The sequence below is a fragment of the Aotus nancymaae genome, unplaced genomic scaffold (genome assembly GCF_030222135.1).
Source record: "Aotus nancymaae isolate 86718 unplaced genomic scaffold, 86718_ANA_hifiasm-v0.15.2.pri h1tg000038l, whole genome shotgun sequence".
Lineage (NCBI taxonomy): Eukaryota > Metazoa > Chordata > Mammalia > Primates > Aotidae > Aotus > Aotus nancymaae.
In genome coordinates, this window is record NW_026988452.1 from 6,562,667 (window position 1) to 6,634,755 (window position 72,089).

Here is a 72,089-nt window from a genome sequence, read left to right on the forward strand (position 1 = left end):
GACCTGGTTAGAAATACAGACTCCCAGGCCCCACCCAGACCAACTGAATCAGGACCTGCTCTTCAACAAGATTTACAAGTGATTTGTGTGCATATGAACATTTGAGAAGCCCTGCTCTGTAGAACATAGTAAATTGGAAATGGGAGCTTCTGGTTTAACCACTTCAGCAGGATCCTCTAAGGAGACATATCAGTGACAGCAGGGAAAATTCAGACCTTGTCTGTCAGTCATCTTTGGTGTCATGGGGTATCTGTAGGGTATAACCCAATGTCCTGGGATCTCTGGAAAGAGAGGAAAATGCTTTTTGGTTTGCATGAAGCATGAGGGTTTTTCAGACATAATAAAGTCACCAGTGGAGGAAGTGGGAACTGTGATACAATGATGAGATGGGTGGTATATACTAGACCAGTGTGAGTAGGAAAACCGAAGGATGGGGGATGAGGATTATCAAGGGGGTCAGGGATAAGCTTTAAAAGTGAGGAAAGGAATGTCCACTTAGAAATACTCTTGTAAACAACTGATGCAGTACAGAAAACTCATAACTCCAAAGTTATGAGATGGGGCAGTCAATCCCATCTTTAAAGGTGCCTGTAGCTTAGCAAAAAAGTATCAGGCATCTGTTAGGTAACTTAGAACAAGGCCTGACAAATATCTCTTAGAGACCATACAGGGTTCTATGCCAGTAACCTGGGAGGCACTTAAGGAAATTGGCATGGGTAAGTCAACAGATAAAACCAACCCTAGACAGAGGGCACTTCTGAGATAAGAGCAGGAAAAAGTCTCTTTAATTACTGTTTCTGATGTCTCCGTCAATGTCACATTGGTAATAAAGAGGATAGTTAGTGAGGATGTTAATTAGAGATTGGAGTGTCATCAGTGATGACAGCCAATAAACAGCATGGCAGTTTCATTTTGTTACCTCGCTCTTAATTTCTCCAGCTTTGATCAATATAGACATTGGCCAGGCTTCTGAGTTACAAAACAGTAGCATTTTTGAGGCTTAGTGAGAGAGGGTTCATTCCAATTTTTTATTCGTTTACAAAACCTTCCTTGGGGTGTTCGCATAATCAAAAGTAAGTTCACAAATGTTTCTCCTGCCTCATCTCTGCATATAAGCAAAATGAGTTTGTTCCCAAGCAGCCCCTGGAAAATGCCCAGGACAAATGATTACTCAGTGAAAAGTAAAATTATTTCAGCCAGTCTTTCTCTATCTTCCATGGAAGAATAGACATGAATAGTCTCTCAGCACTGCAGACTGAGGCCACAAGTGATTAATCTGGTGAAACCACAAAGAAATAAAAAGTTGATAAAAGGGAAGGTATTTTCAGGGGCACTTTCTGCTAGGAAGAGAGGGTTAATAATGTGCTGTTAGATGCATTGACCTTTCTTTTTCAGTCATTTTTTCTTGTTGTGTTGATTACTACCAGATAGTTTAAAACATCAATATTCATTTCGTTTAGTACACATAATTTGTAAATGTTTATAGAAAGAGTATGTATTACTTGGGTCCTATAGCAATTTTGATTATTCTCCCATTTCTTTTTCTTGTGTTATTATCGCTTTTTAGGAGCCAAGGTGAGAATTCTGAAGTTAATACTGACCATAGACATAGGTTTTCTTTGTGTTTTAATTAGACACATGATTTATTTTAAAATGACTTGGAAAAGGTAAAATCTCTTTAATTGTGATTTAAAAAGACAACATAAAAGAGATATCTTTTATTTTTTTCTTGATGCTAAACTTGATTAGCAGCTAATCATATAACAGAGAAAAGTTATAATAAATAATTAGACAGGAAATTGGGTTATCAGTCACTTTAGTAGCCTTTCCAGCATAATAAGGTGGAGAGCTGATCATCATGGAATCAGATTATGTTACTTTATCTGAATTTTGGCAGCAGATAAGAGACCCACTTTCTGAGCACCAAACCTATTAGAGGCAATAGCATCAGGCCATGCCGGTGCAGTTACTGAGTTTATTGGTTCACCCCAGAGTCAGAGCATCCTAGGATCGATGAGCAGAAATTCTGTTTATCTCTGCAGCAGACCCATTTGATTAGGTTTGCTGGAGTGTTTCTTTTATTATCCCGTCCCTACTGGTTTTTTAATTATTATATGAATACCAAATTCATCCTGCTGAGTCACATTTAGCATCATATTCCCTTTGGCCTTGAGATGTACATGCACTTAGAGGAGTCTCAAGGTTACACGACTTACTTTCTTTGTGAACAGGTGAAAAATAAGCACAAGTTGAGTGCCCACTCTAGGCAAAGCAATGTGCTGAACATCCTTAGCAAGGAGTAAGACATTAATGCCATTTGGCAGGTGGTGAAACGGAGGTTCATAGGGATTAATTAACGTTCCCATGGTCACACAGCTAATAACAGCTTGGCAGAGGTCCTCTGACCCATGGTCAGTGTTCTTTGCACTAAAACGAAGCTTTCTCAACCTGAAGCAATGTACTGGTGTCCCCTACCTGTATTAGTCGTTCTTCAGAAATGCTACTTTGTCACATTTCCTGTGGTAGATGGATGTTTGTGATTATATTTTCTTTTCACCTCACTTATCTAATGTATTTAGGAGCTGTTTATTGGTGCTGCAATGAGCAATTCTCAATTATTTGCAGTGAGAGCTGGAAGACTGAAGCTAGATATTTGTGTTTGATGTTAAGGTTGGGGATTTGTTCCCTTAATCTTGAGTGCTTGCTCTCTGTATTGGGGCAGAGTTGGGGGGTTTGCATACACCTTGGTGTCTACTTTTGGAGAGCTTACAATTTAGTTGAGAGGGAGAATATTTATACCCACTAAGATGAAGTAACAATTAGCTGAAATGTGGAGCAGGCAAAACCACATGTTCCAGATTCTTGTGCTAGGTGTTGGTTTCAGGCATTCATGCTAAATTTTGCTTTAATGAATGAGCAGGGCTTCAGGGGAGGGAGCCATCACTGCGAACTTGTGAGGACAGAGACAGTTTGAGAGTAGAGATCACTCTTAGGCTTTACAAGATGGCAAGGCTTGGATGGGTTGGGGAGTGGAGGTGGAGTGGGTTGGGATTGCAAAAGGCCTTATGTGTCAAGCTGAAGAATTTGGGTTCGGACCTCAAGGAGGCTAATAAGGAGCTATTGTAGGTTATTGAGCAGATGGATGGCTTATCAAAAGCAGTGTTTGCTCTGCTGTATATGTGGGGTTAGATTGGCATTGAGGAAAGACCCTATAAACATTTGTATTTTGGTGTATTGAAGTAGAAGCCACAGTTTTGCCAAGTCCAGGCCAATTTATATTGCTGCAGGAAGTTAACAGAAAAATAAGGTGTTAATAACATATTTTCCCTGTGTTACTTCCTGGAACATGGCTGGCTTGGTGGCTGAAGATAGAATTAGCATGTTTAATTTTTACTATCTATGACTTCATAAACAATTTTCTGTTGATATAGTGATAGAATATGGATTATTATCCTAGATTATTCAGGTTGAGTGAGTCTCTCTTGTCCAAAATGCTTGAAACAAAAAGTGGATTTTTTTTTTTTTAATTTCAAGGAGTTTTTTTTTGTTTGTTTTTGTTTTTTGGATTTGGGGATATTTGCATTATACTTACCAGTTGAGCATCCCAGATCTGAAAATCTGAAGTCTGCAATGCTCCAGTGATCATTTCCTTTGGTAGGTATGTAAGTGCCCAAAAAGTTTGCAGGTTTTGGAGCATTTTAGGTTTTGTATTTTTGGCTTTGGGATGCTCAACCTGTATGAGGGAGAGCCACATGAAATTTGTTTTTTATAGGTGAAAATTGGTAGAACTACCAGCAATTTCACATGGTTCCATTTTATTGATTTTGTAAGTAAAGTTGTTGCTGGAGCTGAGTAGACTCGGGCAGGCCTCTGGCTTTCTAGTTAGATTGATTGGGGTAGGTTCTGAACAGTGGTGCTTAGTGGGAGCCTGAAAGTACTCTGTGTGCAGTTGTCCTGGAGCATGAACATGTTCCTGGAGACTGAGCCCCAGGCCGAAAGAATATGCTGTGATCTCCCCAATGTTTGCTCTCCCTGCCCATGGACCAGGCATTCAGAGTCTTCTTATTTTATTCTCTTACTGTAAAGAAGAAAAATGTGCTCTAGACTATTTTAAAAGAGGAAGGAGGTCTTGTGGAAGAAAGGATAAAAATCAGTGCATCCCAAGGTTGCATTTTCCTGATGCTTCCCAGTAGCTTGAAGCAGTCATAGCTAGAAGAAGTACAATTTCAGTAGGTCCCAGTTATACTAAGGAGGTGGAGACTGAATTCTCACTTTTGCTCCAGACCAAGGAGTTTTTGAATGAGCTTGTGAATGCCTGGGCAGTGGAATGAACATGCTTGATGTTGATGTGGTGGAGGCAGAGCTATTCTGTCTTTACGTCCTTTTTGACCATGTCCTGGGATGGAGGCTGCTCTTATGGAGCCCATCCTTGGTTCAGGGATGGGATGTTCCGGGATTGTTCTCCTAACCACCAGAGATCAGGGAAAGCTTTGAGGTAGGGTCTGCTGAAACTGGATGAGCACAGACATCACAGAGAGCACATCCCCTCTTCTCCCTACCCAGCTCTGGGTACTGTTGTGCCAAGTCATCCATTATCACACTCAGACTCTACAGTTCCAATGTTTGGGACCTTGAGGCCACTGGTCCTATCGTAGTTTGGGCCTCTTTGTCACTCTATGTCACCGCTCAATGTGTAAGGCCCACTGCCGTCAGTCCTGTTCCATGCGCACCACTTGTGCCTCCCTGACATCCCATCCTGGACCTTTCAGGAGGGTTCAGGGGCTCTCCTGAACCTCCTTCTACACGAAAGGTTCAAACATCCTTAAGGTATTCACTGAATGTTCCTTTGTCCTATTGGCTCTCCCCTGAGGAGCACTCTTCTGTTTCTTCCCTGTAATGGATAATTCTTACTTTCCAGGGACTGTAGATTTTGAAGGTAGAGCTCAGAATTTGGCTCCCAGGTCTGCTTCAAAGCTATTATTTTTCTTCCCTCCTATAACACCTTTCCTTAGCTGAGGCTTTTATAATCCGGTGATACAATATACACCCTTGCTTTGCCACTGTTATATAGTGGCTGTCCATTCATTTCTCCATGTTACCAGAGTCTTTCCTTCATCTGTGCTGACCTCAGTGGCCATGTGGACCACAGGTCCTGCCCTATGTCATGGTTCCTTGGCCCCTGTACTGGGTGGCCTCTATCTCATCAGGTGTTGAAAGCCCAACTCAAATCTTGTCTTCCTAGCACTCTTGGTTGCTCATTCTCCTGGTACTTCCATTGGATTCCATTACATCCTCTTTATGCCTGTAGGTTTCCCTGGTAGGTCTGCCCTCTCGTGACCACAGCCAGCAGTTGATTCGGCGGGCCTTCCTGTCCTTTTTCCACATCTGCTTGGAAAAGTCTCAGTCCAGGATATAGGCTAAAATCACTTTCTCTGTCCCTATACTGAGTCTTCTGAGAAAATAATAAGGACTTCATTTACTTGGTCCAACAGTACATATTAAGGATCCTACTGTGTGTGAAGCACGTAAGAAAAACCAACAAGAACACCAGCCCTTTTGTGCATATGCATTTGACGGTCACCTTCCCTGACACTCTTCCTCAGTTCCCCAATGCAGGAAATACAAACTGTATTCCTTCTGTAGCTCTTTTTCTTTCTCTCAACATCAGCTATCTCAGGCAAAAATGGAGGCAGAGTAATTAAAGAGACTGTGAGAAGAAAGGGGGTAACAGATGTCCATAAATAGTTTAACTATAAATGTGATTGTTAAGCTCATAAATTTGTGGCGTGTGGGAAGATCAGTATCAGCCACTACCTTGTTGTCTCATCTGACACCTGCATCTAGATGGAAATCATCTCAGAACAGACTGTACATTATAATTAAAAAACAAAAAACATTCTGTGTAGATTTGCTGGGCCAAAATACCCATCTGGCACAACTGGAGTTTCTGCTACAGTTGATTCAAATACACTTATAAATGATTATTTTTAATTTCTTTTTAAAGGAAGCATAAACAGCAGATTCTTCCATGTAGGATATGACCTATGGGTCTTATAGGGTAACTATAATAATTGTCATCCCGTCCTTGTGGTTTAACTGAGTTACACATTCTGTTCTTTTCCAATTTCCCTTCCTGACCTGGATAGAAATTGAGGAAGTTAAACCACTCTTGCCTCAGCTGCTTTACTCTGGCTGGGTATAGTCAATCAGGAAATACAAAGTCTTGTTTTATTCATGTATATTCTCATTATTTAAGCTCTGAACCTTGATTTCTTTACATTTTTTAATAAGAAGAGGGAAAACATCTGGACAAGGAAGTGTCTACACCTAGACTGAAGCCTCCTTCAATTTTTCTATACTATAATGCGAGTGAATCTCAGTCAGAGCTTTAAGAAATACCTATCATATCAAGAACAGAAAATCAAACACTGCATATTCTCACTCATAGGCGGGTGTTGAACAGTGAGAACACATGGACACAGGGAGGGGAGCATCACACACTGGGGTCTGTGTGGGGGGAATTGGGGAGGACAGCTGGGGGTGGGGAGTTGGGGAGGGATAACATGGGGAGAAATGCCAGATATAGGTGATGGGGAGGAAGGCAGCAAACCACACTGCCACGTATGTACCTATGCAACAATCTTACATGTTCTTCACATGTACCCCAAAACCTAAAATGCAAAAAAAAAAAAATATGTATATATATATAAAGAAATACCTACCATATCATGTTGGCCCATGAGTTCTTGTGATGCCAGGTGAAGCTGTGCACAGTAGACTTCTACCTTATTGACAGATTATGTTACTAATAAAATGAAATTATAATATAAAATGGATATTAAGATCATAAGGATGGTGTTAATAACTAGCAACTATTGTGTCTTTACCATGTGTCAGGCAGTCCATTAGATGAGGTGTAATTTGATCATTTATTCTTCACAAAAACCCTGGGAGGAAGGTGTAGCATTCTTACTTTATAAATGAAAGAAAATGAAGCGCAAATAATTTGCCCAAGTTCACACAAGTAGTCCGTGGCTGTGCTAGGATTAAAATCCAGATCTGTCTCAAACCCCGTGACCATAACCTCTTCGCCTACTGCCCTACCTTGGGTGAGTTCATAGTCAAGCTGAAAAAACTGTTCTTGGCAAAGAGATGGGTAAGATTTGGGGTTTTCAAAGTTCTGGAATGTTCCTGCCTTTTGTTGGCATTTCATGGGCAGCAAACCTGGCCCTTTTTTTATCTCTGTTGTAGATCCTCGAAGGTCAGTTTACTTTGGGGTAGCGGGAGTTGTGTTTACAGAGTCAGCCGCGCCTTGAGAGGACTCCTCTATTAGTCTGTTTTCACGCTGCTGATAAAGGCATACTGGGCAATTTACAAAGAAAAGTTTACTTGGACATAGAGTTTCACATGGCTGGGGAAGCCTCACAATCATGGCTTAAGGCAGGGAAGGGCAAGTCCCATCTAACATGGATGGCAGCAGGCAAAGAGAGAATGAGGGGGACGCAAAAGCAGAAACCCCTGATATAACCATCAGATCTCGTGAGACTTATTCACTACCACGAGAACAGGATGGGGGAAACGCTCCCATGATTCAGTTGTCTCCCACTGGCTCTCTCCCACAACACGTGGGGATTATGGGAGTACAATTCAAGATGAGATTTGGGTGGGACACAGAGCCCGACTGTATCAGCTCTCAAGGTGTGGCCCATCCTGTGGCTCCCATGAGGTCTGCAGGAATGACTGCAGGCCCAGCGCTGACTCTGTTCTGCACTCCTGGTGTAGAGGAGACTAAGTATAAAGGCTCCATCATTTCTTTTCTTTCTTTTTTTTTTTTTTTTGAGACGCAGTTTCGCTCTTGTTAGCCAGGCTGGAGTGCAATGACGCGATCTCAGCTCACCGCAACCTCCGCCTCCTGGGTTCAGGCAATTCTCCTGCCTCAGCCTCCTGAGTAGCTGGGATTACAGGCATGTGCCACCATGCCCAGCTAATATTTTGTATTAGTAGAGATGGGGTTTCACCATGTTGACCAGGATGGTCTCGATCTCTTGACCTCGTGATCCACCCGCCTCGGCCTCCCAAAGTGCTGGGATTACAGGCGTGAGCCACCGTGCCCGGCCAAGGCTCCATCATTTCTAACAGCCTCTCAGAGACCACACTCATAAAGTGTAATACTAGAATCAGTCATCTTTAGTAAAGCTTTGGTGAAGGCTGAGGGCTCTCTGAACCCATCTTGACTTTTCCTTTTGTCCTTTTCCTGTTGCAGGACAGCAAGGCCTATGTGACCATTCTCTAAAATGTTTAAGCTCGAGAATCACAGAGCGGAAGCTGCAAGGCTCCTGGCTGCCTGCTGGCCGAGGGAATCTGGAGAAACCATTCCTGGGGCCGCGTGGCCCTGTCGTGCCCTTGTTCTGCCCTCGGAACAGCCTTCACTCGGCACACCCTGAGAACAGCCCGCTGAAGCCCAGGGTCGTGACCGTGGTGAAGCTGGGTGGGCAGCGCCCCCGAAAGATCACCCTGCTCCTCAACAGGCGGTCGGTGCAGACGTTCGAGCAGCTCTTAGCGGACATCTCAGAAGCCCTGGGCTCTCCCAGATGGAAGAATGACCGCGTGAGAAAACTATTTAACCTCAAGGGCAGGGAAATCAGGAGCGTCTCTGATTTCTTCAGGGAAGGGGATGCTTTCATAGCAATGGGCAAAGAACCACTGACACTGAAGAGCATTCAGGTGGCTGTAGAAGAACTGTACCCCAACAAAGCCCGGGCCCTGACACTGGCCCAGCACAGCCGCGCCCCTTCACCAAGGCTGAGGAGCAGGCTGTATAGCAAGGCTCTGAAAGGAGACCACCGCTGTGGGGAGACGGAGACCCCCAAGAGCTGCAGTGAGGTTGCAGGGTACAAGGCAGCCATGAGGCACCAGGGGAAGATTCCTGAGGAGCTCTCACTAGATGACAGAGCGAGGACCCAGAAGAAGTTGGGAAGGGGGAAATGGGAGCCGGAACCCGGTAGCAAGCTGCCCAGGGAAGCCACTCTAGAAGAGAGGCACGCAAGGGGAGAGAAGCATCTCGGGGTGGAGATTGAAAAGACCTCAGGTGAAATTATCAGATGCGAGAAGTGCAAGAGGGAGAGGGAACTCCAGCAGAGCCTGCAGAGGGAGAGGCTTTCTCTGGGGACCAGTGAGCTGGATATGGAGAAGGGCCCAGTGTATGACATGGAGAAGCTGGTGAGGACCAGAAGTTGCAGGAGGTCTCCTGAGGCAAATCCTGCAGGCGGGGAGGAAGTGTGGAAGGGTGACAGCCACAGGAGCAGCCCCAGGAATCCCACTCAGGAGCCAAGGAGACCCAGCAAGAGCATGGACAAGAAAGAGGACAGAGGCCCGGAGGATCAAGAAAGCCATGCTCAGGGAGCAGCTAAGGCCAAGAAGGACCTTGCGGAAGTTCCTCCTGTTACAGAGGAGGGGCCGAGGGAGGTGAAGAAAGACACCAGACTCATGAGCAGGAGCAAGCATGGCGGCTGGCTCCTGAGAGAGCACCAGGCTGGCTTTGAGAAGCTTCCCAGGACCCGAGGAGAAGAGAAGGAGGCAGAGAAGGAGAAAAGGCCGTGCCTGTCTGGAGGCAGAAAGACGACTCTCAGAGATGACCAACCTGCAAAGCTAGAAAAGGAGCCCAAGACGAGGCCAGAAGAGAACAAGCCAGAGCGGCCCAGCGGTCGGAAGCCGCGGCCCGTGGGCGTCATTGCCGCCAATGTGGAGAAGCACTATGAGACTGGCCGGGTCATTGGGGACGGGAACTTTGCTATCGTGAAGGAGTGCAGGCACCGCGAGACCAGGCAGGCCTATGCGATGAAGATCATTGACAAGTCCAGACTCAAGGGCAAGGAGGACATGGTGGACAGCGAGATCTTGATCATCCAGAGCCTCTCTCACCCCAACATCGTGAAACTGCATGAAGTCTACGAAACAGACACGGAAATCTACCTGATCCTGGAGTATGTGCAGGGAGGAGATCTTTTTGACGCCATCATAGAAAGTGTGAAGTTCCCAGAGCCCGACGCTGCCCTCATGATCATGGACTTATGCAAGGCCCTTGTCCACATGCACGACAAGAGCATCGTCCACCGGGACCTCAAACCAGAAAACCTTTTGGTAAGCCCCGACTTCTGATGATATGGGAGAGGGTGTTTTTAGAATATGGGATAAAATCGATATTAATTGCTTTATACTCTTGTCACCTTTACACACTGGAACTTTACTTTTATGTTATTTTAACATACTTGTTCCGGTATTAAAACCTATGTTTATAGGTCATAAGTTGCTGAGATAAATTAGTTTTGTCTAACTTACGGAAAAAGAAACCTTCCAATTTAAGTAAAATGGATAATGTATCCTCATCTCTGGGAGAAAAATACTTTTGTCTTGATGACCAGGCGGACTTAATTTCTTGGGCACATAGGTACTGGGAGTGTCTACTGGTGGCAGCTTCCTCTCGAGGCTTTGTGTGCATCATCCACCCTTAGCAAAGTAGAGATGCCACTTTGGTCTTTTTGAAGATAACACTTTGCCAAGGAGCTCAAAAGGTGCAGCGCTGCAGGGGTCTGTGTAGGAAGTGCCTGTGAGTCTGGCTCTGGAGTCAGATAACCTGGGTTTGAATCCTGGCTTTCTTAGTCGCTTGCTCTAGGAGAAGTCCTTTATCTTGCTGGACCTTAGTTTCATCATTTGTAAAAGAGAAATGGTAATAGCGACTATTTTGGAAGGTTGCCTGCAGTTTGAGCATGGGAAAAAGAAAAGCAGCCCCTGACGGCTGGGAGCTGGCCTGACACTCTTATCTCAGTTACATCATTCTCCTGTTGAGCATAAACACTTTCACAGATCACGACATCAGATAAGGCCACTCTGTGACCATAATGGATCAAGACAAAAGCAAAACACCTTTATACTGATGTCTAAATGCAGATAAAAATAAGAATATTGTCCAAACCACAAATATGGTCACATATCCCCTTTGTGGCTGCTGTGAGTGACTGTGTTGCTTCATCCTTCACGTAAGAATTATTAAGATATCCAATTATAGAATTACCCCCACGTGCTGACACTATCTAGCGCAGAGCAAAACCCTGCTTTCATGACTGAATCCTTCCCCAAATCATCTCACACAGCCCACACACGATCATGAGTCCTTTAACATGCTCTTAGAGTCTCTGATCCCAACAGTATGTGTTCTCCCTTATTGGAATGAGTCAGTAAGCTTAATATGTTTGACTACAAGTGTGTGCCAGGAGGTCTTTGTCAGGATGACACCGTCACCCTCTGCCACTTTCACCCACTTTCTTCTTTATAGCCGCAGTTACCACTTGATAGAGTCAATATTTACTTTTCTGTCTTCCTCCTCTTACTGGAAAGAAAGTTCCATGACAGCATGGACTTTGTTTTATTCAGACTGTACTCCCAAACCTAGAACAGTCTGCTACATGGTCGACATTTAATACATATTGGTTGTATGAATGCCTACAGGCCATGCCATGCTGCCTGAGAAGCGGCAAGAACTCCATTGGTGGCAGCAGCTACCTCTATTATCACATTAAAAACAACCCTGCTATCAAGGGGAGTAACATGAGTAAGCATTCAAAGTCACGTTGCTGCAGATAAAGCAGTGGTGAATGGACAGTGATTTCGATGAGCCATACTTTGCAGGGCACTGGGAGGGTGGGGGAAGGGATTTAGCCCTTTCCTTTCCTTTCCATGGCTGTAGACCCAGCCTGGAAACACCATCCCAGTGCATTCGCCTGTCTGTAAACTGCTCTTACAAGCAGGTGAAACACTGAGTGAGTCAAGCTAATTATCTGGTGAAATGAGGTCTACCTTGACCACTAAGTCGAGCAACCTTGTTTTTGTCCTATTTCATAGAATTACAGAAGCAATTTGACTGCTTGGCTAAGTGGTCTGAATTACCATCAAATAACTCTCTTTGAACAGTTTCACTTTTGCATTAGCTGGATGTCCTTGTCCTTTTCTTTACTTGCTTTTTGATCGTTCCTGCCTTTCGATTCTGAGCCCGGATGTCTTCCATGTGGAATGTACTGTACGGTCTTTATTACGGACACTTCGGAATTGCAGCAGAACAGTGTTCTTCAACAACTCTGCTTCTTTCACTGAATTGTCTAAGCGGGAGACATGCCTTTAGAGGCCTGGGGAGGTCCCATGAGCCGAACATTTCAGACATGTGCCTACTATAGCATTTTAACAGTCACACAAGTTCTCAGCTATGTGGCATCAGATCATTTTCTTTTGGAGACAGTTAGCTTAGTTTACATTTTCTAACAAGATCCTGGAACCAGTCGGTTGAGTCAGCCCATCTCTTGGGTAATAGACGCTCTCACTTGTGTGAAGGGATTTACCAGCTATTTTTGAGATGGAGAAAGTCAGCACTGTTTACGATCGCATGGAGGATGGTTTGAGGAAATAGGAAAACAGCAAGGAATGTGTTTAATATGGACAAGCTAATATGTTTAGTGCTCTGGGGCAATGGAATTGTGTGTGTGTGTGTGTGTGTGTGTGTGTGTATGTGTGTGTGAGACAGAGAGAGAAGGCAAACTATAGAGTGGCTATAATTTTTTCAGTCTAAATGCATGAGTTTTTGTTTATTGGAATTGATCCCAATTGATATGTAGACCCTTTCTTTTTTCTGATTTTGAAGAAAGATCATATATATATTTTTCAAATGAAAACTTTTTTTTTGGTGGTGGTATGGCTTCTTCAGAAACTGTAGAAGCCTATATATTTGAGCCACTTTATGTGAAATAGGTTAATATGCTTGTTCTCCTGTGGGTAATCTGTCAGCTTGCATTTATCAAAATGGACAGGCCTGTCACATTTATAAAACATGTTTATCCTTTTTCTGGGTGAGTAAAGTTCAACATATTGTTATGTCAGAAGTCTAAATGCTGTCTGATGTCAGCGCTTTCTGGTTTTTCAGACAGATAGAGATAATGTTGGTTTGACAGTTGACTCATTGTCTGGCTTTAGCAAGTTGCTGATGTAATTACATTGCAAATCTGTTTGGCCTTCTAAGATTTAAAATATTAATAAATATCACATTGGTGACAACTGTCCACAAGTTAGTGTTTTTCAGTTGCCTTTAATTTAGTGTTTTGCACTAGTGTTGAGCTTTATATTGTCAAACTAATTGTTTCTTCCTTTAATGAATGGTTGCTGAGTCTTTTAAGACCTGTTTTTGCTAAGCTTTGGGAAGTGATCATGTCAGAACTAACTTGATCACACGGCTGATTGTAAGTGTTGCTGCTTTTAGAGACTATCTGTATATGCTAAAAGCTACTAATGAATATAGATAGCAAGCTTATGTTTTAATGAACAGAAATATTTATGTCTGATAATTGGGCCCTGGAGTAAAATTTTAGGCCTATGTTACTGAGTTTATCTATTTCTATTGATCACATTTCCCGATAACATGATGGTGCTCTTCTTCCCTTAAGGCTATTTAGACTCCTGAGATCTTGCAAAAGAATTTTTAAGTATAAGAATTTCTAGCTTGCAGAAATACCAGTGTTAACTGCTTCTTCTGCCAGTGTGTACTTCTTGGAGGGGTTGGAATATGCTGGGTGGTGTTGGCTGGGCCCTGGGGAAGGAAGCGGGGAAGTAAACAGGAGCTGGAGAAGTGATGATGATGGTTAGACCAGCTCATATAGGGTGGAAGGGCACATGCCAGGTTATTTATTATAGCTGATGACTGAGAGATTATATCCATCAAAGAAAGCTGGGTGAGTGGGGTGGGGGAAGAGACTGAGGAGGTGTCAGACATGAGCATTGAGCATGGTCATTTGAGAAAATTTCTTCCAGAATATGGGAATGAGAAGGATGTGTTCTTGCACTGGAAACAGAGTGGAAAGGAATGAGCAGGGTGGGGAGGCTGCTGCACCTCCACTGGCATGTAGGGTGCTCATGTCTCCAATTCCCCTACTGCCCCCTCTGCTATGGCTCTGGAGTGTTGGGAGCAGAGAGCCCGTGAAATCCAGGAAAGATGGTGGTGGGGATGGTGGGGACAGGTCTCAGCTTGGTCAAGGACAAAGATTGTACCCTCTTTCTGGCCTCCTGCTAGTTCTAGGAAGGAACAGACTTGTCTGTATATTTACTGGCAAATATAACTAGGGCAGGGCACTGACTGGTGTCCCCAAGGGTGGCAGGGAAAGTCTAGAAGGATATAAAGTAGCCCACCACACTTCCTGCTCATTCTCTCTCTACAATAAACCTGTTCAGTCATTTTGTTGGTCTGAATTCTGTAAGTTCTTTTTCCTTTCTACTTTGATATACAAGAAGGACTCACATACCATATTGCTATGGTAGTCACTGGTTCTGCAATGCATAATTTTCCTCGATCAGCAAGATTCTATGCTACCAGCTTCAATTTCAATCTCCTTTCCCTTAGCTTCCAAGACAGAGGTATTCATATCTTCTCATTAGTAGTCCAAGTATTCATGAATGCATTTATACCCCAATCATATTAATTTAAAAAATTGGTAACAACTATGAAGTATACTTAAGCTCTACTTAATAAAATAATGTGGATTTCAGCAATAACATGAAATTACCAAAGAAAAAGTGCAGTGATACAAGCCTTTAGGTCATTGGCCAATTTTGATCAAGTCAGAGAGAATGCTGTTATATAAGAGATTGAACTCCTCTAGAGAACTGCAGGCAGGGTGTATTCTTGTCAGAAATCATTGCAGTTATGACTGTAGGTTTACATTGGTAAGAAAGGCTCTCGGTATCCATTTCAGCAATTTCCAGGACAATAATTGTATCTGTATACTCGGTGAGCTTACATATTGTCCAGGGTTTGGCCACATAGGCAAAGGTTACAGGAAGTTTCTCAGTCTTCAAAATTCTAGACACTGGGTCATCTTGAGGATCGAGGTTTTCTTTCCTCTGTAAGTTCCTTTTGAAACATCCACCTAAAAGGATACATGTCTAATAAATTACTGTTTGCAGTAAATTATCAACAACAAAGACAATTTTAAAGCATGACTCCTATTTATCAACTTGGTGGATATCTTCTAAAACTGTGACCTCATTTCATCAAGGAGGCCTGAAGGTCAGGTCATTCGGTAAAGGAATATAACAGTACCTTCCTTTCACCCTCTTACCCCTGTGTTCATGTGTGTTATCACTTCTCTAAAAGAGTATATTCTTGTGGGCCATTTGAGGATCTAAGATTAAGTTTCCTAAAACTCTTGAAGGGCATTTTGAAAATGCTCTTAAGCTGAGGAAACAGCTCAGTAAACCTCTTCAGGTTTCTGAGATCTAAGGTCTAGTTGTCTAATTGCAACAGAAACCCTCAGGTTATGGTTCATCTTCTTGTGGAAGTCCCATGGGTTAGGGGTTATGCGAGGTGGGGAGAAGAGAAGTGAGGAGTCCGCTGCCATGGTCCCAGCAAGAGATGATGGTGGCTTGGTCTTGGGGACTGCAGTAGAGATGGGGAGAAGTGGTCATCCTGAGGATAAAGACAAGACTTGTGAGTAGATTGAATGTGGTGGATGAGGAAAGAGAGGACTCAAGAGTGACATGTTTCTGACCTGGAGCTGGATGAGTTGTGGCCCCTTTTTCTAATAGAGAAGGGTAGTTTCTTTGCAGTTACGGGGCTGAGAGTCTGACTGAGTTCAGGATGGAATAGAAGGTGGAATACTGTAGACAGTGTGTATAGATATCTCTTTCAAGGGGGTGGTGTGTGTGTGTGTGTGTATGTGAAGGAGATCATAGAAATGGGACAGTAGCTGAAGAGGGATGTAGAGAAAATGCGGGTTATGTTTTCTTAAACTTGGGAGATATGACAGAATCTTTATGTGATGATGGAGCCAGTCTCTGGGTTGGGGAACTGAGAGAAGCAGGGTCGAGGTGAAATCAGTTTCCAGCATCTTGAATTTGAGATGATCATCCGATTGGATGACGTAAAGTGTGCTATGAAATATGAGGCTGTCAATTTCAGGAAACAGCTACAGTCCAAAGTCCCATTCCTTCATCAGCTGTGCTGGCCACCTCTGACCAGACACCTGGTTAAAAAGACAGTGCATCACAGTGACTTCTATGCTCAGAGCTGCCATTAGCTTCCCTGCACATTCACATGCAGAATAAAAGCCAAGGTCATTTCCGTGGCCTGGAAGGTCTTATATCATGTGGCCTCTGTCTTCCTCTCAAAGATCCTCTACAGCCACTCAGCTCCTGTCTAGCTCTGCTCCTGCCCCTGCTTGCTACATCGAGCCATGCATGCCCCTGGGCCTTTGCATTTGCTGTTTCTTTTACCTGAAAACTTGCTCCTCCCATCTTAATATGGCTCATGCCTGCCTTCTTTCAGATGTTACTTCCTCAGTGAGTCCTTCCTTAACCACCCTATTAAAAAAAACAAAAAACAAACTGTCTGTGCCAGCATTGCCCAGTAGAATTTTCTGTGATATGTATGTTCATTGCGGCACTGTTTACAATAGCAGAGACCTGGAACCAACCCGAATGCCCACCAATGATAGACTGGATAAAGAAAATGTGGCACATATACATCATGGAATACTATGCAGCCATAAAAAGGATGAATTCATGTCCTTTGCAGGGACATGGATGAATCTGGAAACCATCATTCTCAGCAAACTGACACAAGAACAGAAAAACAAACACCACATGTTCTCACTCATAGGTGGGTGTTGAACAATGAGAACACATGGACACAGGGAGGGGAACATCACACCCTGGGGCCTGTTGAGGGTTAGGGGGTTAGGGGAGGGATAGCAGGGTGGGGAGATTGGGGAGGGATAACACTGGGAGAAATACCTAATGTAGGTGACCGGGGGATGGAGGCAGCGAACCACCATGGCATGTGTATACCTATATAACAGTCTTGCAAGATCTGAACATGTACCCCAGAACTTAAAGTAAAATAATAATAATAAAGAATTTTCTGTGATGATGGAGATATCCTGTATCTGCCCAGCCCAATAGGGTAGCCACTAGCCACATGGGCAGTTCCTCCTGTCTGAGGAACTGAATTTTAAGTTTCATGTAAAAATCAATAGCCATGTGTACTTGGTGGATACTGTACTAGACAACGCAGCTTTTATCCCACTTTTATTTTTTCATAACACTTATCAGTGCCTGACATTACATATTTATTTGAATATTGTGTATTAATATAAAGGAGGCTTTGTAAGAAAAGGAACTTTATCTGTTTCATTCACTAATTCATTCCTAATATTGAGAACACTGCCTGGCAGATGGTAGGTCTGTGAATATCTGTTGAATCAATATGAGATTTTAATTAAGTAGAAATAAGTGGATGCAGTAAACAGACACCAAAAGCATATTGTGAGCATGTCATGTGACAAGTCCTAGAAAAGACTTTGTCCTCAGTGAGGATAAAGTCATACTTTTGTATTATAGTGTGTGTGTATTTATGGTATTTGTACATATATTTTGAGATGTCTCACTCTGTCGCCCAGGCTGGAGTGCAGTGGTGTTATCTCTGCTCACTGCAACCTCTGCCTTCCAGACTCCTCCCACCTTAGCCTCCCAAGTAGCTGGAACCACAGGTGTGAGCCACCACGCCTGGCTAATTTTTTGTAGAGATGAGGTTTCGCCATGTTGCCTAGGCTCTTCTCAAACTCCTGGACTCAAGCGATCCACCTGCCTTGGCCTTCCAAAGTGCTGGGATTACAGGTCTGAGCCACTGCACCCAGCCTATATTATGGTATATTTTGCTGTTGAAATATAAACAGATTTTAGATATTGGCATTTTAATGTTAATTGGTTTCCAAGATCATTTCATTCTTCACAGCCAGTTGAAAATGGACCTTGGAGGGAAAAAGTACAAGAAATTATGAAGGATCAAGTAAGAAGGTGGCAACAATAAATAAGCTTTATCTATGTCTTAATTCTCCTTAAGGGAGCCACTTGTTGTTTGGTCTGTACTCTGCTGCCATCTACTGCTCAGAGATGAAAATTGCAAGATCACCTTTAAATCGAGGTACCATTGAAGGCGAGAGAGCAGAGTTAATTGTTCAGAAAAATAAAGATTCTTCTTGAGGCTTTGAGATGACCCAGATGTTATCTAAATGCATATGTAAATAACATTTACATATTAATCATCTGGATTTCAAGCATGACACTGGTGTGGCTGGAAAAGGGGGTGATAGGTGCAGACAGATAACAGTCCTTACAGTGCCATGTAAAATAATCTCTTACACCCTTTCAGTGAGAGAACATGAGCCCCAGCAGGAAAATGGCTCAGAGCAGCGAGTTTAACTAGGCTGCAAAATAGATACAGGGAGATGTGGGGTGAGGGCAAAGTGAGATGTGTGCAAAGGGGGCTCTGCAAAAGCCCCGAAAGGTTTTCTGAGGCAGGGACATTAAAGTGGGTCATTTGATGGAGTCTTCGGCTGCCTTGATGGCCACCCATTGCGTGGTCAGCTGCAAGTCCTGAGGTCCTCTGCTCTGATCAAATCACACATGGTGTGTGGCGTTTGGTGCTGAGCATTCTTGGTCAAGAAAGGCATGGATGACATGGGGCCGTCCAGAACTTTACTGTGCACACAGATCTCTCTGAGGTCATGAGGAAATGCAGATTCTGGTTCAGGGGCTCTGGGGCAGCTGAGAGCTCACAGGAAGAGCTGAGGGTGCTGGTCCAGGGTCCAGGGGCTGCACTCAGAATAGGGACGAGTGAGGGAGGGTGACCAGGAGACCAGGTCCTGTAAGGATTCGCCAGAGGATCCTCGGTTGCTGTATCAGCCAGAGTTCTCTAGAGAGACAGAACCAATGGGATATATGTTTATAGAGAGGTACGAAAAGGGATTTATTAGGGGACTTGACTCACATGATTATGGAGACTGAGAAGTCCCATGACTGGCTGTCTGCAAACTGGAGACCCTAGGATACCAGTAGCATGACTCAGTCCAAGTCCAAAGGCCGGAGAACCCAGGGGTTACTGGTATAAGTCTTGGAGCCCAAAGGCTGGAGAGCCTGCAGTTCTGATGTCCAAGGAGGAAAGGGGAGAAAGAGGGAGACAGAGAGGGAGAGAGAGAGACATCAATTGCCTTTCCCCTACTTTTGTTCTATCCAAGCCCCCAGCTGACTGGATGCTGCTCATCCATATTGAGGGCAGATCTTCTGCACTTGGTCCACCTGGATTCACACGCCAATCTCCGCTGGAAACACCTAACAGACCGCACCCCCCTACGATGCTTTACCAGTATTAGGTATTCCTTAATCCTGTCAAGTTTGCATCTCAAATTAATCATCACAAATGCTAGCTTGGAGAAGCCAGAGGTGAACTGAGGATCATGGTACTTGTTTCCCATCTTTGGAGGGACATGTTCTTATTCAGCATCACTGGAGAAGGCAGATTTAGAAAGCAGGAGTGGGAAAGGAATTCTGAATCAACATAGGGGTGAATCTCCTCACAAGCTAAGCTTGCCATAAATGGGATGGACTACTGCATAGAGTTGTGGAGTCTTTTCCATTTTGAGATTTCATTCAGACATGCATGATAGTCTGGTGGGAGGATGTTTGAGACACGTTTTTTGTTTGGGTGGAGGTTTGGGTTTGATGGTATCAGAAGTCCCACAGATTCTGGGAGGAAGAATTATTCCAGGATAACATCACTTATTTGATTTCAAGGTTTAACACAGGAACTATTCTGAAGCCAAATATGTGAGATGCTTGTTGCAAAAATAAGCCAAAAACCTTGCAGAGAGTGTGTGACCTTAAATGTAATTAAGCAGCTTAGGTCGGGGAAATAAATGACAACACTGGAGAATATTAAATAACTCTTGACAGCAGAAACTGGAAGCAGAAGAATTGAAAACATCAGGCCATCTGAGGCCACTCTCTGGAAGGGACAATGGCACCACTGATCTTAACTGCCCCCAGTTCTGCTTGTGCAGTCGTTGATGCTCAGGGGATGATCCTCAGACTGAAAGAGAGAAGCTAGACCAGGAAGACACTAGAAGAGGCACAATGTATCTCAGACGGGTCCGTATAATACTTCAAAAACAGACTTGGCATTTTGAAAATATATCCTTAAGTATCTGGGTAGTTAACGTGATAAATTTTCAAAGCAAGTACAAGTTTCCAAAATAATCTGCTACGAGCTCAGTGGAGCCAGGTTTTGAAATTGGGGGTTTCCATGAGGAAGGTAACGTTTCACTTATTTTGAATAGGAACACACTTCTTACTTTGGTGTACTAAGTCAGCCAAATGTTTTATTTAATTAATTTATTTTTAAGATGGAGCTTCACTCTGTCATCCAGGCTGGAGTGCAGTGGCTCCATCTCAGCTCACTGCAACCTCCATCTCCAGGATTCAAGTGATTCTCTTGCCTCAGCCTCCTGAGTAGCTGGGATTACAGGTGCCTGCCACTATGCCCAGGTAATTTTTTGTTTTTGTTTTTTGTATTTTTAGTAGACATGGGGTTTCACCATTTTGGCCAGGCTGGTCTCGAACTCCTGACCTCAAGTGATCCACCCGCCTAAGCCTCCCAGAGTACTGGGATTACATGAGCCACTGCACCTGGCCAGTCAGCCAAATGCTTTTAATGCTGCTAATTTATAAATATTTGTGAGAGACATTTTTTCAGCAGTCACCAGTGAATATGATTAATGTATATGGTCCATCTGGTCATTCTAGGTATCACATTATTTTGTTTTCCTTCCCTTCTAAACTAGATTTTCTGGCCTAAATTATTCTTGTAATTACCCTGTTGTCCCCTTTTGGGCTATGTCAGTTTCTATATGCAGACCGAGTGGAATTTCATTTTACTTCTAAATTTATGATTTTCCATTTGGTGAGGTTAATTATGGAGACATTGATTAGATTGTCTGGTGGCGACTCAGGCTCAGTAATTAAGACACATGCTGCTTATGGAGATGTAAGCTCACTGGCAGAAACCGGAGCAAGTGTGGAGAATTTATTCTGGTCTGGAGAGGCAGGGGAAAGGCGGCTCCACCCTCCCATTCTAGGTGTTGCCCATGGCTGTGATGGGTCCCAGGGAGAGGCAGAGTTCCCCCACTGCCCACCTGTCCAGGCACTGGTAGGAGCATGGGGAGCCTTTGGCCCAGTTCCAGGAGAGACGTGAGGGTGTGTGCCTGCAGACGAGTTGATGATTTCTCCTACAGCTGTGGTTGGATAAGATTGCCCAGGTTTATTCTAGTAAGTTTTCACACAGTGGTCTAATTAACTGCTTGCTTTACCTTTGGTCTGAGCAATCAGCTTCAATCCTGAGAAACAGGGCAGTTACCCTCGGATCTTACTAAGTGTGTGGGTGCCGGCTAGTTTGGAAGGAGGCTGGAGTATTGAGTTGCATCTGATTATTTAACCTTCTCTCAAACTGGAAAATTTCTTCCATGGCAGGGGGCACCAACACATCTTTTACTTGCTGCAAGATATGCTGGGTTTGTGCCCTCATTTTTTTTTTTTTGTTTTTTTTTTTCATGTGAAATATAACACATAACTTTAGTTTTATTTTTTCTAGCATAGTGACCTAAATACTTGCCACGCTTAGCTCTTGAGATTAGTTTCTTTCAGGTTAAGATCCAACTTTTTCCAACAATCATAATCTTATATCAAATCTTTTGTTGGGGAAGGAGGACAGGACATAACAATTTGGCAATGGGAATTGGCTTACCAGAGATGAGAAAGCCAGTCACCTGGGCTTGTTTGAAGGCATGAGACTCAGGAATTGGCTTACCAGAGATGAGAAAACCAGTCACCTGGGCTTGTTTGAAGGAATGACTCAGGTGGGATACGTTTCGAGGGAGGACAAGGAGGGAGCATTTGAGATTCTGTATTCATTCAGAGTGAAGGTGACTGTGCCCTTTTTCTATTTTAAAAATTGACCAATTCTACGCTTTTCTAAAACCTGGTGGAAGTCCAATGCAAACTGGGCCTTTTGGTCACTCTAGAGCTAATACTTTGCTAGGCAGATTACATACATTGAATGAAACTCCTGACATAAGCATATTTGCTGGAAACTGCCACTCCCATTCTCCCCTTTTTTATTTTGAGACAGGATCTTGCTCTATTGCTCAGGTTGGAGTGCAGTGGTGCAATCATGGCACATTGCAGCCTCGACTTCCCAGACTCAAGTGATCCTTCTCTACCTCAGCCTCCAGAGTAGCTGGGACCACAGGCATGCACTATCATGCCTGGCTAATATTTTTACTATCTGTAGAGACAGGGTCTCCCCCTGTTGCCCAGGCTGGCCTTGAACTCCTGGCCTCAAGAGAGCCTCCCACCTTGACCTCCCAAAGAGCTGGGATTACAGGTGTGAGCCACTGCACTTGCCCCAGCCCCATTTTTTTTTTAAACAAATGAGAAAACAGAGGCTCAGATGAATACAGAAATTTGTCCAAGACCATCCAGCTGCAGGTCTTGGAGTTGGAATTATCCAAAGACTCCCGGCCTGTTTGATTCTTAATCCCCACCCCTCCCAATGAGGGCCTGTATTTAACATCTCTCCCCTGCTTATTGGTCTTCTTCTTCTTTTTTTAATTTTTAATTTTTGTGGGTATGTATTAGTCAATTCTCATGCTTCTGATAAAGACATACCTGAGACTGGGAAGAAAAAGAAGTTTAATGGACTTATAGTTTCACATGGCTGGGGAGGACTTCCCACAATTATGGTGGAAGGCAAGGAGGAGCAAGTTACATCTTACATGGATGGCAGCAGGCAAAGAGAGAGCTTGTGCAGGGATACTTCCGTTTTTAAAACCATCAGATCTTGTGAGACTGATTCACTATCATAAGAACAGCACGGGAAAGACCTGCCTCCATGATTCAATTACCTCCTACTGGGTTCCTCCCACAACATGTGGGAATTGTGGGAGTTACAATTCAAGATGAGATTTAGGTGGGGGCACAGCCAAACTATATCATTCTGCCCCGACCCCTCCCAAATCTCAGGTCCTCACGTTTCAAAGCCAATCATGCCTTCTCAACAGTCCCCCAAAGTCTTAACTCATTTCAGCATTAACTTAAGAGTCCGCAGTACAAAGTCTCATCCAAGACGAGGAAAGTCCCTTCTGCCTATGAGCCTGTAGAATCAAAAGCAAGTTAGTTACTTCCTAGATACAATCAGGGTACAGGTATTTGGTAAATACAGCCATTTCAACTGGGAGAAATTGGCCAAAACAAAGGGGCTATAGGCCCCATGCAAGTCTGAAATCCAGTGGTGCAGTGAAATCTTAAAGCTCCAAAATGATCTCCTTTGACTCCAGGTTTCACATCCAGGTCACGCTGATGTGAGAGGTGGGTTCCCATGGTCTTGGGCAGCTCTGCTCCTGTGGTTTTGCAAGGGTCCAGCCTCTCTCCTGGCTGCTTTCACAGGCTGGCATTGAGAATCTGTGGCTTTTGCAGGCACATGGTGCAAGCCGTCAGTGGGTCTACCATTCTGGGGTCTGAAGGACAATGGCCTTCTTCTCACAGCTCCATAGGTGGTGCCCCAGTAGGGACTCTGTGTGGGGGATCTGACCCCACATTTCCCTTCTGCACTGCCCTAGCAGAGGGTCTGCATAAGAGCCCCGCCCCTGCAGCAAACTTTTGCCTGGACATCCAGGCTTTTCCATACATCCTCTGAAATCTAGGTGGAGGTTCCCAAACCCCAATTCTTGACTTCTGTGCACTGGCACGCTCAACACCACATGGAAGCTGCCAAGGCTTGCATCCTCTGAACTCATAACCTGAGCTTTATGTTTGCCCCTTTCAGCCGTTGCTGGAGTGGCTGGGATGCAGGGCACCAAGTCCCTAGACTGTACACAGCATGGGGATCCTGGGCCCAGCCCACAAAACCACTTTTTCCTTGTAGGTCTCTGGGCCTGTGATAGGATGGGCTGCCATGAAGACCTCTGGCATGTCCTGGAGACATTTTCCCCATTGTCTTGGGGATTAACATTTGGGTCCTTGTTACTTATGCAAATTTCTGCAGCTGGCTTTAATTTATTGTCAGAAAATGGGATTTTCTTTTCTATCACATTGTCACGCTGCGAAGTTTCCAAACTTTTATGCTTTTTTCCCTTATAAAACTTGAATGCCTTTAACAGCACCCAATCACCTCTTGAATGCTTTACTGCTTAAAAATTTCTTCTGCCAGATACCCTAAATCATCTCTCTCAAGTTCAAAGTTTCATAAATCTCTAGGGAAGGGGCAAAATGCCACCAGTCTCTTTGCTAAAATGTAACAAGAGCCACCTTTGCATCAGTTCCCAACAAGTTCCTTATTTCCATCTGAAACTACCTCAGTCTGGACTTTGTTGTCCATATGGCTAGCAGCATTTTGGGCAAAGCCATTCAACAAGACTCTAGGAAGTTACATAATTTCCAACATATTTCTGTCTTCTGAGCCCTCCAAACTGTTCCATTCTCTGCCTGTTAGCCAGTTCCAAAGTTGCTTCCGCATTTTTGGGTATCTTTTCAGCAACACCCCACTCTACTGGAACCGATTTACTGTGTCAGTCTGTTTTCATGCTGCTGATAAAGACATACCTGAGACTGGGAAGAAAGAGGTCTAAGGGACTTATGGTTCCACATGGCTGGGAAGGCCTTCCCACAATCATGGTGGAAGGTAAGGAGGAGCAAGTCACATCTTACATGGATGGCAGCAGGCAAAGAGAGAGAGCTTGTGCAGGCAAACTCCCACTATTAAAACTGTGAGATCTCGTGAGACTTATTCACTATCATGAGAACAGCATGGGAAAGACTTGGCCCTACGAATCAATTACCTCTCACTGGGATTCTCCCACAACATGTGGGAACTGTGGGAGTTACAATTCAAGATGAGATTTGGGTCGGGACACAGCCAAACCATATCAGGGTACATACTAGGTGCATACATTTTTGGATACTTGAGATGTTTTGATACAGGCATGCAATGCATAATCATTGCATCATGGAGAATGGGGTATCCATCCCTCAAGCATTTATCCTTGTGTGATTACTTTTGCACCAACCTAATACAAATAATCCAATTATACTCTTAGTTATTTTAAAATGTACAATTAAATTATCATTGACTATAGTCACCCTGTTTTATTATCAAATAATAGGTTTTATTCATTCTTTCTAACTATTCTTTTTGTACCAATTAACCATGCCCATCTTCCCCTCACTCCTGCCTCACACTTTTTCATTTTCATTCCCAGTTTTTTCCTTCTGCCCAGCCTTTGCATTGCCTAAAAGCATTTTCCAATGCTCATGAAAGCTGGTCTGTGCTCAAAGTATCCTTGATCCTTGTTCTAACTCAATGCTATCTAATAGACCTTTCCGTGACAATAGACATGTGTCTATCTGTGTTTCCCAACTTAGTAGCCACAAGCCACAAGTGGCTTTTGAGCACTTGAAATGTGCCTAATGCAGCTGAGAAGCTAAATTTTTAATTTAATTTTAACTGATAAATTTAAGTAGCCACTGTGACAATACGGTGCTACCATATTGGACGGCATAGTAAATCTAACTCACTGGTTCTTTAGTTGAATGTGAGCACTCGTCACTGAGGTCAAGTTAGCTTTGTCGGTGTTGGGTTAAGCTGTAAGCGCACGTAGGTTTATCATTTGCTTATCGTGACCATGCATGCCTGTTGTTTCATTAGTATCCCTTCTTTTTTCTAATCACAGTTTTGATGGTTTGGGGATTTTGGTTTCTTACAGGTTCAGCGAAATGAGGACAAATCTACTACCTTAAAATTGGCTGATTTTGGACTTGCAAAGCACGTGGTGAGACCTATATTTACTGTGTGTGGGACCCCGACTTACGTAGCTCCTGAAATTCTTTCTGAGAAAGGTAAGTGTTACACATCCATCTGTGGGACTCTAGCTCTTTTACTAACAAATGTTTCATTTCTAATATTTACTAGTTTTCAATATGGAATAAATTTCAGAGAATTGACACTTAGGCTTGGATTTGGACCTTAATGAAAATATTTGAAGTAGGCTTGACCAAAGCATGAGAGCTTTCTCCTCATTAGGGATGCCCTTGTTACAGTGAATGGGTCTGTGTGTGTGTGTGTGTGTGTGTGTGTGTGTGTGTGTGTGTGTGTGTGTGTAGTGTGTTTAGGCAGGACAGTGAGATGAAAGATGGTGGAGAATCAGGTGGGGAACTCAAGCAAGTAGGCCGTTAGGGCCACTGACCCAAGGCTATCTCTAACGGGAGAGAATTAAAGCAGTCCTTATGGTACTTGGTTTAAAAATTTCTTCACCAACCTAGCATATAAAGGAAAAAGGGAGTCCATTTTCCTCCATGAACTCTATGAATATTTACTACCTACTTGTATATTATGTAAGGATCCAATGAGCTGTGTTAGTAACATACTTTCTAAAACATTTGAAAAGGAAATAGTAGTTATGATATGGCTCTAAATATATGAATGACTATTTGACTACTGTGGCACTCCAGGAGAGATCCGTTTACCCACCATAGGTAATATGGGAAGACTCTTGTCAGATTGCAGGGTTGGTGACAGGGAGAATGGATGGATAGTTTTCCAGCAGCAGAAGCATCAGGACAACTGAGATGAGGAGATGACTGGGCGTGGTGGCTTACACCTGTAATCCCAGAACTGTGGGAGGCCGAGGTGGGTGGATCACCTGAGGTCAGGAGTTCGAAACCAGCCTGGCCAACATGGTGAGAACCCCCCTCTCTACTAAAAATACAAAGAAATTAGCTGGGCGTGGTGGTGCATGCCTGTAATCCCAGCTACTCGGGAGGCTGAGGCAGGAGAATTGCTTGAACCTGGGAGGTGGAGGTTTCAGTGAGCCGAGATCATGCCATTGCACTCCAGCCTGGACAACAAGAGCGAAACTCTGTCTCAAAAAAAAAAAAAAAGGAAAAGATGAGAAGATGACAACATGCGTGAGGTCAGGTGGTAGAGACGTGGAGAAGACTAACCTCAATGGACCAGAGAGAAACACGGTTGGTGTATTAGTCAGGTTTTTGTGTTACCATAGAAATAATGAAGGCTGGGTAATTTATAAAGAAAAGAAGTTTAATTGGCTTAGGGTTCTGCAGGCTGTACAAGCATGGTGCCAGCCATCTGCTCTGCTTCTGGTAAGGGCTTTAGGAAGCTTACACTCATGGTGGAAGGTGACAGGTAACCGGCATGTTACATGGTGGGACTGGGAGCAAGAGAGAGAGAGGGAGGACGTCCCAGATTTCTAAACAACCAGATCCTAAGTGAACTACCTGAATGAGAACTCACTTGTCACCAAGGGGATGGTACTAAGCCATTCATGAAGGATCCATCCCCATCATCCAATCACTTCCCACCAGGCCCCACATCCAACACTGGGAATCACATTTCAAAGTGAGATTTGGAGGGGACAAATATACAAACTCTATCAGTTGGGTAGGTTGAGCTTCAATTCTCTGGAAATGAGAAGACTGGGTAGAGGTGTTTAGACTTGGTGTGGCATCGATGAACTGGCTAAGAGAAGAAAAGAGAACAAATAGGCAACATGAACTCTTGGGAAAACCACATATTGGTGGTAGCGCCAACTAAAACAGGGTATGGGAAAGGATAACTCTTTTGGGGGATGGGGGATGGGGTGAGTTTAGTTTTGAACACACTGACTTTGTAGAGATATCAGGATGGATAATGGAGTTGTCCACTTGGCAAGGAGGAGAAGCTGTGAGCTGAGCATATGGCTTGGAGACTCCTCAGCACAGAGCTGGTCGATAATGAGCTCCTTGGTGATGCCAGCAATGAGAGCTAAGGTCAGATTCTTGAGGAGACCAAGAGCTCAGGGATGAGAGAAGGAAGGAGGGGTCAGTAGAGACGGGGCTGGGCAGCTCAGAGAGGTTCTGGAAAGTGCATTGTCATAGAGACCAAGGGACATTTCTAGAGATTGATGAGGCCCAGCAAAATCAGTCCCTCTCAACAGTGGGATGGTTGACAACTGAGGAGAGGCCAAAAGGGGTCATTAGTGACTTATTCTCTTAGTATTTTCCTGCTGATTTGTGTTTTGACAAACTTACTCTGGGGCTTAATCATGAATATCTAACTTCTGAATTACAGCGGTCAAGTGTTTTCTTTTTCTAATTGTAGAAAGTTAGAAAGTGTTTGAAAATGTATATATTGCTGTGATAAGTTTTGGGAGGACAATTGTGTAATATGTATCAAAAACCTTTACTGTGTATTACTTTGTCCATTTCATTTCTGGAAAGTTATTTTAAGAATATAATTAGAGATGTGTACCAATATTTAATGATGCTTATCAGAAAATTATTTACTGTTTTAAAAAAATTAGAAAAAACTTAAATTACAACATAGGGATTTATTATGTAAAGGGGATACTAATAGTTATTAGAAATTGTGTTTGTAAAAAATATTTTTTATATTTTTCATAGGAAATTCTTACATTGGAAATGCCATTATATAATATTAAGTAAATAAAATAGAGTATAGGTGCAATGTGATCCTAATTTTATTTAGAAAAGTAAATAATTTTATTTGGAAAAATAAACATGTCTGTGTGTGTGTGTGTGTGTGTTTATGTGTGTGTGTTGTACCAGTGTGTGCACATGTGGGGGATATAGCTAGTAAACATCAGTCTTTTAATAATCATTTAAAAAGCCAGTAAATGATATTTTTTAAACGAGAGAGAAGGCAATGGATATATAGGAAGCAGAGATTGCTAGCGTAGACTGGGGCTTCTCTAACTATCTCTGGTGAAAGGCCAAGTTTTAAAATTTCCAGTACAGTGTGGGCTCATGGTCCTGCTGCATGTGACTAGAACACATCTCGTGTCACATGTGACTTACTATGTGTTTGACAATGCCTGAACTGATATGTGTGGCTGTTCAATGAGATGTGCCCATCGACCATGCAGCTGAATGTCACAGTCTTGTTAAATTACTATGAGAGTTTCCAAACACTTGCTTTCAATTTATGTGCTCATTTTACTACAGACCAGTAATAAGGGATTGCAAAGTGGCAGTGGTCCATGGACCACACTTTGAGTAATGATGGTGTAGACTATTTATGTATAGGAGTTAGCAGCAGGGAGCTGTGTTTGGAAGTAGCTCTCGGTTGCTGAGAGTTGGGATCCTCTGTGACTTAGATCTATTTAGAACCACAGTACTCTGTCATTTATTTCATCAGCTTTGACCCTGCCTGGTCTCAGGTTTGCTTGTGTCTCTGCCTCTGTCTGTGCAGGTTATGGACTGGAGGTGGACATGTGGGCTGCTGGCGTGATCCTCTATATCCTGCTGTGCGGCTTTCCCCCCTTCCGCAGTCCTGAGAGGGACCAGGACGAGCTCTTTAACATCATCCAGCTGGGCCACTTTGAGTTCCTCCCCCCTTACTGGGACAATATCTCTGATGGTGAGATCTGGGGCTTCCTCACGCAGGAGAAGAGGGTTTTTCAGGTCAGATGTGTAGAGGACCCACCACATAAAGTAAAACAAATTAGCCAGGTGTGGTCCCAGCTTCTCTGGAGGCTGAAGCAGGGGGATCACTTAAGCCCAAGAGTTTGAGGCTGTGGTGACCTATAATTATGCCACCACACATCAGCCTGGGTGACAGAAACCGTGGTTCACAATAAAAATAAGTAGAATAGGAGTGATAACATTTTTTTTTCAATTTTCCTTAAATATGCTGTTTAATTTTAGTTATTGGGCTGCCTCCATCCCTGGCCTCTATTTCCTCACTGGCATTGGAGGATGAGGGAAGGGAAAATCTTCATTTTTCCCCCTTTAAATAAGGTAGGGAGAGGGAGGCTCATTACAGTAGATGAGGATCTTGAGCTGACAAGGCAGTGGCAACTGGGAATTGAGGGACTAAAAAGCATTTTGGAAAGTTCTGTGCAGCACTGTCCTTAGATTTGGGCAAGGGTGACCCTGTCCTGGGCCCTGCTCTAGTCACAGCCTTCTCTACAGAGTGAGGAGAGTATGGGGGCTAGGGGATGTGCCCTCAGAATCCAGGTCTCCTCTTCTAGATCACTTCCTTAGGACCCCTAAGTTCCCTGTCCAAATGGCCCAAGCCCACGTCCAAAGTTTGTGAGGCCTCTTTCCAGCCTCTTCCCACCATGCCATAGAGTGGCCTAGGAGCGGCTGTCTGGGGCGGGTAGAGAGGGCTTGGACATGTTGGCTGGGGTGTCTCATTGTCCACACTCATACAAAAGGGTCTGAGGATTCTTAACTTAAATCTGGCCTTCCAGCCTCTAGGTCATTTGAGGACCTTGCAGGAGTGATGCTGGCAGTGGTGGGGCTGGGGCATTTTCTGGGCAGACTTTTCCCAGCTGGAATTGGGTGGTGGAGGAGGAATCTGGGCCCTCTGTGCTCAGGAGAAGCTGGACATCTGTGTAGGGGAGGGGTGATTGGTGGGTGAGCAGCAGGTCTTGAGTAAGAGGCCTGCTTCAATAAAGGCAAAGGACAGCAACAGAAAAGTAGATATTTTCCTCTTACGCGTTTCTTGAATGATTGGAAGAGCAGGTTCAATGAGCCAGGCTGGGAGAGCCGGGAAGCCAGGGGAAATCTCTTCTGCTCTCTGCCTGCTGCTGGGCCCACCAGCTGTCACCTCATTTCTCTAAAATCAGTCATGGTCTTGGGCAGAAAATAAAATCAATTTTGAATTTGTACTATTTACTTTTTAGGTTTCTTTACACATTTTTCCGTTTTGTCAATGTAAAGGCATATTTATTGACTTGGGAAGTTTGAACATATTTTATTTAGCAAGTGTTAGTTTTGATTTGGAACCTTAAGGTATGTAGATATATAGCATGTGGCCTCCATTTGTTCCTTTGCTCTGGTGCCAGGGATGTTAAGAGGGGGCCTGGCCCTGCGATTCTAGAGAAATGAATGAACATCCTCTTCAGCTGTGCTGTCCAACATGGTAGCTCCCTCCCCGCTGCCACACATGGGTATTTAAAAGCAACTGTAGATTCATTTCAAAGTAAATCATGTAAATATTCACTTCCTCAGTTTCACACGCCCGATTTCAAATGCTCAATAACCGCAGGTGGATAGTGCAGATAGAGAGTGTTCCCGTCTTCTACTGGACTGTGCTGCTCTAGAATATGAAGGAGCCTTTCAGCCAGCCTTGGTGCTGACGTGCATGTTTGTGTTCTTATTGCATGTGTGGGGAATTAAAATTCAGAACCACCTGCATTCATCACATTTCCCCCTTCTCTCATTCTGACAGCTGCCAAAGATCTGGTGAGCCGATTGCTGGTGGTAGACCCCAAAAAGCGCTACACAGCTCATCAGGTTCTTCAGCACCCCTGGATCGAAACGGCTGGCAAGACCAATACAGTGAAACGACAGAAGCAGGTGTCCCCCAGCAGCGAGGGCCACTTCCGGAGCCAGCACAAGAGGGTTGCTGAGCAGGTATCATAGTCACCTCCTTAGGAATCTGTTCAGCCCCCAGTTCTGCTCAAGGACAGAGAAAAAGATAGAAGTCTGAGGGAAAAACAATGAAAGAGGCTTCTTCACATAATTGGCAAATCAGAGGGAGAGACACTCAGTATATTTTAAAGCATATTTAAAAAATAAACTAAGTCAATGTTAAATGTCACAACATATTTTTAGATTTGTATATTTAAAGCCTTTAATACATTTTTTGGGGGTAAGCATTGTCATTAGTGAGGAATTTTGGTAATAATGATGTGTTTTGCTTCCTCTTTGTAACCAAGTTTATTCTGTACTACAGGAGTGGTGCCTACCAGGTCTAACCCCCCCAGCCCCCGCCGTGAGATGAATAAGGTGCATTGTGGTCTTTCTGTATTAATAAAATGTGCTCTGAATAACAGAAGTGGGCCTGCATTCTGATTACTTCTTTATGCTGGTGATGAGAGCCAGGGAATGAATTATGTATAGTTCAGACACAACTCCTGAAGCTGATATGACTACATATTGGATGTGGAGGACACTTGATTAATTGACAAGACCTGTTTATTTAGGATGTACTGATCATGATCTCTAGCATTTCGGTCTTATCAAAATCAGATTTGGTGCAGTCTGAGACATGGAAAGAGAAAAGCAAACCATCAAATCATTCTTGCCTCTGCAATACCGTTATACTGCTTTTCAGCCCAATTATCCCTGAGCCTGAGTCATTTCTATGTGAAGTCAGGCACTCAGGCTGTGACTGTGTTAATGTCTTCAGATCACTAGGGAGCCATTTAGTGCATTAATATGTCAGAAATGCAGTAAATGGATTACACTGGGGCTCGAAGGAGCTCAGCGTTCAAGCACATTCCTACCTGCGGGGCATACACCCAGGGCACGTTCCAGATTTCTGTGCTGAAATATTGGTCTTTGCAGATGACCCTGGGAGTATGTGTGAGCTGACAGCAGGACATACCCTAATACTTCCCAAATTGACCTTCCTAATTATGCATGACCTGGTCAGTAGACCACGAAATCCAGTCAAGAGTGTGGGTTTCTCACTTCTACCTTCCCTAACAGTTTTGGAGCCATCTAGGTGAAGGGTGTTTTAATTAGGAAAACAGGAACTCAGCATAAGGAATTGCTTAATCAGGTTTTGGAAAATGGAAAAAGCACAGAGGAGGCTCTGGTATAATTCAGAGGTAGTAACTGCAGGAAGTGGCTCCTGTTCTTAGGTGGAGAACCAAGGGAAGAGGTTGGAGTTATTAAAACCTCAAAGATTGAAGGAGAGGCTGGGTGCGGTGGCTCATACCTGTAATCCCAGCACTTTGGGAGGCTAAGGTGGGCAGATCACGAGGTCAGGAGATTGAGACCATCCTGGCTAACACATGAAACCCTGTCTCTACCAAAAATACAAAAAATTAGCTGGGCATGGTGGTGCGTGCCTGTAATCTCAGCTACTCAGGAGACTGAGGTAGGAGAATCACCTGAACCTGGCAGGCAGAGGTTGCAGTCAGCCAAGATCGTGCTACTGCACTCCAGCCTAAAGACAGAGTGAGATGAGACTCCATCTCATCATCTCAAAAAAAAAAAAAAAAAAAAAAAAATTGAAGGAGAAATCCCCTGTAGTGGACACTGTAGTTTGCCACTCAGGTCCTCCAAGACTGAAGGGAATAAGCTGTTTGGGGTGCTGCTGGATGATGGCCCTCAGCTTTCAGCCCTGTACAGAAATTACCCTCCACTGGAAGAGATACCTTTCAGCTCCCTCCTGAAGCAAGCCACATCAAATGACTAGTCCATGTAGGGTATGGAGGCTCAGCTTCTTTGTTCCAAATAGGGACAATACTGAAGGGCCATCCAACTATGGGCCTGCTCGTGGGGTTGGCTGAACTCGTGGTTGAGACTGCATCAGAGCCCAACTTCTCCCTTGCCCAATCCTGCTTCTTTCCTTTGCCTTCCAGGGGTGATGATTCTGAGACCGCTCCCTAGTAAGGCTTTTGCATGCTAATCTGGATTTCAGAGTTGGCTGCTCAGGAAACCAAACCCTTGACGTCCCCTAGAAACTTGAAACCATGTCAGAGAAGTATCAGCTGGTGCTTTAACCTCAGAAGCTTGGAGGAGGGGCCTTACGGAGCTGGGACTCAGACCCCTGAGGAGAGGGGGCTGCCCAGTCCCTGTGGAGCTGAGACTCAGACCTCTGAGGAGAGGCGACAGCATAATGGGACTCATTCTGAAAACGGGAAAGAGGCTGGAAGCTGGATTCAGTTGCTACTGGAACATCTTTTGATAAAGACACCAGTAACCTTCATTTCACTAAATCCAAAAGAGAATTTTCAATCCTCAGATTGGCATCATTTGACCCTATTGACCACTCTGTCTTTGAGTAATGTCTTCTGTTGACTACCGCGATGTCACGTTTTTCTGTTTTTTTTTTTTTTTTTTTTTTTTTTTTTCCTCCTGTACCTTTGGATCTCCTGTATAGATTCAGTTTTCTTCCAGATGCTAAAAATTGTAGTTCCATCCTTAATGGCTAGGGAAATGCAAATTAAAATAACAATGAAATATCACTAAACACTCAGTAGAATAGCTAAACTGAAATGGCTAAAATGAAAAGACTAACCATACCAGCTACTGGCGAGGATGCCGAGCAACTGGACTCACATACATTGCTGCTGGGAGGATAAAATGGGACTTCCCCTTTGGAGCACAGTTTGGTAGTTCCTTTAAAAGTTAAACATGTACCTACCATATGATCCAACTATTCCACTTCTAGATATTTACCCAGGAGAAATTCAAGCGTATGTCCTATGAAGACTTCACAATATTTATAAATGCTTTATTTGTAGTAGCCCCAAAGTGGAAACAGCTTGACTGTGCATGAATTGGTGCAAGGATAAACAGATTGTATATCCACATAATAAATAACAGCCACAAAAAAGGGATGAACTATTCATACACAACGACATGGATGGACTGCCAAATAATTAGGCTGAATGAAAGAAGAAGAAAAAGACTACATTTTGATTATTTCACTTACGTACTATTCCAGAAAATACAAGTGAATTGGTAAGGACAGAAAGCGATCAGGGGTTTCCTGGAGATGGAAGTGGGGAGGGGAGGGACAGAGGGATTGCAAGGTAACACTTGGTAACTTTGGGGATGATGGACATGTTCATTTTCTTGAATGTTACGGTGGAGTTGTGGGGGTATATATGTCAAAACTTAACAAATTGTGCAGTTTTGTTATGTGCAGTTTATCGTGTGTCAATTATACCTCAATAAAGTTGTTAAAAATATAGTTGCAGGTCCACAAAGACCAGTCCTAGACCCTATTTTCACTCTATATCCCTTGGCAGCTCCATTTACACTCACTGTCTATTTGCAGATGAGCCTCTCCTTCCCTGCCCCGTTACGTTTCCATCCAAGGCTTCTGTAAGTTCTAGGTCAATCTTTCTAACTGCCTACGTGACATATCCATGCACAGGCCTCAGGAGTTCCTCCAAGGCAGAATGCACTATTATCACCCCCAAACCTGGTCCTCCTGTATTTCTCCCTATCTCAGGGAATGGTGGTGTTCAGCAAGTTCAAAACACAGGCATCACCCTTGAAACCTGACTCTGACTCCTGAATCAGTCCATCCCCACTGGTTTACTTCCTCAGTGTTGCTTAACTGTCCACTTAACTGCCTTAGTTTCTCTTCTCATGGACGTTTAGGCTGTTTCTCATAATTCTTTATTCTTACAAACATGCCATATTTACCATCCATCCTATATGCATCCCTTGTGCATTTTTACGAGAATTTCTTTTCTTAGAGAGAAAATATCCAACTTGATCAGATACTGCCAACTTGATTTTGAATTAATTTATCCTCCCATAAAGAGTGATGAAAGCTTCCTCTTTTCTCTCATGGTTTATCACATGGTTATGCTTTTTAATTACTCAGATGATAATATTTGAATTCCAGTGTGTATCTCATTTCCACCCAGAGCAATGTCACCACTGAGTATGATTCTCAGCCCTACTTTACAGATGGGGAGACTGAGGCTCAGAGAAATGGCCTGACTTGCCAATCATCACTTAGTTTACAAAAAATGCCAGCTGCCAGATATGCACCACAGTGCAGAGTGGCACCATCCCTTCAGTTCCCAGCCTTTGCTCTGCATCTATCCTGCAAGGCCAGATCCCAAATGCCTGTGGATGAGCAACACTAAAAAGACTCCCTTCTGCACCAGAGGTACTTTTACTAGAGGCCCCTTTAACTCCAGCCCTAGTCCTTCCACTTCATGAGACCTGAAAGGCTGTGTTTGAAAACAGTGGCCAGTACTGTGGGGCCTGGGCCATTGCATGCAACTCAGCCACCTATAGATTGGTTGGGAGTTGAGGGTGGATGTGGAGGTGGCTCAGGAGTCATGGTTGGTTCTTCCAGGGGAGACACCTGCAGTGAAGAAGCCTTAGGGGTGACTGTCAAGTGACTTGTGTTCTTTCCCTAGGGCTTGGCTCCAGCTCCTCCTGAGTTGGGCAATCATAAGGCAATTGCTTTGTATTTCTTACCTGCTCCAGGTGGCAGGGGACTTTCCGATTCTTTCTCTCCCTGAAAACTCATGATACTGATGTGGAGGCTCTGACTGCCTTATTGATCCCTGAAGCACCCACTCTCCTGGTCCTGCTCTGGGCTGAATCTCTTCTCCTCACTCAGTCATATCTTTCTCTGGGGAAGCTCACATCCAATAACTGGTTGATCTGGGTTTAAAAGATCCAGACCCCGTCCTTCAACTCAGGACAGCTCCACAGGGCCACCCTGTAGCTCCAGGTGGGATCATATGTGGCCTTTGCTTCAACTAGACCACAGTTAGCTCCTTCTTCTGCTCAGTCCCACATCATTCATACCCTCTTGCCCAGCAGGTGCTGACACAGGACAGTCCCCAGTAAACTTCCTGCACACAGGCCTCTCTCTCAGTGTCTGCTTTCTGGGGAAACCAGCCTGTGACTTTCTCACACCCGGCGAGAATGAGCAGGAGGCCACTGAGCTTGGGAACTGTCTAGCCCCTCTTGACTGGAATGAATCTGCCTAATGCTTGGCTGCCCATACTGAGGCTGATCCCAGAGGACCAGGGCAGAGATTGGCTCTGGGTCCAGGGCTCTCTGAGTGAGTGCACCCTGGTGACTTTGACGAAGCTTATGGCTTTTTTCCATATAATCCAGGGTACCAGCAAACTCAGAGGGTTTGCAGAAATAATTCTGGTTTTCTTTATTCAAAAGGGGGATTAGAAGAGTTCCAGTGAGCAAGACTGGCATGTGAGTAACTGGGGTCCATCCCTATAGCTGTGCTGAGGCGTGGAGAGCAGCTCACCCAGGCAGTGCTGGATGCTGCTGGCCAGAGCGGGAGGAAGCTGAGCCTACCTGGAGAAGTCTGAGGACACCGTGTTCTCCCAAGCAGACCCTGAGACAAGGACGTAGGTGGATGGTTTATTTGGGAGGCAAACCTAAGAAGTGTGGAGAGGGAATGGGGAAGTGAGTCCAGGAAGACGGGAGAGCCGGGAAAGGGTGCATTCTCGTGTGGGGGCCTCGGTGGGTAACTGGAGCTCATGTCCACTGGGAGCACTGTGTAGAACACACCTCAACCCTCCCACGACTGGGCAAGAAAGCTGGCGTTGTGTCTACCAACTCCTGTCCTTTGTTCTTTGAGTTTTCCTCTTGGGTGTGTGTGTGAACTGCCTGCCGCTTCTGTCCTGTTTCGAGCCAAGCAAGCTTCCAATAGATGGCAGGTCCCTGACATTTTCTCAGTGAATCCTCAAACAACCTCATTATATAGGCATTATTATCCCACCTCCGTATCTCTTGCGTGAATGACCGTCATTAGAATGAATTTTAAACAAATTTAATCATGCTGCCCTCAGCTTAAGATGCTTCCCATTGCAGTTTAGAACTCAGGCCACCTCCTCACCATGGCCTAGAGAAGAGAAGTGGCCTGGCTCTCCCTACCTCAGCAATTCCATTTCCACCCTCTCCAGATGCTAGCTCTGCTGTAGTCACACAAATGCTGCTGTGCTTCTCAAACACAGCCATCACCTTTTGGGGCCTTTGTGCTGATTATTTCCTTTCTCCAGAATGATTTTCCTCCAGGTCTTTGAGGTCTCAGAGCAAATCCTGCCTCCCCCGAAAGCATCCCTCAGATGCTGTCCCACCTTCTGTCCTTTCCTCTGATGCACTCCCCAGCCTCTGAAACAACCTCGTTTATTTTGTTTGTCTACCTGTTTGCTCCCCGCTACCCCCTTTTTCAGAATGTAAGCTTCAGGAGGACAGGAAGGAACCTTCTCTGTCTTGTTCCTTTTGTATTATCAATGCCTAGAAACATGTAGGCTCACAATAAATATTTGTTGTATGCATGAAGCAATTCCCAATGTACCAGTGAGGGAACTGAGGTTCCAAGCCACGCAGGTCACAAATGGCAGAGCTGAGATCTGAACTCATAATGATCAAAGACCATGGATCTTCCCTCCACGCACGTGCTTAGGAAATGGAAAACTCACCTCTCCCCTTTCCTGCATCTTGATTCCAAGTTTTAGCATCCTGCCTTTAGTCCCAGTGTAAAATCCCCAGGATCATTCCTCTATGGCGGGCATGAATGACTGAGTTTCTATGAGACAGAAGCTCCATTGTTGTTTTTCATTCACTGAACAGATATTTTTTCACGTTTTAGAATTTCTTCAACTGGAGTGCATTTTACAGTTGATGAATGCTTGATATTGTTTCCTTTTCCCCTTGAAAGAACTTCTAAAACCTAGGGTGCATCTTACAGTAACGGCATCCTAGAATCTGGAAATAGATTGCAGAGAAAACCCTGCAGTTGTCTTCCAGAAAACAATGGTAGTTGAGATAAATAGTGGAAATTTCTCTCTCTCCCTTGGGTTGTATTCTTTCTGTTTTACACAGGTACTGTACAGAGCAGCCTCAGATATTTATTTTGTTGTTAATGGTATATTGTTTTTTTCCTTGTCTATCTTCCTGATAGAATCTTGGAATCAAATAATAAAGGAACATAACGATATATCTAGATTTGTTCTGACAAGTCTCATATCTCTGAATGTACTCAGGGAGGAAAATTTGACCTTAAGAAAAATTACATTGAGAAATCCAGCTGCTATTATAAAAGCCATTCAGCACAGAGAAAATGATGTGTCTTCTATTGTGGTACCTGTGTAATTTATGTCAACAGAAAGCCAATAACTTCATCGTGATCTGAAAGTAAATTTCGCTTGAGAGATCTTGGGCTGTCTCCTGATGTGACTGGAGAAGCATGCTGTATACATTCTCAGCTCCAACTTCCCAAAAGAACTTTGGTGGGAGGTGAGGTTAGGGGAAGACAGATGGCTCTCAGATTGCTCTCATTTCCTGCCAGTCATCACCAAAGCCTCCCAGGCATTAGACAGTGAGAGATTTATGCAGGAGCATCACGGAGGTAACTCTAGAAACAGAAAGTATGATTTTAATAGGAATTCTTCCTAAACCTCGGATGTCATTTTAAATTGACATGTTTAAACTGATTTGTTTTTCCAGCAAATATGGATTCATCCAGTCTTAATTCAAGCTGCTTAATTAATCCATTGACCTTGGTTTCCCTATCTGGATATAGCAGGTGTTAATATTTGTCTGAAACCACAGGTACGCAACAATTATTGCCTAATTTTATTTTCTGTAAGTCTGTGTTTTCACTGTGTACCGCCATCCTGATGGCCGGCAGGCGGTGATCTTAGCTGTCACTTCACATTGGACTGCAGTCCCTGCATCTTGTGAAGTGCTAAGTCATGGGGTGTATCCTTTAGTCATTAGTTCCCATGGGGTTACTATTGACTCATCTGCCCAGTGGTTCCTTGTCACTCTAGGGCTGAAGAATACTTTGTATAACTGTCCTTGGTCCTCTTTCCATGGCCACACTGATGATTCCTTCTTGGAGTCCTGACCCCTTGCTGTGTCACCACTCGGATCCCTGGGGCTCCAGAGCCTATAGAATATTTTTTCTCAATTGCCTTGAGCTAGGGAGGATCTCTTTGTATGGCTTGGGAGAGAACCTTTTCTTCCTTCTTTTCTCTCTGTAAACTCCTTTCTCTCTTCCTACATCCTCCGCAGACCTCCAAATCTACTCTGGGCAGGGCTGGGATCAGGGTGAGGTGAATTGGGGAATCCTTCTCATCCACTACATTTAAGGGTATGCCTCAAAAATAATAAATTTCTTTTGGTATTTATTTTTCTTTCCTAAACTATTGCATAAAAATATTATTTATCTTGATTACTGAGTGTTTTGGTAGCTCCTTAAATTTTGCAACTGAGGAGGCTGGGTGCAATGGCTCACATCTGCAATCCTAGCACTTTGGGAAGCCAAGGCAGGAGGATTGCTTGAGCTCAGGAGTTTGGGATCAGCCTGGGAAACATAGTGAGACTTCATCTCTAAAAAAAAAATAATTATTATTTTTATTATTTTTATTTTTATTTTTTAGAAGCTTCATGGGCTCAGAAGGTCACATCTTTCTTGGGTACTGTTGAGCCCATAATTCTTTTTTTTTTTTGAAAGAAAGAAAGAAAAAAAGAAAGAAAAAGAATAAAGAAGAGGAAGAAGAAGAGAAAGAGAGAGAGAGAATGGGAGTATTGCTTTCTTGCCCAGGCTAGAATGCAGTTTAGTAATGGGTATTGAAAACCTCTTTTATACCAATAATTATACTTGATGTAAACAGGAAGGAATAAGGGAAGAAAATAACAAACGAACAGCCAACCAATATTTCATTTAAACCTATGAAATGCTATGCAATTACTGAGGAGTGATTTACTTCCAATTATGTAGTCACTTATGGAATAGGTGTGAGGTGGTAATGTATGTTTTATGTATTTGAAGTGGAGAGTTCTATAAATGTTTATTAAGTTTACTTGTTCGGGGTCTGAGTTCAAGTCCTGGATGTCCTTGTTAATTTTCTGTCTGGTTGATCTATAAAATAGTTAGCTCTTCTTGTTACATTGATCCTTTTGCCATTATGTAATGTCCTTCTTTGCCTCTTTTGATGTTTGTTGCTTTAAAGTCTACTTTATCAGAGGCGAGAATTGCATCTCCTGCTTTTTATTTATTTGTTTATTTTTACTCTGTGATTGGTTGATAAATCTTCCTCCTTCTCTTTGTTTTGAGTCTTTGTGTATTGTTGCATGTGAGATGGGTCTGGATGCAGCATACCAATGGGTTTTGGCTTTTTATCCGGTTAGAATATATATAACTTTAATACTGGCATTTGATGCTAGCGGGCTGTTTTGCCCATTAGTTAGTGCAAATTTTTCGTTGTGTTAATGTTCTTTTCTTTTTTATATATTTTTGGAAAGGCTGATATTGGTTGTTCCTTTATATGTATAGTGCTTCTTTCAGAAGCTCTTGTAAAGCAGGCCTGGTGGTGGTGAACTCTCTAAGTACTTGTTTGTTCGCAAAAGATTTAATTGTTCCTTCGCTCATAAAGCTTAGTTTGGCTGGATAGGAAATTCTGGGTTGCAAGTTCTTTTCTTTAAGGATGTTAAATATTGGTCCCCACTCTTTTCTGGCTTGTAGGGTTTCTGCTGAGAGATCTGCTGTAAGTCTAATAGGTTTCCCTTTATGGGTAACCTGACCTTTCTCTCTGGCTGCCCTTAGTATTTTCTCCTTCATTTCAACCCTAATAAATCTGACAATTATGTGCCTTGGGGTTGGTCTTCTTGAAGAATATCTTTGTGGTGTTCTCTGTATTACCTGGAGTTGAACATTACCCTGCCTTGCCAGGTTGGGAAAGTTTTCCTGAATGATATCCTGAAGAGTATTTTCCAACTTGGATTCATTCTCTTCATCACATTCGGGTACACCTATCAAACGTAAATTAGGTCTTTTCACATAGTCCCATATTTCCTGGAGACTTTGCTCATTCCTTTTCATCCTTTTTCCTCCAATCTTGTCTTCTCATTTCATTTCACTGAGCTGGTTCTCGACTTCTGAGATCCTTTCTTCTACTTGATCAATTCGACTGTTTAAACTTGTGCATGCTTCGTGAAGTTCTCGTGTTGTGTTTTTCAGCTCCATCAATTCACTTATATTCCTCTCTAAATTGTCCATTCTCGTTAACATTTCGTCAAACCTTTTTTCAAGGTTCTTAGTTTCTTTGCATTGGGTTAGAGCAAGTTCTTTTAATTCACAGAAGTTTCTTATCACCCACGTTTTGAAACCTGCTTCTGTTATTGGAACACACTCATAATCTATTAAGCCTTGTTCTGTTACTGATGAGGAATTGCGATCCCCTGTAGAGGGAGAGGCATTCTGATTTTGAGTATTCTCTGCCTTTTTACGCTGATTTCTTCCCTTCATTATATATTTATCTGTCTGTTGTCTTTGTAATTACCGACTTTCTAACTAGGTCTCTGAGCAGACATCCAACTTGTTGATTCCCTGCGCCGAAATCTGAGCAATCCACTGCGCCAGCCAAAACAGCGGTGTTAAGATTGATGGTGCTTTTCTGCCCGGGAATCTCCGGACTCTGCACCAAAAACTGGCACGCTAAGGCACCAGCAAAACCGCCGCGCCGGCCACAAGAGTCGCCCTGGAGACACGTGGGGCTCCTCTGCTGGGAATCTCCTGGTCCGTGAGCAACAAATATTCGTCTGAAAGTGTGGCATCCTCTCGTTCTCTGTGCTTTCACTGGGAACTACGAGCCCGAGCTGCTAGTGATCAGCCATCTTGGATCTCTCCTATTTTTATTTTTTTTAGCCAGGCATAGTGGCATGTGCCTGTAGTCCCAGCTACTTGAGAGGCTGCGGTAGGAGGATGGCTTGAGCCTGGTAGACAGAGGTTGCAGTGAGCCAAGATCGTGCCACTGTACTCCAGCCTGGGCAACAGAGCCTGACCCAGTCTGAAAAAAAAATGTGCAACTGAGGATAGTGCCTCACTCATCTCATCCTAATTCCAGTTGTGGATTTTGGGAATCAACATGGTAGATCCTATGGCTTACTTCTTGATATAGTTTGGATGTTTGTCCCCTCCAAATCTCATGTTGAAATGTGATTACCTGTGTTGGAGGTGGGGCCTGATGTGAGGTGTTGGGTAATGGGGTGGATCCCTCCGGAATGGCTCGGTGTTCTCCACTTGGTAATGAGTTCACGTAAGATCTGGTTGCCGAAAAGTATCCACTGCCTCCCTCTCTTGTTTCTTTTGTTTTTTCCTTCTCTTTCTTGCTCGCTCTCTCACCATGCTGGTTCCCCTTGCCTTCTGTCATTACTGTAATCTTCCTGAGGCCTCACCAGAGGCAGATGCCTGCACTACCCTTTCTGTACAGCCTGCAGAACTGTGAGTCAAAATCAACATCTTTTCTTTATAAATTATCCAGTGTCACGTATACCTTTATAGCAATGCAAATGGACTAATACACATCTCCTTTCTCTCTTGCCATGTACCCTAAGAATCAGCTTGAATTGAAAGAAAGAGAGGGGAAACTTAAGGAGGACAAACCACATAATTACTATCTAAGGACATTATTTAGCCACACATAGAATTGGAAGGATGGGCTTTATCTCAAGAGCTCATCAGTCAAGAGTATACATAATGCTCTTCCACCTATGCATCTAATACCAGGGAGAGGATGAGGCTGTGGTTTATATCTCGGTTAGCTATGTAAAAAGGAAGACACCTGCTCCCTCATCCACCTCAATCATCAGCAGGCATTAAACTTGCTTTTCAGCTCAGATTCGTGGCTGCGGAGACATAGCCAACTGACACAGTCTCACTACTAGAAAAGTTGCAACAGAAATGATAGTGGCCCATGACCTGCCGGATGTCTCTTAGTTTCATTTTTCCTCATTTCTTTGAGGCTCGACTCCTTACTTTCTGGCTGTGGCCCTAGGCTGATCTGTACCTTTGGACTCGTTAAGAAACAAAACCCAAAACAGTTTTTTAAGAAGAGCCTCCATTCCCCAAATTGAGATCAGTGAAGTTTGATTCTATTTTTACAAAAGGCCCAACTTCTGCCCGGTGGCTCCAGCTCAGCACTGTCATTAAGGAGGGAGAGCAGAGGCTTCAATCGTGAGGGTGATTCCTTTTATTGTGCTTCTTTCTTCAAACTTTCCCTCAGGGGGGAAGAAATCAAAACCAGAGAAACAATATAAGGTTGTGAAAAGTCAGTGGAGCTGCTCTCCCTCTTGGAATCAGAGGATTCTGGGTCTTTGTACCTGCGAGGCAGCCGCTTTCAAGCTGCCCGGCTTGACTCATTCAGCCCTCATAAAAATCGTTGAAGGGCTGAATATCACTCTGTTTTCTCTGCTTTGTCTACTCCCTTGAAAATAAACAGAAGCACCATGGGACATTTTGTCCCACATTTGCTGCTTCTGAGGGTTTTTTTCTATTACCAGGCTTCCCGACACAGTCGTCTTCCCTTCCAGGAGCTCTGAGTGACTGAGTGCTGTTTTCCCTGGTTCTGTTTCCCCAGGTTGTGCTTTCATGGCTGGCTCACATCCCTCTCAAACAGAACAGAGGCAGCAGCTGGGTCTAGTCCCCGCCAGATGGGTTCCCCTTACCTCTGCTTTGTTCCTTCCTGCCTATGGCACTGTTCCTGACAATGGATCCATGCCTTCTGAGCTGCATCTTCATCAGGAATCAGAGAGTTACCAGGAAGATACACAGCCCAAACAACTCAGGTGGAAAGAGGGCTTATTGAAAGGTCGTGGGGGGAATCTCCGGGAAAAGATCTTCACGAGAATAAGAAGGTGACTTGCATGGCTTCTCCAGCCTCATTGTCCCCCGAGGCTCAGTGGGCTCTCAGCGAGGCCTTGGACAGGGTGTTCTCTTTTCTCTGCTGCACTCCAGTGTGCTTCACACCAGCTTCCTGGGTCTTGCTCCCTCACATTTATGGGTGTCATGGAGCCCACTCTGGCCCCTGAGTCTCCATTACCTGACAGCTTTTCTCCTCAGAGCTAACTGGCCCAGTCCTTCAGGGTTCCATATCCAAATTTCTGGGGAAGAAACTGATTGGCTCAGCCTAGGTCAGGTGTCCAACTCTAGTCCAATCAGCTGTGTCAGCTAGTGGCGACAGGTCACGTGGTACATGGGCTGGCCTTTTTAAAGGAGAGTGAGTGTGGGTAGATTTCAAAGAAGAGGAGGGTCTTGGGTGAGTAGGAAATGGTTAGAGTGTCTAGTGCCATCCCTAAGTGACACTTCCCTGCTCTCTGTCCATTACTCTGGAGCACACCCCTGGTAAACTTTCCTTTAAGAAAACATGATCTTCTGATAGTCTTACTCCCTGGCCTTCTGTTTTGGGTTCTGATGTTGGTATATTGTTTATAGAGGCCTTCCCCACACCAAGATTAAATATTAAAACACTCTCCTGTGTATACACTTATTAAATATTTAAATAGTTAATATTTCATCCATCCAGGATTTTTTTTGGGTGCAAGGTGTTAAATAGGGAAGCCAGCTCTATTTTTCTTCTCCAGGTGCTAACCACTTGTCCTGACACAGTTCTTATTGATCTACTCATTTTTTTAATTTTCAAGAATACCTCATTTATTACATACTACATTTTCTTATGCTTTAAATCTATATCTAGACCATATTCTGTTTTATTAACCTGTGAATCCATGTGCCAGAATTGCAATAGTTTAGTTAGTTTGGGCTTCTTTTTCTTTTTTTTTAAACAGGGTCTCACTTTGTCACACAGGGTGGAGTGCAGTGGCATAATTACTGCTCACTGCAGCCCTGACCTCCTGGGCTCAATCAATCCTCCCTCCTTGGCCTCCCCAGTAGCTGGGACTACACGATGCAGCATCTTGCCCGGCTAAGTTTTGTATTTTTTGTAGAGATGGGATTACACCATGCTGCCCAGGCTGGTCTCAAACTCCTGGGCTCAAATGATTCTCCTGCCTCAGCCTCTCAAAGTGTTGGAATTACAGGAGTGAGCCACCATGCCCAGCTGCGCTGCTTCTTTTAAACTGTGGAGTCATTTCTCACATCCTGTGATTATTTCGATTGTTATCTTCATAGACAAGACTGGCCTCATTTGCATAACACTGGACACAGGCAGGTCCTGTGAGGGTCAGTGGAGGGCTTCCTCTCCATGTAGGGAGGCATCTTACCATAGGCGTGCCACCTTTGGGCATTTTCCCTTCCATGTCCACTTCAGTTGCCCAAGGCTGCCAAGACCAAGGTCTTCTCATCACCCAGCCCAGTGGCCCATGGCAGGCCCCATATACCCTAGGGCTGGCTATCTCCATGCTCAGTGCATGCAGGGTGATTGCCAATGAGATCTGAGGTCACCTTCAGCTCCATTCCATGGGACCTTGGCAGCAGGCCACAGGACCACTCCTGCAAGGCATTGTTCTCCAGTGATTGCAAGCACCATCCACCTCCATCTCTAGCTTCTTGGTCCCAAGCTTAGGTGAAAGCCAGGTTCCTGGGATCCCATCACTTCATGTCCAGTTGAGCCCGTCTTAGAAGTCCATGCAGCAGAAGGTGGAAAGGACAGCACTTCTTCTAGGCTCCCTTGATCAGTTTAACCCCTGTTTCAGTTTTTAAGTTTTAGGCTTAAAGCCCATCTCTGGCTTCCTGTTAAGAAACCTATGATTTATAATTTTTTACCCTGAAGTTTATTTGGCTATTTTGATGGAGATTTGATGGGGGAAGAGAATGAATTACATGAACTTAATTTACCACTTGGATTGGAGGTTCTACATTTTTTAAAGAAAGTAATGGGAAGGTAAGTTATTCCTTTCCTTGAAAGCATTGTTTCTAAAATGTGGATCTACAATAGATGTATCATTTACCCATTATTCTACCTTTCCACCTCTCCCTCGTCCCAGGCAACCTCTATGGGAGGGAACGTGCTTCTCTACGCCATTAATGTTAGTCATGTGACTGGCTTTGGCCAATGAGATATGAGCAGAGGCTTTACATGTGTTTGCCTGTTTAGTTTGGTCTCTTGCGCTTTCAGCATCTGCATGTCCTGAGAAGCTCTGGTTCACATGTGAAATACACATGGAGCAGACATAAACCTGGCCTGTAGACTAATGCAGAATGGCCCTAAGTGACCTGCAGACCCGTGAGTGAGAAAAACAAATGATTGTTACTCTAAGTCATTGAAACATTGGGGTTGTTTGTTACACAACGCAGCACTATCTCAGCCAAAACCCGACTAATACTGAGTCACGTACAGCTCTTTTTTAGAGGAAGGAAATTCTAGCAAACTCTCTGTGTTGATATCACTTATTAATTCATTTAACAAATAATTCTGTGTGTGTGTGAGAGAGTGAGAGAAGACAGAGAGTGAGAGAGAGATTGAGAAATAAGAAGACCAGTTAGAAGAAATTAAATCACTTTATACAATGAAACTCAAATATTTCAAACAACACAGGTATATATTCTTATCCCTGTAATCAATAATCAATCATAAAGCAAAATAACATTGCAAATTAAGTTAAAAAACTACATCAATAATCGTTGTCAACTTAATGGAATAGATGATGTTTTTCTTTCATGAAATTACTTTTTGCACTACAAACAAGCTCCTGACTGCTCTGTCTCAGGGGCTTTTGAGTTAGGTATGTTTATACCATTGTGAACCCTGCATGACTTAATTCTCACATCACTTTTCCATAATCTTTGTGGAGCTTGCAGCTGAGTCCTTTGGCTTTTGTTAGTATAAATGCTTCCTTAATGAGTTAGTCCACTTCTACTCTGTTTCATTAACCTGCAGCAATTAAAATAATAGCACCTGACACAACCTCCTAGCAGTATCCTAACAATGCAAGATAAAGGTCTGGAATCTGGTTTCATGATTTTCCTTTTCTTTATCAGTCTGACAACCTGGCGTATGTTTGGGTTAACTTTTAAAATTTATCATAAAAATGAAAAATAATGCAACAGATCACGCGTCTTGGACTGTGGAACACCAGCATACTCATTCAGTTTGAGACCCTCTCCATGGAAGCACTTTTTGTTGATGTCGAGAAAAAGGACACACCAGACTTTGCACAGCCTGGGCAGCAGGTGGTGCTATTGACATTGGAATCACACAGGGCCTGCAGTCCTGGGTGTGTTGGTCTATGAGCTATAATTTACTGGTGTTGCATTGCAGTGGGTTTGCTGCTTTTTAATCTTTCAGAAATACCCTCTACGTGATGACCTTATCTGGGCCAAGTTAGCCAAGCTTAGCCTGATGAAGCACAGGCAAATGACTGCTGGGCTACAGTTTGGTCCTTGGGCAACACTCAATGTTTTGTTTTTTCTGGGCTGTAAAAACAACACTGGCCCCAGCCTGATAGCCAGTGGTTTGCTGGGAAGACCTTTGTACCTCCCTAGATACAGGCAGGCTGGATCTTTCTAAGCGAATCCACTCCAGAGCCCCACATGCTAAGGCAGGGCTGTGAGTCTTTCTGCTCTGGTCTGCAAACAGGCAAAGGGGTCTTTAAAATGCAAATCTGCTGATTTTACCCTTAGTAACATGAAAATCCCAGTATACACTTCTGTTCAATAATGTGGGGTCATGAGACACTTTGTATTCAATTTGCTCTGCGGCCTCAACCATGGGAAGACTGTTTTTCTGTTTGGAATCTTGGAATAACAGCATCTTCTTAAGGATGTTCATTTATAGGATGTCTCACTTATGTGATTTGTAATGAAAGTCACCCTGAGTTTTCCTGGAGAGATTAAACATAGAATTATAAGGCTTAAGACGTAGCTATCATCTTGTTTACCTTACTCCTCTTACATCTGGATGTCTAATGCCCAGGGAGGGAAAATAAACTTGCTCAAGGGAGCCTAGTGCATGAGTAACACAGCTTAGATCTTTCTCTTCCAATCCAGTTTTTAAAAACACCAGAATTTTTCCCCTGCCATAGTGCAAAACCTGTGTACATTGTCATGCTGGCATTGTGCTAGGGGCTGCTCACCTGGGTCTGTCCTGCCCAGGTAATCTCTTTTGTTGAAATAGATTGAACTCATGCTGTAGAACGAGAATATTATATACATTCAGTCTCCAATAATGTAATTCAAATCTAGGGCATCTTCAAGTGTGGGACTCATAGACATTCTAACATCAGATTGAAGATGTCTTTGATGACATACATGTGTCTATGCTTCCAGATTTTAGGGACTCCCATAGCAAGTGTGGCTTTTTTTTTTTTTAAAGTTGAGGCCTAATTAATGTATAATAAAACACATTGATCTTAAGTGTTCAGTTTGATGTGTTTTGACAATTGAATAATTGCCTTTTGAAAACAAAACTGACTATAGATCTAAGGCCTGTCTGGAAAGAAAGACAAAAATCTTAGAGATCCTGCCAGTTCTCCTGGTCTTCTTAAAAAAAAAAAAAATTCTGATTATGCATTCTTGGAAATTCACCAAACCTTCTACACTTTGTGAGAAAGATGCTTGAGCCAATTTTATTTAGAACTCAAAGGGCAAAGTGACCACACACAGCAGCTGTAGCTGCTAATCAGAGGCTCTGACTGGTGTGTCCAGGTGCCTCTCACTAAGGACCCAGTCACTCTTCACTAACACAGGTCAAACACCAGGTTTCTCTTGGTCCATTTTGGGGATTGTGTGTGGCTATGGGTTTTCAATGCTTGGGTTTTAATTCCTTACTTCTGAGGCTTTGTCCTCAGTGTCCATCTTATATCTCCTCCTGGGTCCCTATAATTCTAGTAGCAGGTTTCGCAAAGTCTGTTCCTGCCCGTGTGTTTGGGTTGGTATAAATCTGAGTCTTTAATGTAGGTGTGCAGGGAGGATCATCTTTTTTAATGTTGTAATAGTGTTTTGCTTTTTCTTTTTGTGAGATGGAGTTTCGCTCCTGTTGCCCAGGCTGGAGTGGTGCAATCTTGGCTCATTATAATCTCCGCCTCTCAGGTTCAAGCGATTCTCTTGCCTCAGTCTCCCGATTAGCTGGGATTACAGGTGGCGCCACCATGCTCAGCTAATTTTTTTGTGTTTTTAGTAGAGTCGGGGTTTCACCATGTTGGTCAGGCTGGTCTTGAACTCCTGACCTCGGGTGATTCACCTGCCTCAGCCTCCCAAAGTGCTGGGATTACAGGCATAAGCCACCGCATCTGACCTTTTTGTGTTGTAATATTGAAGCCCCATTCTGCTAGGCTGACAGGAAATTTCACCTCTGGTGTGACTGTGGGCATCTCTTCACTCTGGGGTTGTGCCAAGGTCCTGGAAGTCATTCATGGAGATAAGCAAAGGGGGAACCTCTCCAGTTCTGAGCCATGGGTCCACATTGGCTAGTGCTGAGACCTGTTCATGTTCCACTTTAGACATCATAACCTTTGGTGAGGCCAGGAGGCCTGGTGCTTTGGGTAACTGGGTCCAGCCCCCTGACCCTAGTATCTCCTCAAGGTCTTAAGACCTACTTGGAATACTGTCCCCATAAACTCATGGGGATCACAGACATTTTTATCATCAGGAGTTCTGCCCAGTACTCTCTCTTTGCCAGCATAGGATCTCTCTTTCCACTGTCTAAGGAATACCCAGTATTTCTTCATCAGGGGGTTGTTACAGAGAACAGGAGAACAGGTTTCTGACCTCAAGTAGCTTCCGTCTCTGGCTCTGCAAAAATGCCCTAAGGCAAAGAATTGCAAAGGCCGCTTGCATGAAATCCAGTGAGACTGAGCAGAACACAGGTTAATATCTTAAAGGAAATATTCTCTGCCAAGTGTTTACGGTACCTCGATGGCCTGCTTTGCTTATGATGCTCCAGGGTTCTCTTTGCTGCTCACTTTCAGAACTTCATGAATACGTGTATCTGGAAATAGTCATTGTCTATACCCAGCTGGGCTGAAAGAACACAGCTTGGCACATTCCGACAGTGGTCCTGGCTGATTTGATGTCTAATGCACTCCAACAAAGAAAATGAATAAACTACTTTATTTCAAATTGAACTTGAGTATGTCTGAGCTTTTCCTTTTTTAATTTTTTTTTTGAGATGGAGTCTTGCTCTGTCATCCAGGCTGCAGTGCAATGGCTCGATCTCCGCTCACCGCAGCCTCCGCCTCCTGGGTTCAAGCGATTCTCCTGCCTCAGCCTCCCAAGTAGCTGGGATTACAGGTGCGTGCCGCAACACCCGGCCAATTTTTTGTATTTTTAGTAGAGATGGGGTTTGACCATGCTAGTCTCGAACTCCTGACCTTTTGATCTACCCGCTTCGACCTTCCAAAGTGCTGGGATTACAGGTGTGACCTACTGAGCCTGGCCAAGCTTTTCCTTATTATCTTCATTACCGGGGCCGGATAAATATCGGCAATTGAACAAGCGTGAGCAGGTTTGACCAATAGCCTTTTGGTTTACGTTGCTGTTGTCTTCAGGCTCTGCGTTTTGGCACATCAAGGAGCCAGGATACGGTGCTGTGGCAGTACCACATTCCTCCCATCTCAGGTGAGGAGAGAATCTGTTCGTGTCACCGGGGCACACTGTGAGTCTGGCCGGTGGAGCTAGCTTGGCTGTGATCAGGGAGCGACTGAGTTTTGTTAGGTGCAACAATGCCTGGGTCTGCATCCTGCTCCCTGGTGCTACACCTGAGGGATTGGAGCTATATTGGCTTCTCATAAGTGCTTTCCCTGACAATCTGAGTTTGGTATCTTTCTCATTTTCTGCCCTGCTAGGTTTAGTCTCTCAAAATGGGATATTTCTGTCTGACAAGATGAGGGTTGTATCATCATAACAAGATATTCTTGCTCATGGCAGTGACAAGCCTCATGGATAAGCTCTAAATGTGCAGCCCTGGTCTCTGATCCTCACCCAGTCTCCTTGGCTTAGCTTCCCTCCATCCCAGAGGTCAGCGAGGATGAGTGTGGGTGGACCACGCCCAGGGATGGGCTCATGCTTTGACAGGGAGGGGGACAGGGAGGAGCTTAATGGGAAAGGGCTCCGATGTTGAGTGATGCTGGAGGAGGCTGTGAGGCTGTGGGAGGGGCTGATGCACATTTACAGAAAAGTATAAAAGAGGGCTTTTAATACTTCGACAAGGTCCATTTTGTTATAGATGCTATAAAAAACTAGATTAAAAGTCCTAAAAGTCAGAAGGGCTTTGTTAAATTGCTGATTTGAAATCTTCTGATTCATCCTATGGGCAGTGCCAGCCTTGGAGAGCATGTTTTCCGGGATTAACCAGGACGTGAGCTGAGCTGCATCTGCTGTAAAGGGATGTCTGGAAGGACAGGGGGCTGGGGGCCTGGAGACAGCTATGCGGCTGTGGCCACACTTGAGGGCTGCAAAGCACTCGAGGTTCATTTCTGCCCCGTCTCTACCTGTGAGAAAGAGAAAGTTTGTTAAGGTTTGAATGTCAGTCCTGGGAACAACGAATTCTCTCTCTCCAGCTAATAGCCCCAATTTCTGGATTAGGGTAGTAATATATGCATAGAGCTGCTTTGCCCAAGCTTGTCTGGAACCAGCTGTCATGAAAAGGAGATAAGGTCTTGGGGACTGAAATGTTCAAATGGCACAGTTGTTTTTTGTTTTTTGTTTCTAATAACAGAGTCGCTGACAGTTGTGAGGCCTATACCATTTGAACCTTTTAAAATAGTTGAGGGTCAGCCAACATTTTAAAGTCAGAGAACTAAAACGAGTTAAACATGCTCAAGACATGTTGGGCTTGTTGGTTATGACTTCAGATATGTGTCACATACTGAAAAAGATCAATTTGTTATAAACCAAATTTTATTGCTGTGATGAAAATGTGTTTTTATGGATGCAAACTGCAAAAGCTCAGAAATACTTCGGTTTGAAAGTTGTGTGGAAAAATGTCAATGTTTTGGTGACTTATAATCTTTACTTTTCTAGGGCAGTTTGCTCGTCAACTCCCCAGAATTGGTTGAACATTTCCCAGAACTTTCTAGAATACTCCTAATGTCTAAGATTTTTTTTCCCTAGGTTTGGGAGAGTTAGATTAGGTTAGACACATAGGAGGGATGTGAGCACATTGTCTTACCCAGAACCATGATTTCTCCACAGCTGTTTCCAGCATTCTCCTGCTCTTCCTTCCACAAAAAGAGGAAACACTCCCTAGCCTTAGCCTCACAAGTGCCCACGGTTGATCGTGGAGTGACTAGTTTCCTTGACAAAGTATTCCATATTTTTTTGGAGGGAAATATGGTATCGTTACCAGTCAGCTATTATGTGTAATGAGCAAGCACAGAAATCTCAGGGACATACAACAAAAAGCATTTATTTAGCTTATTCATCTGCAGGTTAATGGACATGTCTGTTGATCTCAGCTGGACTTGCCCATGCATCGTGAGTTGGCTGAGGACTGACTGATCTAAGTGGAACACAGCTGAGTGGATCTGCTTTGACCGCAATGGCTGGGGAAGCTGTACTTCTCACTGCAAGTTTGTAGGTCTCTTGGGCAGTGTCTTTCATCCTTCCCTGGGCCAGCAATCTATCCAGGGCATGTCCTTATTCTGGCAATGGCAGAAGTACACAAGGGAAGACTCCACTGCAAAAGCATATTTCAAGCCTCAGCTCCGTGTCACATCTGCTCAGATCGCATTGGCAACTTTTAGAGCTGATCCTGAAATCAAGGGTGGCGAAATACACTCCACTGATATCAACACAGGGAACTGGAAAGTCACACGGGAAAGGGTGTGGACGCAGTGAGGTGTAAAAAATTGGCTTTCAAAATGTAATCTACCACAGTGCACACGAAACACTTCCCTGCATTACTCAAAAAATCTCAATGGCTTTGCACTTCCTTTAGCCTGGCACTCAAGTCTAAGGGCAATCTTTTACCTTCCTTAATAACCTTCTTTTCTACTACCTTTCAGTTATACCTGCCACCTCCACCTCCCAGCCAAACACATCTTAAACATGCCTGCCTTTCCTTGGGCAGCCCTCTCTAGTTTGCCTAAGCTCCATTCTTGCTTCATTGTGGAAGGTAGGGTCTGCTTCCTCCTTGCAGTTCTTGGAGGGCTGGACAGGTCGACTCTACCTCCAAAATCTCTGGCATCCAGCCTGGTGTTGAATGCCTAATAAGTAGTTTTTTTTTTTTCTCCCCAGGAGAAGGAGAAAGGAAAGTTGAGAGGATCCAGAGCCTCTGCCTCATCCAGCTTCAGGGCACCCTGTCCCTTTCATTCTCACATTGGAGTTAGGACACAGCTGAGACAGAGCAATTCATGGGGATATTTTCAAGTCCTACTTTCATTTCCCTGGATACTCAAATTGATCGTTCTTCTGTTCCAACACCTGATTCTCAGCCTCATTGATCTGCCTCTGAGTTTATTCTCTATTAGTTTATGCCTCTATTATGATTAGGTGATGAGATAGGCTTTTATGAACTGGATAATAAAATATATATTTATGAGCTGTGAATCCATCTCCTCATACTGTTGGTCCCGTCTTGTGGGTCTTATCCTGGGGTTTGTTCATGTTGCTGTCCTCTGGGAATACCTTTCTAGAAGTCAAAGAACAATTCGAAGTCCACTTCTTGGGGCCTTTCTTAGAGTCAGAGAGCTCAAGGGAAATCCTGTCTTATAATCAATAGGCTGTTTTTTAGTACAGCGTTAGATTTGCAGGACAACTGAGGAGATAGTATAGAGAGTTCCGTATTTTCATCCTTCCACTCCCCTCCACCCCAAGCACACAATTTCCCCACTAGGTACACCTTGCATTAGTGTGATATATACGTTACCATTAAACCACTATTGATACATTACTATTGACTATAACCCATTGATTACATTAAGGCTGACTCTTTGAGTTGTATAGTTCTATGGGTTTTGACAAATGCTTAAAGACACGTGTCTACCATTACAGTTTCATACAAATGGTTTCACTGCCCTCAATATTCCCTGTGCTTCACCTATTCACCTATTTATCTTTTCCCTGCTTCCGTCCCCCAAACCCCCTTGCTGTATTTTGTTAAATGTGTTAAGTAAGGCAGGATAATCTTCTATGATCCTGGAATATTAACCAGAGTGGCTTTGCCTCTTGACGCCCGTTTCATCAGGAAGGTCGGTGACCTTAAGGAAAGAAGGTGGGTGAAGTGCCCAGAATGAGACAGGAGGCTTGGTGCAGGTGACCCCTCTTCCCCCTGCCTCTACTGCATGCTAGTGGAGGCTCTGAAGTTGGAGAAAAAGGTGAGACAGCCCTGGGAACCCAGGTAATTAAGTAATTTTTTGTAGTGATTCTTTTGCCTGCCTGCATCCTGAGGGGCTGAACAACAGGCTTCTCTGTCCCCAGGCAGGGGAGGAATCTAGTGGGAAATTAAATTTTCCTTGTGAGTTTACGGGAGTCAGAGGCCAAGACTTTCATTAATCACTGTGAGAATCCTCCTCTGCCCAATTATTTGTGGGTGTCACCCATCCTGAACTATCTTCTTGGGGTTGGCCCATTCAGAACAACCCAAATTAACCTCTCGCAATTGGTTCTGACCCTCCCTGACACCACCTGCTGAAGGCTGGCTACCTTCATTGGGGCCTCTCTGCTACCCCCATTCTGCTGTGATGTTGGAATAGCTCTTCCTTTGCACAGACTATGCCCTTTGTGGCAAGATCTCACAACACAGTTCTCTTTAAAGTTTGTCTTTAGCACAAGATTTTGTAAGGCAAGCTGGAAATGATGGGATAGATTAATTAGGAAGCCTGGTTTGCAATGTGGAGACAGCTATTCATTCTAACTCGGAGCTTGCTCCATGAACGTATGAAAAAGGTTGTTGCTTGCTACTCAAATACTTTGTTGAAGTGGCTTTGTGTTTAGTTTCTTAACAGTGGTGGATTGGCCAGGGTCCTGCAGGAAATAAATGCTGCATGCAATTATAATTCAGGAAAGTTTAATGAAGGGATGTTTGCAAAGATGTAGATAGGGTGAAGGGTACTAACAAAGAATAGCAAGGCATTATAGGATCAAAATCAGCGGGGAGACATTGCCTTTCCTGACAAGCAAAGGGCGAATGGTGACGTGAAGTTGGCAGGAGCTATAGCTGTTGGAGAGGGCCTTCTCAAAAGGAAATGTGACCGTGGCTAGAAAAACATAGACCATGTCCAACTATTGTCTAGTGGGGAGGGAGCCAGGGAATAAACACATAATTTCTTCTCTCTGCCCTTCAGTTGCTTGCTGGTAACTCCATTTGTCAAATCCAACCAGAAGCCAGAGGGCAAACGAGCCTGGGAAATGCATTCCACAAAGGTCAGCCTGCTGGGGCCCAGAACAGGGCACAGAAGGGTGGACAAGAGCTGGAGAGGAATGAGCAGAACAACGCAAAGTAGGTCATAAGCAGGATAAAGGTGATAAGAACGTGCAGGGGAGCAGGGCTGATAAATGTGCCAGTAGTGAAAGGAAAACACGCAGTAGTCTTGTACAATAGCCAGGTGGAATCGGATCTTCCATGTGCTCAGCGATGCTTGATTTTGCAGCTTTAGGAAACTTATTAGACTCCACCCCCACCCCCATGTTTTCTCCAACTTAAGGGAATATCAAGTTGTTGTATATATTTTTTTCCCTGGGTTTTATTTTCCTGTTTTTTTTTTTTTCTTTAAAGAACGAAAAGAATGATGTAAAAATAAATAAATGTATTATTTTCTGGTACATGCTAGAAGATTATGATATGTATTTTCAGCTCAAATATACTGGATTTTTCTACCTAAAAGTCACAATGCATTAAAATACCAAAGGAAGACTAAGTTGTGAATCTAAACTTCTTGAGGCCCCACCTCTTTACCATTTCTGCCCCATAACCACTGAAACAACTATTTGTGTGTGTGTGTGTGTGTGTGTGCGTGTGCGTGTGTGTGTTTGCAGAAAGTGATTTATTTAGGCAGAGAGAGAAAAAGGAGAAGGAGAGAGAAAGAAACAGCTCTCACACTGAGTGAGAAGGGTTCCCGGAGGGGGAAACCAGAGAAGGAAAGCTCCTCTCACACTGAGTGAGAGAATCCAGAAAGATGGAATCCAGGAGAGGAAAGCGCCTTCCACACTGAGTGGAAGGGAATTGAGAGAGAGATGGAGTTTCGGAGAGGAAAAGCAGCTTCCACGAGGGTGGAAGGGGACCCAAGAGGGGGAAAATCCCGCCAACAACTATTTTTTAAATTTGGGGTATCTTATTATTGTTTTAATTTGCATTTCCCTGATGGCATGTGACGTGGAGCATCTTTTCATGTGCTTATTTGCCATCTGTGCATCTCTGGTGAAGTGTCTATTAGAGTCTTTGCAATATTTTTAGATTGGGTTTTTTGTGTTCTTATTGTTGAGTATCTTTATGTTTTGAATGACAGTTCTTTATCAACTATGTCTTTTGTAAATATTCCTTGTAGTCTGGGGCTTGTTTTTTCATTCTCTTGACAGTGTCTTTCACACCAAAATTTTTTAACTTTAATAAAGTCCAGCTTATGAATTCTTCCTTTCATGGCTCATGCCTTTGTCCTATCTAAAAAGTCATCCTGAAACCCAAGGTTATCTAGATTCTTTCCTATGTTATCTTGTAGGAGTTTTATACTTTTGCATTTTAAATTTAGGTCTATGATCCATCTTGAGTTAAGTTTTGTAAAGGGTGTAAGGTCTGCTTCTAGATCAAATTTATTTTATTTTTTTGCATCTGGATGTTCAATTGTTCCAGCACCATTTATCCAAAAGACTGTCTTTGCTCCATTGTACTGTCTTTTCTCCTTTGTCAAAGATTAGTTAACTGCATTTATGTGGGCTTACTTCTAGGCTTTCCATTCTGTTAAATTGATGTATTTGTCTATTCTGTCACCAACACCACACTGTCTTGATTATTGAAGCTTTATAATGTCATAAGTTCAGATAGTATCAGTCTTCTTTTAACATTGTGTTGGCTATTCTGTGTCTTTTGCCTCTGTATGTAAACTTTAGAACAGTTTGTCAATAGTTACAAAATAACTTGCTGGAATTTTGATTGCCATTTCATTAAATCTATAGATCAAATTGAGAAGAACTGTCATGACAATATTGGGTCTTACTACCCTATCTCTTCATTTCTTTAGCTCTTTTGACTTCTTTGATTGGAGTTTGGGAGTTTTCCTCATATAGATCTCATACATATTTTATTAGATTTATATCTAAGTATTTTATTTTTTAGAAGGTGCTAATGCAAATGGTACTATTTTTTAATTTTGAATTTTACTTGTTCATTGCTGACATACAGGAAAGTGATTGACTTTTGTGCATTAACCTTGTATCCTGCCACCTTGTTAAAATTGCCTTTTAGTTCCAGGTTTTTGTGTGTGTGTGTGTGTGTGTGTGCGCGCGCGCGTGTGTGTGTGTGTGTATGTGAATTCTTTTGGATTTTCTTCATAGACAATTATGTCACTGAACAGGTTTGACTACTGTAGCTTTGTAACATGCTTTGAAGATTGGAAGTGTGAGGCCTACAGCATTGTTCTTTCTCAAGATTATTTTGGCTATTTGAGGTCCTTTGAGAGTCCATATTAATTTTAGGATATTCCTTTTATTTCTGTAAAAAATATGATTGAGCTTTTGATAACGATTGCATTTAATCTGTAGATTACTCTGGGTACTATGGACATTTTAACAAAATTAAGTCTCCAGTTCATGAACATAGAATGTCTTTCCACTAATTTGTCTGTTTTTATTTATTTCAGCAAGACAGTTTTATTTATTTCTTCTTAACCAGTGTAGCTTTTATTTCCTTTTCTTATCTTACTACATTAGTTAGGACATTCAGTACAATGTTGAAACAGAATGGTGAGAGGAGATTTCCTTGGCTGGTTCCTGATTTTAGTGAGAAAACTGCCAGTTTCTCACCATTAAGTATGTTAGCTATAGATTTTTTGTAGATTTTCTTTATGAAGTTGAGGAAGTTCTATTTCCAATTCACTGAGAGATTTTTAAAAAATCACGAATGGGTGTTGGGTCTTGTCAAATGCTTTTTCTATAGCGATTGATGTGACCATGAGTTTTTTCTTCTTTAGCCTGTTGATATGATGTATTGCATTAATTGGTTTTCTACTGCCAAACAAGGTTTGCATACTTAGAATAAATCTCAATTTGTTGTGGTGTATAATTCTTTTTGTACATTGTTAGGTTTGATTTCTTAATATTTTGTTGAGAAATTTTGCATCTATGTTCATAACAGATACTGGTCTGTAGTTTTATTTTCTTATATATTTGTTTGGTTTTGGCAATAAAGTAATGTCGACCTCATAAAATGAACCATGAAATAGTCCCTTTGCTTCTGTCTTCTAAAAGAGATTGTAGGGAATTGGTATTTCTTCCTAAATGCTTGCTAGAATTCACCTGTGAACCCATCTAGGTGAGGTTCTTTCTGTTTTGGAAGATGATAAATTATTGATTTAATTTCTTTAATAGATAAAGGCCTATTCCAGTTGTCTATTTCTTCTTGTGTGAGTTTTGACTGATTGTGTCTTTTATGGAATTGGTCCATTTCATTTAGGTTATCAAATTTGTGGGCATAGAGTTGTTAATAGTATTCCTTTATTATTATTTTAATGTTCATGGGATTTTAAGTAATGTCTTTCTTTCATTTCTGTTACTAGTGACTTGTGTTCACTCCATTTTTTTTTTCTTATTTAGCCTGGCTAGAAGGTTATGGACTTTGTGTATCTTTTTGAAGAACCAGTTTTTGGTTTTGTTGATTTTCTCTATTGATTTCCTGTTTTCTATTTCATTAATTTATGACTTAATATTATTATTTATTTATTTATTCTACTTACTTTGGATTTAATTTGCTTTTCTTTTTCTAGTTTTCTGCCTCTTAATTTTAAGTGTACATTACAGTATTGTTAATTTTATGCATATTTTTGTAAACAGATTTCTAGAACTTTTTCATCTTGCGTGACTGAAACTTTGTACTCATTGAACAGCGCCCTATTTCCCCCTACCTGCAGCCCCTGGCAACTACATTTTCTTTATCCATTCATCCATGGCCATTTAGGCTGCTCCCATATCTTGGCTATCGTGAATAATGCTGCAACAAACATGAGCACACAAATATCTCTTTGAGATCCTGTTTTCAAATGTTTTGGATGTGTACTTAGAAGTAGGATTATTGGGTCATGTGATAGTTCTACTTTTAGTTTTTGGAGGAATGTCTATACTGTTCCAGATCAGCTGCACCATTTTACAGACACACCCAACATTGTATAGGGGTTTCAATTTTTGCACATCCTAACCAACATTTATTATTTCTATCTTTTTGATAGTGACCATCCTAATGGATATGAGGTGATATCTTATTGTGGTTTTGTTTACATTTCTTTGATGATTAGAGATGTTGAGCATCTTTTCATATGGTTATTGGCCACTGGCATATTTTCTTTGAAGAAATGTCTATTCAAGTCCTTTGAGTTTTTTTATTATCAAGTTGTAGGAGTTTAAAAAATATGTAGATATTAAACCTTTATCCAACATATGGTTTGCAAATGTTCTCCCCCATTTTGTAGGTTACCTTTTCACTCAGAATGTTCTTTTTGCTGCACAAGTTTTTAAGTTTAATGTTATCTCATTTATCTAATTTTGCTTTTGTTATCTGTGCTTTTGGTGTCACATCCAAGAAATCACTGCCCATTCAAGTGTCATAAAGCCTATGTTTTCTTCTAAGAATTTTTCAGTTTCAGGTATTATGTTTAGGTGCTTAGTCCATATTGAGTAATTTTTGTATCTAGTGTGAGATAAGAGTTCACCTTCACTCTTTTTCATGTAGATATTGAATTTTTAAACTACTATTTGTTGAAGACAATACGCTTTCTCCATTGTATATTCTTGGCATCCTTGCTATGATTTGACCTATGGATTTATTTTGGGGCTTTCTTTTCTGTTCCATTGGTCTGTATGTTTGGCTTTATGTAAATGTCACACTGGTTTGATTACTGTAGCTTTGTAATATGCTTTGAAGTCAGGAAGTGTGAAGTCTCCAGCTTTGTTCTTCTTTCTCAAGATTATTTTGGCTATTTGGGGTCCCTTGAGATTCCATAGGAATTTAAGGATATTCCTCTTATTTTTGCAAAAAATGTGATTGAGCTTTTGATAGGGATTGCATTGAATCTGTAGATTATGTTGGGTAGTACGGACATTTTTAACAAAATGAAGTCTACCAATTCATGAACATAGGATGTCTTTCCATTTATTTATGTCTTCTTTCATATTTAGCAATGTTTTATGGTTTTCATTGTACAAGTCTTTTGTCTCCTTGTGGTTTTTTTTTTTTTTTTTTTTTTTTTTCCAACAGAAAGGCAGACTGCCACATGCAGCACCTCATTTGGATGTGTCTGGAGTCTTAGAAGCTTGACTACCCTACATTCTCCTGCAAATGGAGCTTGAGAGCTTGTTTGGAGGTTCTAGCAGGGGAATGCAGCTACTCATATACCCTTGACTGAAGACTGGTACTTCTCTATCAGGGATGGTTGTCCTCTTCAACCAGTGCACAGCTTCAAGAGAGATGCACATGGAGCAGTGAGGGAGAAAGGGAACATCCACCTATCCAGCTGGATCAGCCAAATCAACTCTGGCAATCAATGGGGTGACAGATGTTGCAGCAAGATCACCCTTACATCTCTTTTTGTCTCCTTGGTAACTTTATTCCTAAGTATCTTATTCTTTTTGATGCTATTGTAAATGGGATTGCATCAATTTTTTAAAAATTTATTATATTTTATTATTTCACAAATTGTTGGGGTACAGATAGTATTTGGTTACACGAGTAAGTTCTTTAGTGGTGATTTGTGAGACTTTGGTGTACCTGATTGCATCAAATTTTGGATGTTGATTCCTGGAAATTAGTTTTGTTTCTTGATTTGGCTGTTTCACTGTTTCTTTGTGTGCCTTGTGATTTTCGGGGTGGGGGGACATGGGAGCTGAGTTTTATGCATTGCAAAAACAGTGACATTTCCCGGTCTTTGTGGACTGGCTTAATTGAGGGAAGAACTCACCAGTCAGCCTGGCTATAGATTCTGGGGACCTCTGAAACCTTTTTTGGAGGGATGCAATATTTCTGGCTTGTGCCCATTGTTTTCCAATTAGAAAGGTTTGCTAGTTTGTTTTTCAGGACTTGTAATCTCTTGCTTTTTCTAGTGTCTGTCTCTGGTTCTGCAGGTTCTCTGGTGCAGCAATGAGCCACCCTCTTTTCCTTTGTTCTCAGGTCCCCAAGCATTGAAAGTATGACAGCTCCCTGTAAGTACATAGAATCAGGTGAGGCAGACACTAGTCTTTTAGGCAGATTTCTGCAAAGTTGGAATGCTGGACATATGCTCACTCTTCTCACTCTTCCCTAGGGAGAAGCTGTGAGTTTAGTGCCCTCTTCTGATTGTATTGAGATGTCTCAGCTTCTCTACGTGGTCCTGTAGGCTCTCTGGTGCTGCAGCAAGCTGCCTCGTCTTGTCCTTGCTTCAGGGACTCCCAGGCATGCAAACTATGTTAGTTATGTTAGTGCTCCAAGTTAGTCAAGACAGAAACCTGTCCTTCAGGAAGCGCTCTGAAAACATTAGAACATTGGATACACGTTCTACTCTTCTTATGCACTCCCCAGAAGCTGTGAGACAAGCTGAGCTGTGTTGACTCGGGAGAGGGGAAATTAGGAATAAAGTGAAACAGGCTCTTATTATCCATAGTAATGAAGCTATTCTAGGCCTTTCACTCCCGTAGTACTGCTGCATGTCTTCATTGGTTTCTGGACTTCTCACAAAACCATTTTGGTCTGCATATTGTTAAGTTGTATCTTCTCTGGGGAATAAGGGCTGGGACTTTCTATTCTGCCATTTTTCTCTGAAACAACTATTTTTATGCCAAAGTTTTATTGAATTTGAGATTTTAAAATAATGCTATACTTTTATTTCTTTTAAGCCAATTATCCGTGAACTAGTTTTTTGAGAAATTTTAACCAAAGAAGGTTCAATGGTTAAATAAACTTGGAAAATGCTGGTTTAAACAAGGTTAAATCGATTTCCATTTTGAAAGAATACCCAGAACCTTTAATATGCTAATGAGCACTGTAAATCTCCAAGAGAACAAGTAGTTTCACAACCCTATTTGATTGTGGAAACCTTTTTCTTTTTCTTCCTGGAGCATTTGGTAATATCTAAGGAACACACAAAATGTTTGAAAGCAGCAGACACGATACATGGTTGAGCCCTGCCTTTGGTGTGTTCAGGATTTCATGATGTGCTTAATAAGAGCTTGTCTTTGGTGAATCTAATGTAATAATCTGAGGTTGGTTGGTGGGCTTGGGAAACTTTTAAGCTTGACTCCTTTGGAAAAGGGTAAGTCGGTTCTGGATTTATCCAGTAGTCACATATAAGGAGACCCTGAGTTTTGATGGGAGGCCAGGTTTTCAAGTAAGTAAAAGCAGGAAGGAGTGTGTAGCTTGAGTGATGCAGGAGAGGCCAGCCGATGGCATGAGTTCATAGAAGCAGATCTGATATTCTCGCAGGGCTAAGAAGAAAGTTCCTGGGCAAGGCCTCGGTAGGCTTCAGTGAAGTGGCAACAGCTGTAGCAAGATACATTTTATGATGACTTTGGGTGTCAATAAACAAAGTCTTAAAGCTTAGAGGACTGGTTTTTGGAGTTCTCATAAAGGCATTTTGGTCTGTATTTCATAAAACTGCCATTGCAAAATTATAATTGAGACAGTGAAAGAGCTCTGACCTAACCAATTTCAACTTGTTTTTAACCTCCAAGCTGTCTTTGTTCAATCCTGGGAGTAGGATGAACTAACTTTGGGAGGAACTTAAGTTATAAGTTAAAACAAAGACAATAACAGCCTTTCCCCAAAACAAACCTTCTTGCCTGGGGACTAGGTTGCCTTTCTAGGCCTAATAAATTAGCTACAAGATTAGAAATTATGGTTTAGGAGTCATGCAGGTGAAAGTGGTAAGATTCTGACCCTTCTCAAATTGCTCCTGGGGATAAAATCCCTTGTTGTAAAACCCAAGATCACTGCTTGAGATATTTTGCAGACCCTGCACTTGATGGATCAGCTGGCAACACCCAGATGGTAAAATGACTCATATGATCTTGTGGCCCTAACTCAGGAACTGACTTAATGCAAGAAGGTAACTTCAGCTCCCTCCGACCTGCCCAATCAGTATTCCCAGCTCACTGGCATCCCCTGCCGCCCCCAGTCCACCAAGTTGTTCTTAAAAACTCCCTAATGCTGGGCCGGGCGTGGTGGCTCACGCCTGTAATCCCAGCACTTTGGGAGACCGAAGCGGGTGGATCATGAGGTCAAGAGATCGAGACCATCCTGGTCAACATGGTGAAACCCCGTCTCTACTAAAAATACAAAAAATTAGCTGGGCATGGTGGCGCGTGCCTGTAATCCCAGCTACTCAGGAGGCTGAGGCAGGAGAATTGCCTGAACCCAGGAGGCGGAGGTTGTAGTGAGCTGAGATTGCGCCACTGCACTCCAGCCTGGGTAACAAGAGCAAAACTCCGTCTCAAAAAAACAAACAAAACAACTCCCTAATGCTTGGGGAGACTGAGTTGAGTAATAATAAAACTCTGGTCTTCCACACAGCCGGTCCTGCATGAATTACTCTTTCTCCTTTGCAGTTCCCCTGCCTTGATAATTTGGCTCTTTCTAGGTTGTGGGCAAGGTGAACCCATTGGGTGCTTACAGTCATACCATGTGTGGGGGTGATGCACACATTCAATTATAGCTACACGATTTCTCCTGCTACAAAAACTGTGGTGTACAGTAGTTCACCTAAAAGTGAAAGCTCTTATTTGGATTTTGAACTTGAGGTGTTGGGTGAAAGAAGTTTGTAAGGTGGATGGCAGCCGCCAGTGCAGTTAAATGGAAGTATACAGCTTTGAATGAGATCCCAGATGAACTCTTGGTATATGACACATTTGCATGGAGCCCATGTCCTTACTGCCATTTAGAAGAATGCTTCCTACCTGTACACCATTCATCCCGGATCTTGTTAAAATGCAGATTCTGCAGCAGACCTCCGGCAGGTTCTGAGATTCGACCTCTCTAACAGGATCCCAGTGTAGATGCTGCTGGTTCATAGAACATGTTTTGAATAGCAAGGATTTAGAATACCAGAAAGAAAAGGAATCTTCAAATCTTCAGCGCTGTTTTTATACACAGTAAATTTTCTTTTTTTTTTTTCCACACCCTTACAGACTTAATTCACCAAGGCCGAACCTAGAATATCAGTTTATAGAAGAGGGGAAGCTAATACCCAGAGAATTTCCTGGGTCTTTTCACATCATTTGATTGATGCTGGAAGCAGAATATAACATGTTTTCTTAAAAAAAAAAAAAAAAAAAAAACCCCTTAATTTGAGAACAGTTTTAGATTTACAGAAAAACTGCAAAAACAGTACAGAGAGTTTTCATATATCCTATAGTCAATTTCCCAATTATGGTAGATTTGTTACAATAATTCAATCTCTCTCTCTCTCTCTTTCTGTATATCTATATATAAAATGAAAGCATACGTACAGTTGCTTGTTATTGCTGGGTTTCTCACCTTCTCCCAATAGGTACCAATGGAGAAAGAAACACATTCTTTTTTTTTTTTTCAAGTTTGTTTTTATAGATTTAGGGGGTATAAGTGCAGTTTTGTTACTTGTTACTACACTTGTAACCCTTAAATCTATAAAAACAAACTTTAAAAAATTTTTATATATTATGTAGTGGTGAAGCCTAGGCTTTTAGTGTAGCTATCACCAAAACAGTGTATATTGTACCCGTGCGGTAATTTCTCGTTCCTCACCCTCCTCCTACTCTTCTACCCTTCTGAGTCTCCAAGGTCTGTTATTTCACTGATAGTATGGATTCCTGAGCGTTTACTTTGCATTTTGGGTTACGATCCAATGCTACTCTATTTCTTGTTGCTCAAATTGTTTCAGCTTTGAATGCTGGGAGCTGGTTCGGTTGGCTCCGGTGTCCGTTTGACACACCCCCATCACTGTCAGCTTGCTTGTTTTGAATATTGACATTCTGGCACTTCGAGATGATCCAAGCTCATCTTGTATATTTCCTGCCTCAGTCTTACAATTAGCCATTTTCCCAAGGAGCCCTGGTTCCTTTTATTGGAGAATGATGTTAGAAGCTGTGATGGTTAATTTTATGTGTCAACTTGATTTGGTCAAGGGATGCCAAGATGATAGCCAATAAAACATTATTTCTGGATGTGTCTGTGAGGGTGTTTTTGGAAGAGATTAGCATTTGAGTCAATAGGCTGAGTGAAGAAGATCCACCCTTACCAGTGTGGATGGGCAGCATTCAATCCACTGAGGGCCTGGATAGGACAAAAAGGCAGAGGAAGGGTACATTTTCCCTTTCTCTTTAAGCTGGGACACCCATCCTCTTCTGTCCTTGGACATCAGAGCTCCTGTTCTCAGGTCTTCAGACTTGAACTGGCTTTCCTGGGTCTTCGGCTTGCAGAGGGAGTATTGTGGGACTTCTTGGCCTCCATATTTGTATGGAGGGAATTCCCATAATACATCATCTTGTGTGTGTGTGTGTGTGTATGTGTGTGTACACACATATATATCTTGTATTGGATCTATTGCTCTGAAGAACACCGACTAATACAGAATCCAAGATCTGGGCATGTTTGTTGCTGCTGAGGTATTATTGCTCCTAGGCACTATCAGCTGACAGTGCAAGAACACATATGTTTATATACTAACCCATGTATATACACATTTTTATAAATATTTCTGTATGTAACCATCTGTATCTATATAAGCCAAACCTAAGCTCATATTGATGTCTCCAACTGTAATCTGTTGCCACATAGATCATTCCAACCTCTTCCTTTGCTTAACTGTAACTTCCCGTTCCAACAGTGAGAAACTTGGCTCCCATCGTCTGCCACCTGTTTGCTTAATTGTTTAATTCAGGTACCCACGTATAGCAGTACCACAATTGTTTACTTGCTACCTCCTTGAGAAACAACTTTGTAAACCACAGTACAGTGCTTATGTATAGTTTCTTCTGCCTTTAGTTTTATAGACTCTATTCATTTCCAAAAATACTTAGGTCAATATCATTTCCTCCTATCCACTTTAGTAAGATTATTTCTTACAGTTGTAAATGCTATATATAAAAATAGTATTTACTATATATCTATCTTTATGTATATATTTACTATATATATGCATAGTATTTACTATATATATAGTAAATTAAAAACTATATATGTATATATCTTTTTAAACTATGTTCTGCAATCTGTCCTAGGATTTTCCTGACCTCCTAAGTGATTGTTTCTTAATTTTTTCAAATTTGCTCACATTAAAGTCCACTCTTTGTGCTGTAATTTCAATAGGTTTTGACAAATGCATAGTGTTATATGTCCACTGTAGCTCCCATAATCCCCACATGTCATCGGAGGGACTTGGTGGGAGGTAATTGAATCATGGGGGTGGGTTTTCCCATTCTGTTCTCTTGCTAACAAATAAATCTCACAAGATCTGATGGTTTTATAAAGGGCAGTTCCTCTGCACATGCTCTTTTGGCCTGCTACCATGTAAGACGTGCCTTTGCTCCTCCTTTGCCTTCTACCATGATTGTGAGGCCTCCCCAACCATGTGGAACTTTGAGCCCATTAAAACTCTTTCCTTTATAAATTACCCAGTCTTGAGTATGTCTTTATTAGCAGTGTGAGAATGGACTAATACATCCACCATTACAGCATTGTACAGAATAGTGGATGACATCCTAAAAATCCCCTATACCTATTCATCTCTCCTCACAGTATAATTGTATTGATGTGGGTCTGTTTTTGGAATCTCTATGTCTGTATTCTTTTACCAATACCATGCTGTCTTGATTACTGTAGTTTTACCATATCTCCTGGAATTTAGCAGTGTGAGTTTTTCAACTTTCTTCTTCAGAATTGTGTTGCCATTCTAGGTGTTTTGCTTTTCTACATAAACTTTGGGATAAGTTTGTGAATATCTACAAAATAATTAGTTGGGATTTTTTTTTTTTTTTGAGACAGTCTTGCTTTGTTGCCCAGGCTGGAGTGCAGTAGCAAGATGGCTCACTGCAACCTCCACACCCTGGGTTCAAGCGATTCTTGTGTCTCAGCCTCTCGAGTAGCTGGGATTATAGGCACCTGCCACCACACCCAGCTAATTTTTGTATTTTTCATAGATAGGGGGTTTCACTATGTTTGCTAGGCTGGTTTTAAACTCCTGACCTCAAGCGATCCACCCACCTCAGCCTCAGAAAGTGCTGGGATTACTGGCATGAGTCACTGTGCCCGGCCAATAATTAGTTGAGATTTTGACTGGGGTTTCATTTAATCTATAGATCAAGTTGGGAAGAATTGACATTTTAAGGACTGACATCTTAACAATATTGAGTCTTCAGTGGGTGAACACAAATCTCTTTCAATTTATTTGAATCTTCCTTGATTTCTTTCAGCAGTTTTATAAGTCTGCATGTGTAGTAGATATTTTGTTAGACTTATACGTAAGTATTTAATTTTTTTGAGTGCTAATGTAAATAGTATTATTTATTTATTTTAAATTCCAAATTGTTAATTGCTGGTTAAATGCAACATGACTTTTGATTCCAGCCCATCTCATGATTTTTCCACTGAAGCTTGATATCTGGGCAGCATCAGGAGGAAAAAGACCCTGTGTTCTTAAATATGAAAATAACATTTGATATTTTCAATGCTGTTAGAGTAAGGAAAAGGCTTCCACCTTCTTCCTATAAGCTTTTGGAAGGCAGCTTGGCTTTGGTCCTTGAGTTCACCTTTGCAGAGAACTGGGTCTCTTATCACCTTGTGATCTACACTTGCAGAGATATTTTTTCTTGTTAATATTTCTCAGTGACACATGACATTAGCAGTACATGGAAGGTAGCAGCTGGCTCTTTGCCTATGTCTGGGTTCTTTTCTCAGATCCTACATTTTGCACACAAAAGTCAGCTTGGCTTTCCACTAGAAGTGACACTGAGATTTATGCTGGCTCATAACATTTAACTTTACATTTCTTTCTCCAAAAAAATATTGGAATGGGAGCCGTGTTACGTTCCCCAGAAACAGACCTCCAGACAAGGATTAGTGTGTAAGCGATTTATGAAGAAACTGTTCCCAGGACTAGCAGGAGATGGAGCGGGGGAAGCCAACCAAGGGTGGGGTTTAGGGTAAGTCCTCGCTTAAGCCTAATTCTGGGGTGTAAACCACACAGCAGAGTTTATCCAGCCTCAAGACAGGGAGCTAGACTTTTATGCTCCTGCACCTGCCAATCACTGGCCATCCACCTCAGGAGGATGTAAACTCCTAGGAGCTTCTGGCAGCTCTAGAAGCCTAAAGGTAGTGCTCTGAAGAGATTTCAGGTGTGAGCTGTTAGGAATGAGGAATGAAGAGGCTGGAGAAAGGGCATGTTTAATCAGTGAGAAGATCCAGGGGATATGGGCAGAACACTGACGGCAAATGCCTCTTGAGTCTTACATATTGAGAGTGCTTGGTGGGTAGAGCAGTTAACACAGGGTTTGATATCTGATAGTTCTTTCTGTTTTCATCTCTCTTCTGATCTGAGGTTGTGCCCCCAGGCTTTCTCCTCCCAATATCTGATATAGAAAAGATATGTTTACTATACGTTCCTTTGCATGTTTCCTCTGGAGACAGACCATCAGTCCTTTTTTTTTCTTTTTGAAACAGGGTCTATCTCTGTCATTAAAGCTGGAGTGCACTGAAGTGCAGTGGTATGATCATAGCTTACTGCAGCCTCAAACTCTTGGGTTCAAGTGATCCTTCTATCTCAGCCTCCTGAGTAGCTGGGACTAAAAGTGTGTGCTGCTGTACCTGACTGATACTTAAATTTTTTGTAGTGACAAGGTCTCGTCTCACTATGTTGCCCAGGTTGGTCTTGAACTCCTGGCCTCAAGTGATCTTCCTTCCTTGGCCTCACAAAGTGCTGGGATTACAGGCATGAGCCACTTCACTTGACTCCTGCTTCTTCTTTACAAGGTCACAGGGCTTCCCACTCACCGTATCACAGCCCAAAGCTGTAGCAAAGGAGCATATTTCAAAAAAATACATAACCACTTCTCTTTTTACTGGAAGACAATGATTTGCCTTTTCAATTATCCAGGCAGTTTGATACCATTTTACTTTTAATTATCACATCCATAGGGAAACTGGGAGGTGAAAAGTGAGAAGCTGACACTCAATGGACCTAAAATCCAAATGAGCCAGGTTAGTAATGCCCCCTTATTATTATATGTTGACCCCTTCTCCATGGTGTTTGCATTAGTGTAACTCATTTCGACAGGACACATTTCCCTAAAAGTAGTCATATTGGCAGTGATGTTATTAGCAATTTTATTATTGATTTTGGATGATGAGAGCCAACACACATTATTGATCAATTCTAGAAGCTAAAATTAGTAGCTGAAGGGAGTGGACATGTGACTCCTTTTCTGTTGGGAGTAAGGGTAAGGAGGTGGCAGGACCTTCAGGCCTTCTCTCATTCTTGCCTCCTTCTGCTCCTCCCTCCTGCAGGTAGGCAGGATGTTGACAGAGGAGGTTGGGCTGATTAATCAGTTCCACTCTCCACTTCTGCCCAACGTAATTTATATTGGCGATACATTTATAGCCACTGTCTTTGCCATGTTACTACCTAGTATGCCTGTTTTAATCTATTCTTGCCTTGCTATAAAGAACCACCTAAGGACTGGGTAATTTATAAAGAAAAGAGGTTTAATTGGTTCATGGTTCCACAGGCTGACAGGAAGCATGGTTGGGGAGGAAACATGTTTTTTTGCAAGGAAGGTGAAGGGGAAGCAGGCATGTCTTCACATGGTGGAGCAGGAGAGAGAGAGCAAACAGGGAAGTGCTACACACTGGGGAACAACTAGATCTCTTGAGAATTCGCTCACTATCACTAGAACAGCAAGAGGGAAATCCGCCCCATGATCCAATCACCTCCCACCAGGTTCCTCCCTCGACACTGGGGATTAGAATTCATATGAGATTTGGGTGGGGACACAGCCAAATTATGTCAGTGCTTCTGTCATTTTGGATTCTTCAGGTGCTTTGCAGCAACGAGAACAAACACAAATTAACATCTCTGTATGCTATTCTGGCAGAATTTCAATGCAAAGAATGATTGTTCTTTTAAGTACTTGTCCAAGACATTATGGATCAGTTTAACACTTCCTTTTCTTTCAAGAAATCAGACCTCATGCCAAAACTGCCAGTAGGCGATTCTCAAAAGGCAGTTTAAATGTGTCCATTGATAACTATAAATCTTTTATGTTTCTTTAAAGATAACATGAGTTATGCCACAATACTTAAACCTGTGTTGAGTGGATATCTAATTCAATTAAATTATTCTGCTTTATGTTTACTCCTACACTTACTTGTAATGAATGGTTGCAAGCTGACATATACAAAGACAGGGTTCATGGAGGATTGAGGGGTTTCCCTAGATTTGAGACTTTCGGTGCTAAAACTGGGAAATTCCCAGGTAAACCAGGACTTGTTGGTAACACTAGATTTCACAGTACATTGAACTTGTAGCACAAAGTAGACACTGATGTCAAGGAGGCAGGTTTCTGAATTCATTGACTACACTGCCGTGGGCCAGTGGATGACTCAATGCTTTCCTCACTTTCCACTGTTCAAACTACTGTGAAATCTCTGTACAAGAGTGTTCCAAATTTACCTCCAGCAGATTCAGATGTGAAAAGTTAGCTTCTTTACTTTGCTTACTCTAGATCCAACATTCTCCAGAGCTTCCACCCTACTAGAGACTAAGAAATGCCTGGGTCTTCCAGGGCTAATTGGGTGGGCTTATTTTTTCTCTTGTTGGGTACAGACTCCCTTCATTATGTTCTCCTCTTGGCTGAGACAGAATTCGCCCTGCTCTCTTTTCAGGCTGTGATAAATATGGTGCAGGCAGAGAAACAGGCTTACTGCTAAGAGGACATGAATCAGGAAATATGTAGAAAAGTTAAACTCATATTCATTCAATGTCCCATAATAAATTTTTCATATTAAGTGTGTCAGTATATATTTTGTCTTTTGGTCCAAATTCAAATATAAATATAACAATGTGGTACAAAGGCATAGGTTTTTTTTTTTTTTTTTTGCTGGTATTTTACTATTGGGTAGCTCTATTAGGAGAAAATAAAGACCATGGAAAATTTGAATGGAAGTTTTGGAAGGTTCTTCAACCTCACTGATAAATATCCTCTTCCCCATCTCTGAGAAAGGCACAGCTGAGTTATCTGCCTATGAGCCGGAAAGCTTGCTCTTGTTATGTTTCTGAATCTGGGAAGCTGGCACAGGGCTCCTTTTTGTACCACCATTGTGAAAGCATCTCAACTATAGCAGTGTATCTGCTGTTACTGATACAGAATCTTCAGCTCTCATCGGCTGTTTGCTAGTAACGTATGAGTGGTTTTAAATTCTCCTTCAATGGAATGAGTGCATGAAGTTTCACACTTCTAGAGAATAATTTTACAAAGCCATTTCTTTAAGAGGCACATTTTTACAGTTAGTTGAATTTATTATCCCAGCAGCGACAGTTAAAGATATTTTCCAGGGGATGTTCATCCTTCCTGTCATTCATGCCCAACTGCTAAAACTGTAGATTTACATTGGGCATCTTGTGTTTTTGGTTTTACATATTTAGCTTTCTCTCTTTTTTTTTTCACTTCCAAAATTAACATTTTTATTAAATCAAGTTAAAAAAAATGTTCAGTGTAGAAAAGTCAAGGGTTTTAACAAAACCAAAATATACCTTTTTTATACAATATATGTGTATATTAGCAGCAAACTACTTCTGAGATTCTC

General features: G+C 42.6%; 1 protein-coding gene across 1 annotated transcript; it reads left to right on the forward strand.

The window, feature by feature from the left end:
- Positions 1-8,288: 8,288 nt before the first annotated feature.
- Positions 8,289-31,770, forward strand: DCLK3 (doublecortin like kinase 3). Its single transcript, XM_012455623.3, has 4 exons — positions 8,289-10,140; positions 25,683-25,815; positions 29,186-29,353; positions 31,172-31,770. Exons 1-4 carry the CDS (start codon positions 8,689-8,691, stop codon positions 31,363-31,365), a joined length of 1,947 nt encoding a protein of 648 aa, XP_012311046.2. The 5' UTR covers positions 8,289-8,688; the 3' UTR covers positions 31,366-31,770.
- The last annotated feature ends 40,319 nt before the right edge of the window (positions 31,771-72,089 follow it).

What these genes read in the sequence shown, in the direction of transcription:
- DCLK3 (XM_012455623.3), top strand. Translation starts at nt 8,689, where the DNA reads ATGGGCAAAGAACCACTGACACTGAAGAGCATTCAGGTGGCTGTAGAA. An exon ending in TCAAACCAGAAAACCTTTTG is followed by an intron (nt 10,141 to 25,682) that starts GTAAGCCCCGAC and finishes GGTTTCTTACAG; the next exon opens with GTTCAGCGAAATGAGGACAA. An exon ending in CTGGGACAATATCTCTGATG is followed by an intron (nt 29,354 to 31,171) that starts GTGAGATCTGGG and finishes TCATTCTGACAG; the next exon opens with CTGCCAAAGATCTGGTGAGC.